The 71,527-nt window shown below is 33.1% G+C and overlaps 3 protein-coding genes, 1 long non-coding RNA gene and 3 pseudogenes across 7 annotated transcripts; 3 read left to right on the top strand and 4 right to left on the bottom strand.

The window, feature by feature from the left end:
• Window positions 1-2,329: 2,329 nt before the first annotated feature.
• Window positions 2,330-5,329, bottom strand: LOC137827062 (uncharacterized). The gene is made up of 3 exons (XR_016515058.1): window positions 4,887-5,329; window positions 2,544-2,660; window positions 2,330-2,458 (listed from the first exon to the last, which is right to left on the bottom strand). It is a non-coding gene; the product is annotated as an uncharacterized LOC137827062 (long non-coding RNA).
• Window positions 5,330-8,216: 2,887 nt separating this feature from the next.
• LOC150025669 (uncharacterized) lies at window positions 8,217-9,793 on the top strand (annotated as a pseudogene).
• Window positions 9,794-27,248: 17,455 nt separating this feature from the next.
• LOC150025668 (uncharacterized) lies at window positions 27,249-30,018 on the top strand. Its single transcript, XM_090294163.1, has 12 exons — window positions 27,249-27,296; window positions 27,388-27,562; window positions 27,879-28,024; window positions 28,115-28,240; window positions 28,518-28,702; window positions 28,799-28,880; window positions 28,957-29,046; window positions 29,121-29,234; window positions 29,323-29,451; window positions 29,547-29,650; window positions 29,735-29,825; window positions 29,908-30,018. The coding sequence occupies exons 1-12, from the start codon at window positions 27,249-27,251 to the stop codon at window positions 30,016-30,018; spliced, it is 1,401 nt and encodes a 466-aa protein (XP_090150289.1).
• Window positions 30,019-35,593: 5,575 nt separating this feature from the next.
• On the bottom strand, window positions 35,594-38,205 carry LOC137826589 (uncharacterized). Of its 3 annotated transcripts, XM_068632602.2 has the most exons (5): window positions 37,966-38,205; window positions 37,221-37,274; window positions 36,512-37,135; window positions 36,276-36,410; window positions 35,594-36,178 (listed from the first exon to the last, which is right to left on the bottom strand). In XM_068632602.2, the coding sequence occupies exons 2-5, from the start codon at window positions 37,266-37,268 to the stop codon at window positions 35,993-35,995; spliced, it is 993 nt and encodes a 330-aa protein (XP_068488703.1). In that variant the 5' UTR covers window positions 37,269-37,274; window positions 37,966-38,205; the 3' UTR covers window positions 35,594-35,992. The 3 variants fall into 3 exon arrangements, 2 of the variants coding, with proteins under 2 accessions (XP_068488703.1, XP_090149582.1); XM_090293456.1 differs by lacking the exon at window positions 36,512-37,135; XR_011083540.2 differs by lacking the exons at window positions 36,512-37,135; window positions 37,221-37,274.
• A 2,217-nt stretch (window positions 38,206-40,422) lies between these two features.
• On the top strand, window positions 40,423-42,710 carry LOC137826469 (uncharacterized). Of its 2 annotated transcripts, none has more exons than XM_068632439.2 (4): window positions 40,423-40,815; window positions 41,034-41,209; window positions 41,597-41,666; window positions 42,101-42,710. In XM_068632439.2, the coding sequence occupies exons 1-4, from the start codon at window positions 40,567-40,569 to the stop codon at window positions 42,575-42,577; spliced, it is 972 nt and encodes a 323-aa protein (XP_068488540.2). In that variant the 5' UTR covers window positions 40,423-40,566; the 3' UTR covers window positions 42,578-42,710. The 2 variants fall into 2 exon arrangements, with proteins under 2 accessions (XP_068488540.2, XP_068488542.2); XM_068632441.2 differs by having other exon boundaries at window positions 40,435-40,573; window positions 41,032-41,209.
• A 14,099-nt stretch (window positions 42,711-56,809) lies between these two features.
• LOC137827316 (small nucleolar RNA R71) lies at window positions 56,810-56,915 on the bottom strand (annotated as a pseudogene).
• A 5,506-nt stretch (window positions 56,916-62,421) lies between these two features.
• LOC137827360 (small nucleolar RNA R71) lies at window positions 62,422-62,527 on the bottom strand (annotated as a pseudogene).
• Window positions 62,528-71,527: the final 9,000 nt, after the last annotated feature.

The following is a 71,527-nucleotide window of genomic DNA, read 5'->3' as shown; positions in this document are numbered from 1 at the left end:
AGAACAACGAACTTCCTCATCAGATGGTGGACATATGTCAAATTTGAAAACCTATAGGCATGAATCAGATGTTGTACATATGTTAAATTTTAAAACCTATAGGCATGAATATTGTAACAAAAGGCACAATTGTTTGTACTATAGTTATAATGAAAGCCACATACTTTAACAATGTTGTTTACAGTTATATTAAGGTAGAAAGTCATTTTAGCTTGTACGAAAAGTTTTGGATTGAGCGAAAATGGGGTAGTGCTGAAGGGGTCCATTTTAGCTTGCACGAAAATAATTTGGATTGATCGAAAATGGGGCAGTGCTGAAGGGGTCCATTTTAGCTTGCAGGAAAATTTTTGGATTGAGCGAAAACGGGGAAGTGCTGAAGGGGTCCATTTTAGCTTGCGCGAAAATAATTTGGATTGAGCGAAAATAGGGCAGTGCTGAATGGGACCATTTTAGCTTGCACGAAAATAATTTGGATTGATCGAAAATGGGGCAGTGCTGAAGGGGTCCATTTTAGCTTGCAGGAAAATTTTTGGATTGAGCGAAAACGGGGAAGTGTTGAAGGGGTCCATTTTAGCTTGCGCGAAAATAATTTGGATTGAGCGAAAATAGGGCAGTGCTGAATGGGACCATTTTAGCTTGCACGAAATTTTTTGGATTGAGCGAAAATAGTCCAATGCGGAAGGGGTCCATTTTAGCTTACACGAAATATTTTGGATTGAGCGAAAATAGGCCAGTGCTGAAGGGGTCCATTTTAGCTTGCAGGAAAATTTTTGGATTGAGCGAAAACGGGGTACTGCTGAAGGGGTCCATTTTAGCTTGCATGAAAATAATTTGGATTGATCTAAAATAAGGCAGTGCTAAAGGGGTCCATTTTAGCTTGCACGAAAATTTTTGGTTTGAGCGAAAATAGTCCAGTGCTGAAGGAGTCCATTTTAGCTTGCACGAAAATTTTTGGATTGAGCGAAAACGGGGCAGTGCTGAAGGGGTCCATTTTAGCTTGCGCGAAAATAATTTGGATTGAGCGAAAATAGGACATTGCTAAAGGGGTCCATTTTAGCTTGCACAAATTTTTTTGGATTGAGCGAAAATAGTCCAGTGCTGAAGGGGTTCATTTTAGCTTACACGAAATTTTTTGGATTGATCGAAAATAGGCCAGTGCTGAAGGAGGGTCCATTTGAGCTTGCACGAAAATTTTTGGATGGAATGTTGCTTAGGCATAGTATCATGAAATTTTGTCTTCCTCGCTTTGATCGTAGTTGTTTATGTTTTACCCAAAGACTTGGTAAAAAAGTTGCCAAATTTTGAACTTTAACTTAATATTGTTAACTTTAAACTTATTTTAGTGTAGCAAAATGGACAAATGTAAATATTTATAACTTTTTTTTTACTGAGTCCAACGAACTAAGAATGAAGTCATACTTAACCACGAACGACCGTTAAATTAACCTTCCACGGTATGTGGCACCTGCTAATGGATCCTTTGGGTTTGAATACGAATAAAATCATTTCTCGAAAAACTTGTCATCATAATTACAAATGATGGAAACTAATTTTAAGTGTAATTAGAAGGTTTGTTGCATCATATGGTACAACAATATTCGTCTTTAATTCTTAGCATTAAAAAGTTCGCACATTGTTCAACTCAATGGAATGTATGTAATCCATTATGTTTCTACAGTTATGAATGCTCCTAGGATACACTAAAACATGTAATGAATAACTACACAATTGCAGAACATGTAGATTCACATGCTACGCACTCTCAACCACCATCATTCTGTAGTTCCACGAAAGTTGAACTCCCTCAACAAATTTTCTCGTTCTGCATTACGTGCATCAAGGAACCAATTACAAACCATTTCCTGACAGAATGCTTGAAGCTCGTCCTGAAATTAATTTTGAAAATCAATTTTCAGTGCAGAATAAAACTTATAACTTGTACTCTACTAGTGAAGGAAACAAATACGTACGCTGTTGTATTCAGGCATCGTCTTCCCGTCATAGTCAACCATACCATTCCACAACTCAATATATTTCAAAACCAATACTCCACAATCATAACTACATACAAGAAAGCACATAAAAATATTTACATATGAATATGCATAAAAATAACAAAAGTTTTCATTTCAATACTAACCCGTTTAGCTGTATAGGAAGTTTTTGTTTGACTACTTTGATGGGGGGACTATTCACTCCACCGAACTTGTCAAGAATTTTGTACACATGGTCAACTTGCACAGCCTGCACTGTACAATACAAGAAATCAGAAATCAAATACCAAATTCATCGCTTCATTCTTTACTAAACATCATCTTTTACTCTTTACCATGGCTTTATCAATTTTGTTGCGTTTTCCCCTTCTATGGCCGAGGGGGTCCAAGACATGCAATTCCCTACTATGAAAATTAAACGCGTAGACCCACCAATGGTCATTGTGCACCGTTGGGATGAATACCTAAAAGTGAATAATATAACTTAATTAAACACATAAAAAATTATGCCCTAAAATCATTATAGAAAATTATATAATACAAACTTACAAAATCGCAATATGATAGTGATTCAAATGGAATCAAATCTTTTGCAAACGAACAGTAATCCTTCGTGTCCCACTCTTTCTTTTCCGAAGTTGTTTTCATTTCTTCAATAACACGATCCTTTATGCAACAAAAAATGTAGTGATATTAATAGAAAGTATACATATGAAAACAAAACTTAAATTCCACAATCCACTCACAGCAAAAAAAGGGTTAAAGGAAAAACGTTGGACCCTTCCATTCTTTTGAAGTTGATCAACCATGAACAACCCCGTTGCAAAGAACAACACCTAAAAACAGATTCCCACGAATTAAGTTTTCACTGGGTGTGTACAAGAAGTCTAATGCGGGTCACCAAATGTTCCTACTTGGGTCACCACATACTGCAATCCTCTAAGTTGAGTGAATTTCTTATCACTGGACACTGCCCTACACTCATGGACTCTCAAAACCTGATATAACACACTTTCTGCCCACATCATGCCCAACTCAACCAATACTAACACGCTCTTCACATTTACATAATAAGTTTGCACAGGGACTGTGCAGGAACTATAATGTGGTCACCACATATTCCTACTAAGGTCACCACATACAACAATGCCCTAAGTTGAGTGAATTTGTGATCACTGGACACTGCCTTACACTCATGGACTCTAAAATCTGATCTAACGCATTTTTTGCCGACATCATGCCCACCCAAACCAACACCAACACACACTTCACATTTCCAGAATAAGTTTGCAAAGGGACTGTGCAGGAAGTCTAATGTGGTCACCACATATTCCTACTAGGGTCACCACATACAACAAACCTCTAAATTGAGTGAATTTGTGATCACTGGACATTGCCCTACACTCATGCTGCATATTGTGATTTCGGTATATAGATGGATAAAAACAACTCTACATACATGGATAACAACAACTCAACAGAAAGGATATGGTGCAAACTATGTTTCTTCATATTTATTGGGTTTATTGAACGGCTATCCAACTATATATAACTACGACAAAAAATCACAGGAAAAAAAGTATTGTTGGAAATCATTAACCGTAAAATTGAAAACAAAAAGATCTTATTGTAATATGACATTTTACCCCATGGGCATGTTTGGTTGCATTCTGCTGCCATGCTTCACAGAAATAACATGTTTTATACATACAGAGATGCAAAGTCACACATTCATATTTTTACAATCATGCTATACAAAATTAAGAGCATCTCATGGTAATTTCTTAAATATAGATTACAAATTCATATTCTCATTCCCTTTTGTCAACCACACTCTGTTTTTTAGCATTTTATAACAATGATCGGTTAAAAGGTATATGTTGCTTAGAACAGTCTATGTCACATCTAGGTAACAAACAATTACAATGACACTGGACTGAAGCTTCAAAGGTTAATGTAATTTTTATTTTGCATCAGGGTATTGATAGCATGGCGCCAGCTTCCACAAATTTTGGAGTTGCAATCGCTTAATGACTTGGGTTTTTCTGAAACATATGTGAGATGTTTGCAGGTATGGTATTAAATTCTACCTGAAAGTGTATGTCAAATGTTGAGTACTATAAAGAAAACCTTTGATTTGTTATGCTTTGTATTTTCTCAACCAATATATTACATGCTACAATGCTTAACAAATTTCGGAGGTTGTCAACAGCATGAAAGACCTAATACATATTTGTGCACAACACAGAGTTGGAGTAATAAGTAATTTGCGTGTAGTTTTTATGATGAGGTTACCCTATCGGGTTCTATTTTCAATTAATCTAGTTGTCGAAGCTGTTTTAATTTGGGCTTTTGGAAATATATTCTTACATTGGCCATTGGCCTTGCCTGCAAAGTGTTTCAAACAATTATCCTCTACTAACAACAACCTCAAAGCTCAACATGCAATAGATGCAGGAAATTGAGCACATGCCAAATGTTCATGGTCTCCCAACTTATACAATCACACTCAATAAGCTGATGGACTCTAAAAATCTTATCTAACGCACTTTCTGCCCACATCATGCCCACCCCAATCACATATTCCTACTAAACCCTAAACCAACAATTACCAAACTTGTTTGTTCAACGATTAGACCATACAATTTATATGCTCTAACTTCATCACTGTGAAAAAAATTTATCAATTTTATATCAATGTGTCTAGTAATAACAACAATACCAACAATTCAACATTCAAGGAAGAAAAGCTTCAAACTTCCTTCAACACGAAACTCAAACTAAAATTGAATCAAAATAGGCTCTACAACAACATCAAAATCACACAACATCATCAAAATCACACAACAACAATGTTTCACTTCATAATCCATTGAATCAAAAATATATTACCTTTATCACCTAACCACCGTGAAAAGAGATGGAGGGCGTCCACCGAGCAAACACCGACCGACGACGGCGACAAAGAACAAGACCACGGAACCACGACACAGGAAACCAATACAACAACAAACTGCAAGAGGGAACAATGCACTGGAGAACCACGAGACCTTTGCGAAGAAGAAATTCAAAGAGGGAACGGTGCACTAGTGAACCACGGGACCAAAAGAAGAAGAAATTGAAAGAGGGAGAGTTCAACCACCAAAAGAAGAAGAAATTGAAAGAGAGAGAGTTTCGTAACCCTAATGGGAATTTGAACCAAAGATTAAACCTTTTCAAAAAAAAATTGTGGGCCCCGCAACAACAATTTAATATTTGTTTTTTTGCCACTTGGAGAGTTGTACACTGGAGCAATGAGATAAGTAGTTGTTCAACCAACATTTTCCTTTTTTTTTGTTTTAACTCTCCAATAAAAGATTAACAGGTTTTGTTTCTTTTTGCTTTTGCACTTTCGTTTTTGGTCTATATTGAAGAAGAAACCGTGAACTGAATAGACAGGCAGTGGTGTTTCGCTAACAAACAACGCTGCATGTTCTTTTCTCCTCGCCTTCCATGCAATTCTAACCTAACACTCATGATAAGTCTTCCGCGACTTCATTCACTTCTGTTCCCTCTCACCACAAACCATGACTATCACCACCTCCTTAAGGGTGTGTTTGGATTGGGGAGGAGATTTGAGGGAATGGATTTAGAGTGATTTGAGAGCAAAGTGAGGTTGTTTGGATTGGGGTATATTATAGTAGATTTGTGAGGAAAGTTTATTGAATTTTGTGAATGATGTGATAGTTGTGTGAAATTTTTAATTTTTTTAAAATATGTAAAATACAAGTTTACAAATTTATTCTTACTTCTAAAAATATATGAATAATAAAAAAATTAATTAATTTATATAGTTATTTTTATAATTAATAATAATAATATTATTATATAAATAAATATATTTTATTATTATTAATAATATTATTAAATGTTTGATACAAATAAATTAAGAGTAATTTTGACATTTTAATAATATTATGTAAATTTTTAATAATTATCTAATATATTATAAATTAATTTAGTTGTACTATTATTTATTTTTATTTATTTTTTATCATTATTAATTATTATTTTAAATTTTTAATAATAGTTATTATTTCATAAATTTATTTTTAATATTTTTATTTTAATTATCATTTTATATATTTATTAATATTTTAATAATAATTATTATTATTTACATTATTTTAATCATATTTTTTGTAAATCTTCGCAAATCTTCACAAATTTGCAAAGAAAGAATTGTGCAACGCTTTTGCTTCGAAATTTGTTTTATTACTTTTTTATTTCTTGATTTTTGAGCTTTACGTGCCTTTCTTCGCTTCTCAGAATCCGTCGCTGGATACAAACAAAGCATAACACTCTTCTTCTTCTTTCTACACTTCTCCGTACATCTCCAGGCCGTACACTTCTGATGTTACAGTATGGTTGATGTTTCAAAGGCTAGAACCAAAGTAAAGGGTAAAATATAACCTATATTACATGTACCTTTTTTGTGATTTAATTCATTCAACCATATTCTTTTCTGCGCATGGATAACATGTGGAGAATAGCATGGATAACTCTTTTGCCCATTGGCTCTTTCTCTGCTCCATCAGAGATTCTTATTCTACTCCTTATTATTTATAAAATACTCCTACTCATTGGCTATAATGAAGACATTGTACGAAAATAAAAAATATTAGTTGAGTTTTGTTAATTTTTTAAAACAAATTTCAAGTAGTTAATTTTGTTTGCAAATTTAAAGATATTAGTACATTAGAACTAAATTATTATAACTAAATTCTTTTACATGTAATTTTCCCTCATATATAGATAACTAAATTTTAGTCAAAACCAAGATATAATTTTCTTCTGGAATGAACAAGGGTTCATGAGTAATGCCACCATGTAATACAAAAATACATACAGATCCATCCTCAGAAAATACAAAAACAACTTATGAGAGCTAAAATATACTGATAATCTTTGTTAGCACGTGCTTGCTACTACAATTAATTAAATAATTAAAATATTAGAGAGAACTTACCTTTGTGATTGAATGCCACCCTTAAGCACTCTGGCACAATGGCAAAGTTGGAGAGTGTTTTGCATAGGACACATACTCTATTAAATAGAGTTGCTTGTGTGAGTTTCAAAAAATGAAAGTTTGAATTCAAACTTCATTTTCAAAAAGAATCTCTGCCATGAAAAAAGAATCTCTTCCATGAAAACTATAGCCATGACATAAAGCTGGACACAAAATAAAGTATTGATTGGTGGTGCACGAAATTGCAAATGAAGTTGCCAATGGTGTGTGAACTTTTTTCATTTGGTGCCTATACAAAGTTGTCAACCATGAAGGCAACTTTTAATATAAGTTGCCAAATGGTGAATGCAACTTCTTTCAAAGTTGCCAATGGTGAAGTCAACTTCTTTGTTATGAAATTAGAAAAAATAAAAATAAACCAAGTGTAGCGTGGAGTGATGGCTTTCTGTCACAATTACATGAGGACATGACTTATGAATAAAAATTATTGTACTCATACAGAACATTTGTTATATAGTGGAACAACAATGCAACTCTCTAGCCTTGCATTCCTTCTTTGTTCTACACTTTTTCTTCTCTTAATTTCTGCATCCAAGTAAAAAAAATTGAGGACAAGGTTTGTGAGATATATTATTTCTCCTTCTAGTATAAAGTTCAAAGAAAGTTGTAAATGTAATGTAAATTTTTCATAACATGCTAGCTTAGTGGCCTTCTTGTTTATCATGTTTTTTTTTAAATGCAGATGGACACGTGGAATGTCGGTGGAACGTCACTAAGCTAGCATGAATAACCAATAATTACAGACATCGTGGACGACATAAATGAAGATGGAGATAACTACGACTTTGATTTGGATGATGAAGATCAGTTCAATAGATCTTCACAATATATTCCGTCTGGCAGTCAATCCGGACATAACATCGATTGCGAACTCAATGAACACATGTCTTTCATGTCAAAGGAGGCGACATTGAATGCCATAAAACGATACCACATAGACAACGGTAACAAATTTGTTGTCGTGGAATCAAAGCCAGACAGATATATGGCTCAGTGCATACATCATGATGTAGGGTGCGAATGGAGATTACGTGCATCATTTAGTAAAATCCGAAGTCAATGGGAGATAAAAAAAAATGAATGCACAACATACTTGTTTGTCAACAAATCTTACGGTAGACCGTGTTAATTTGGATTCAACCCATATTGCGTCCATGGTGCTGACTTCAGTCAAAGCAAACCCTTTCGTCCCATTTAAAAGCTTAATTGCAGAAATAAAAAATTTGCATGGCTATACTATCACGTATAGAAAAGCTTGGTTGGGAAAACAGAAAGCTCTTGCTTTGGCATTTGGCGATTGGGAACAGTCCTACAATGATCTTCCTAGATGGTTGGAAGCAGTAAAAGAAAGCAATCCAGGGACAATTGTGCAGTATATTGCTTCTCCTTGTATGGTTGATGGTGTTCAAGACAATTCTTCTTACACGTTGGATCGGGTGTTTTAGTCTTTCAAGCCTTGTATCGATGGTTTCAATTTTTGCAAGCCCATTGTACAAGTTGATGGGACATTTCTAACCGGAAGATACATGGAACATTGTTGACCGCAACCGCTCAAGATGGGAATCGAAACATATTTCCATTGGCGTTTGCGATTGTTGAAGGCGAGACTCGGGAGATTTTAATTTGGTTCTTCCAATTATTGCGACAATATGTGACACCTCAGCCGAATTTGTGCATGATTACTGATAGAGGAATCGGTATAATTTCAGCATTACAATCCGAAGAAGTTGGATGGGAAGGAGACGACCTCGTTTTTGTGTATTGCATACGCCATATCGCATCGAATTTCAACAAAAAATTCAAAAATGCTGAGCTGAAACGACAATTGATTAACATGGGTAATGACATTCCTTACCTTCTCTCACAAATAATTATGACCTTTTACCATTTAACTAATTTCATTTACTTCTTTATGACAACTTATGAGATGAAACAACCCATAGTACAGGCAAAGCTATCAGTTATGCGATCTGAGTTCAAGCAAGCATTTTCCTGGATAGATCGCATACCATTAGAGAAATGGATTCAAACATATGATGGGGGAAAGAGGTATGGTCATATGACCACAAATCTAGCGGAATGCATTAACTTCGTGCTTAAGGGAGCTCGTTCTTTGCCGATTTCCGCTTTGGTTAAGGCAACTTTTGAAAAAACAAAAACATGGTTTGTTGAACGAGTCTTCAAAATAGACACCATGTTACGCGCAAGTCATTATTATTCAGAAGATATCACAACCTTACTTAGAAAAAATCAACAAGATTCGTCTGTGTTTTGTGGAAAGGTTTAATGCAAAAAATTCTGAATTTGATGTCCAAGAATTAGCCACCCCCAACATGGTCGGTGACCTCAATCATATATAGTTATATTAAATGATTGATGGTGTGATTGTGGCCACTTCCAAGCTCTTCGACTTCCTTGTCGTCATGTTATTGTCGTTTGTTCCTCTTGCCATTTACAAATGATGACATTCATTGATCCAGTTTACAACCTCCACACGATTAGAAAGGCATATCAAGTTGAATTCCACCCCGTTCGAAACGAGGATTATTGGTCTACTTATACCGGGCCAAATTTCATACCAGAACCCCACATGCGACGTAAAAACTTGGGATGACCAATTACGACTCGTTTGCATAATGAAATGGATCAATCAATTCAGAACAAGACAAAAAAATGTTCTTACTGTCGCAATGAAGGTCACAACAGAGGAAATTGTCCATTTAGACAGTAGAGTCATCCTTTGTAATGTTATTCTCATCAAATATTTTAATATCATCTTCTTTTAATAACTTATATTGAATAATTTATTTTATTTTTAATACATTTATAAATACATGTATATTATTACTTTTACATATTATATAATTTATACTTTCATATATTATATAATCTAAAAATTTATACATAAATTATATCACATTTTTATAAGTGTATTTTTAACTTTAACAATATTTAAAAAATACTAAATATTTTTAATTTATCAAACAAATCATTTTCAATCCAATTTATTTAAAATTATTGTAAAAAATATTCATTTTAATTATTCAACTTTATATATCATTTTCTTAAATAAAACAAAATTAAATTTTGGTATTATTTATAAAATACTTTTTTTAATTATATATTTTTATTTTTAAAAATATTAATTATCATTTGTTTAAAAAAAATAAAATCAAGTGAACTTGGCAATTCAATTGACAACTTTAATTGAGATAAAATATATTAAAGTTGTCAATCCAGTATTCAATTTTATTTAAACTAAAGTTGTCAACCCGGTTGAAAATTTTAATTAAATTTAAAGAAGAAAAGTAGGAAGATTAAGGAATTTAATTTATGTTGCCTACACCATTAACAACTTTGACAAAAAAATGTCCATTCTTATAATATTTTCTGAATCTGCCTATTTACGTAAATCTAAAAAAAAACTACACCATTTTGATAAAATTTCCGAAACTTACCAAGGAGTGGGGATTGTTCCAAGCGGTGTGATGTATGTATCTATGGATAAGAATTGTATTCCCACTAAGAATATCCACGGGATTAGAAATATTCCTGCAGTTGCTACTATTTCTGAAACAGCATCACCTTGTTAAAGGTCCGTCAATGATGAATTATGCTGTTAGGCCAACTATTCAAAAGAGGACATTAGGGAGGGATGCTCACAACCCCCTGGTTTCTTCTATGCAATACAACTTGATGATGATAATCACATGTCTAATGTGTTTTGGGCAGATGCGAGATCAAGGACTGCTTATGGTCATTTTGGTGATGCAGTTACTATGGACACAACTTACATAATAAATCAATATAGAGTGCCTTTTGCTCTGCGGGGTAAACCATTATGAAAGTGACAAGACATTATTTCCCGTTGCAATAAAAGAAGAATGAAACATTTTGATTCTTTATGTTATGTCCAATGATGTGGAGAAATTTAGTAATTGTTTTCCTCCATTGTTGAAAGACATTCTTTACGAACCAAATTTTCCTTAATTAGTGATATAAAATAATGAATATGTGATTAATGTTTCAATTTTGTTCAATATGCACCAAATAGGTCAACAATGTTCTTTTAATGGTACGAACTTTGTAATAGAGGAAGTCATATGACTTAACAAACGTAACATATTCAATCCATAAGAAACAATGCAAAGGATTGTCAATGCAGATACTTCTGTTTGCAATTGTATTTGTTATTGTAGGTGTGAGATTAGATTTAAGTTCACATCAAAAACATTGTTATCCATGTTATACATATCTTCATCGTCGAAATATCCAGACTAATGATTATCATTATCCATGTCAAATAACCATAAAATTTTAATTAAGGTGAAAACATCCATCACTTCAATATTTTCTTACTATACTTCTTTAATCTCATTTTATATTGTTTTTTTAGCAAAAATATACATTTATGATTATGTTTTTCAGAATTAAGGTTAGGATTATGATTTAAGATTAGGGTTAGGTTTAATGGTTAGGTATATGTTTAAAGTTAGGGTTTAGAGTTATGGTTTATGGTTAAGGTTAATGGTTAGGAATATGGTTAAAGTTTAAGGTTAATGGTAAATGATTAAGATATTCATAAAGATTAAGGTTATGATTAGAGTTAGGAATAGGATTAAATGTTAAGATTAGAGTTAATAGTAAGGTTAAGAGTTAGGGTTAGGGTTACAATACAATAAGGTCCACACTTCAACCTTCATCTAAGCTAATCCAAGTCATGCAAAGGTTCAATTTCTATTCAGAGGTAGCAATCCAAAGTCAAACCAAATATGTAATCATAATAGAAATAGTTTGGGGATCAATCTGATGATGATCTAAACAAAGCAACCAACAATAAAAAGAGTAATACAACAACAAGCACTCATCAAAATATAATTTTATTTAACACGTGAACGGTTTAAATTTTTATTTAATCAAAATAATAATAACATATTTTATACATTAATATATAATTTTTTATTTTTTCAAAACAAAGCATTCAAACATGTTGCAAACAAGAGATAAATAAAAATGAAACTACTAAACTTACATAAAATGTTTGTTTTTTTACAGAAATGGGAGTGAGATTAATATTTGTTTTTTTACAAAAATGGGAGTAAGATTTTCCTTACACAATAACTATTTATCTTGATGATTCAAATTATACAGAGTCCTCAAGAACAACAAACAAAACATAAAAAGAACTAAACTTTTTTAACCTCAAACTTCCCTTAGCTACTTACAATCAATTAACTTACAAAGTTGTTAATAAAATGTTAAAAGTGTCAACACAACAACCATATAAATATCAAAAAAATAGAAACGAACACCGCCTTTCAAACAATACATATAATCCAACATATAATCGATATGGGTGTTGATAATCGATTACTTGAATTGTACAATCGATTACTTCAACCTTCAAACAACACATATAACGAGTTTTTAATGTCGATCGCTCAATAACCAGTGAAAGGAATAAAAAAGTTAAGTTAAAAAGGAATAACCTCTTTTCAGTGGATAGCGTGAGATACATGCGAAGTTAATAAGTAAAAACAATGCTACCCATATTGAAGAAAATGGCAATATTACAAAACTACACAACAAAAACTATTTATCTCAATAAAATAAATAATGATATATTGAATTAATTATAAAATATAAATTTGTTGAAATAGTACATCTAATTTCATTATTATATGGTGAGATTTCTTACATAAATTGCCTTTATTTTAGGGAGCATATTTTGAAATAAAGTTTGTTTTGTCCAGTAAATAAACTACAAAAGATGGATGTGTCCAAAACAGTTCTCATTTATTTTATTCATCTATAGTTTCAGTTCCACCTTCTAGAACAAAAGACTCGAAATTCACTAGATGTGAAAGATACACATAGTAACAAGAGAAAGGGGGAAAACAGTAATCATCAAGCTACCTCGTGTAGCAGCATCTGATCAAAGTGCCACACACCTGAAAGTTCATCCAGGAAAACAAATAAGATACAACGATAATTTGATCATCTCGGGAAAGTAAAATGCAAATAACAGAGTTTGAAATTTCTTACGGTCCTTTGCCAACTTTTCTGAGCTGAGCAACATACTCAGATAGGGTATTTTAGGAAAAAGATCATTAAATAAAATGAAAGTTCGCAATTTTGCTTATATTTGAGAAAAAAAAAAGTGATTTTTACTCATAAACGAGATAGAAGGTGATAATATCTAGCATTGCTCCCAATAGTCTCTTTGGCCTTTTTCTTAGAGATAATATTCATTTATTTTGTGTTGTTGTAATGGAGAAAGTAGAAATTAATAGAAACATAAGCATTATAGAAATAAGATCCCAAGAGAGAAAATACCATGAGCTATTCTTCCCATCTTCATTTTCACACAATGGTGGATTGTTCTCTTTACGTTTCTCATAGCAAGAAGATGAAGTGGGCTTCTGGTATATAACAAGTCCAATTCCAGATGAATCATGAGCCTTAGCCACAACCTTCCAGCACATGGCTTTTGTTATATCCACCATGGCTGCAGTTTGAAAAAAAATTCTTAAACATAAAGCTAAGAAGACAGAACAAATTTGTTTGGGGCATCAAGGTTAGGTCATACAAGAATTCAACATCTCAGTGTATTAAATAAGATACATTCTCAACACAAATGAAAAAATTATAACTACAGAGGAAGGAAAGACAATGACACAAATAGACAGAGGATGAAGGTGAGAGAAAGAAAGACAAACCAAAGCTCGATCTTTGTGGGATTGGGATTGGGCTTGGGAGTTGGTGAGTTAAGTATAGATGGAGGACTGTTTCTTGCTGCACCTCCATACCTTCTTCTCTCACCTCCATAAATTTTCGAATTTCCAAAAATATCCCTCTATAATATTTCGGATTACATAATTCGAAAGTTATTTTTCAAATTTGTAATTAGCTTCTGGATTACATAATTCGGAAGACTTTTTTCAGATGCATGATTACTTTATGTTTACATAATCTGGAAGTCTTATTTAGCTTCTGGATTATGTAATCCGGAAGTCTATTTTCAAATGAATTTCTAGATTACATAATCCGGAAACTACTCTATGGAAATGACACAAGAAGGATAAAAATGTATTTTCATATTGTGTATGGAGGTGGCAGAAGAAGATATGGAGGTGCATGAAGAAACAGTCTAGATGGAGGAATGAAAATGAGATTTCGTGACACTGGACTGTTTCTTCTTGCACCTCCATAAGTTCTTCTCCCACCTCTATAAATTTTCATATTTTCAAAAATGTCCTTATATAATATTCTGGATTACGTACTCTGGAAGTTATTTTTCAAATTCATAATTAGCTTTCGGATTACATAATCTGGAAACCATTTTTTAGATACATGATTAGTTTTTAGATTACATAATCTAGAAGTCTTTTTTACCTTCCGGATTACGTAATCTGAAAGTGTTTTTTCAACTGTGTTTATGAATTACATCATCCAGAATGAAAATGAGAGTCCTGTGACACTGGACTGTTTCTTCCAGCACCTCCATAAGTTCTTCTCCCACCTCCATAAATTTTCATATTTTCAAAAATGTCCTTGTGTAATATTCTGGATTATGTAATCCGGAAGTTATTTTTCAAATTCATAATTAGCTTTCAGATTACATAATCTGGAAACCATTTTTCAGATACATGATTAGTTTTTAGATTACATAATCTAGAAGTCTTTTTTACCTTCCGGATTACGTAATCTGAAAGTGTTTTTTCAACTGCGTTTATGAATTACATCATCCAGAAGATATTTTCAAATTCAGAATTCCGGATTATATAATCTGAAATACCATTTTTTAAATATATTTCGGATTAAATAATCCGTAAGTTATTTCTGAATTCGAGATTAACTTCTAAATTATGTAATTCAGAATATGGGAGTGACATGAGAAGGATAAAAATGTATTTTCATAACTTTTTTATGGAGGTGCCTTAAGAACTTATGGAGGTACTGGAGGAAGCAGACACTGTTACCTAACATTCCTCAAGGCGCGTGTACAATATTTATGTGCTTTCATCTTTTTCTAACGAATTCACCTTCAATAAAAAAAAAAGTTGTTAATTTGTGGAGCCCACTCTAACAGCATTACACTGTTACATTCGGTGTTATAGTGATGTTTTGTAGCGGGGAGAAATTCGGTTCACAACAGCTCTTCGTTTGCCACATTTTGTTAGCATAGGCGTGCAGTGGGTTTTTTTTGCAAGGTTTTCTTTCAGTTCTTTTATCTCTGCATTCCTCTTGAAGATGCATTACTTGCAGGCGCTTTTTAAGCAGAACACTTGTTTTATCAAAATATGGTATCACCGAGTCAATTTTTGTTCATCATGTTTCCATTTCTTTGTTTATTTCGGTCATTCTGGATTTCAATTTTTTTAACTTGTTGTTCATGTGCTTTCATCTTTTTCTAACGAATTCACCTTCAATAAAAAAAAAAGTTGTTAATTTGTGGAGCCCACTCTAACAGCATTACACTGTTACATTCGGTGTTATAGTAATGTTTTGTAGCGGGGAGAAATTCGGTTCACAGCAGCTCTTCGTTTGCAACATTTTCTTAGCATAGGCGTGCAGTGGTTTTTTTTTACAAGGTTTTCTTTCATTTCTTTTATCTCTGCATTCCTCTTGAAGATGCATTACTTGCAGGCGCTTTTTAAGCAGAACACTTGTTTTATCAAAATATGGTATCACCGATTCAATTTTTGTTCATCATGTTTCCATTTCTTTGTTTATTTCGGTCATTCTGGATTTCAATTTTTTTAACTTGTTGTTCATGTGCTTTCATCTTTTTCTAACGAATTCACCTTCAATAAACAAAAAAACAAAAAAAGTTGTTAATTTGTGGAGCCCACTCTAACAGCATTACACTGTTACATTCGGTGTTATAGTGATGTTTTGTAGCGGGGAGAAATTCGGTTCACAACAGCTCTTCGTTTGCCACATTTTGTTAGCATAGGCGTGCAGTGGGTTTTTTTTGCAAGGTTTTCTTTCAGTTCTTTTATCTCTGCATTCCTCTTGAAGATGCATTACTTGCAGGCGCTTTTTAAGCAGAACACTTGTTTTATCAAAATATGGTATCACCGATTCAATTTTTGTTCATCATGTTTCCATTTCTTTGTTTATTTCGGTCATTCTGGATTTCAATTATTTTAACTTGTTGTTCATGTGCTTTCATCTTTTTCTATCGAATTCACCTTCAATAAACAAAAAAAAAATAAAAGTTGTTAATTTGTGGAGGCCACTCTAACAGCATTACACTGTTACATTTGGTGTTATAGTGATGTTTTGTAGCGGGGAGAAATTCGGTTCATAACAGCTCTTCGTTTGCAACATTTTGTTAGCATAGGCGTCCAGTGGGTTTTTTTTAAGAGTTTCCTTTCATTTCTTTTATATCTGCATTCCTCTTGAAGATGCATTACTTGCAGACGCTTTTTAAGCAGAACACTTGTTTTATCAAAATATGATATTACCGATTCAATTTTTGTTCATCATGTTTCCATTTCTTTGTTTATTTCGGTCATTCTGGATTTCAATTTTTTTTAACTTGTTGTTCATGTGCTTTCATCTTTTTCTAACGAATTCACCTTCAATAAACAAAAAAACAAAAAAAGTTGTTAATTTGTGGAGCCAACTCTAACAGCATTACACTGTTACATTCGGTGTTATAGTGATGTTTTGTAGCGGGGAGAAATTCGGTTCACAGCAGCTCTTCGTTTGCCACATTTTGTTAGCATAGACGTGCAGTGGGTTTTTTTTGCAAGGTTTTCTTTCAGTTCTTTTATCTCTGCATTCCTCTTGAAGATGCATTACTTGCAGGCGCTTTTTAAGCAGAACACTTGTTTTATCAAAATATGGTATCACCGATTCAATTTTTGTTCATCATGTTTCCATTTCTTTGTTTATTTCGGTCATTCTGGATTTCAATTTTTTTAACTTGTTGTTCATGTGCTTTCATATTTTTCTAACGAATTCACCTTCAATAAAAAAAAAGTTGTTAATTTGTGGAGCCCACTCTAACAGCATTACACTGTTACATTCGGTGTTATAGTGATGTTTTGTAGCGGGGAGAAATTCGGTTCACAACAGCTCTTCGTTTGCCACATTTTGTTAGCATAGGCGTGCAATGGGTTTTTTTTGCAAGGTTTTCTTTCAGTTCTTTTATCTCTGCATTCCTCTTGAAGATGCATTACTTGCAGGCGCTTTTTAAGCAGAACACTTGTTTTATCAAAATATGGTATCACCGAGTCAATTTTTGTTCATCATGTTTCCATTTCTTTGTTTATTTTGGTCATTCTGGATTTCAATTTTTTTAACTTGTTGTTCATGAAGGAAGTATGGAACTATGAGAAGAGGCAAAAACATGAGGCGAAAAGAGGTGGATCAGCTTAACATCATTGATGTCTGGTAATGGTAACTTGGACTTTTTTTAAGCCTAGAGTCATATAAATTAAAGGAGCTGATATATTTTTTTTTTCTTTTACTTGTTTTATAGCAAAAGGATTCAGAACTTACTGGATCCTTTGTCTCTTAGAACTAGTTCAATTCTCTTGGGTAATCTCTTTCTCTCTCGTTGATCCAGTGCTATCTTCAGTTTCAATTTCTATTTTTTGTTTATAGGTACAAATGTAGCATATCTGCTTAATGGTTGTTGTGTTTTTATCAGAAGGAGTAGCGACACTGTATAAAAGTAAAATGAAATTCTTTGATGGTAAATTTGAATCCCTGTTTTCATGATACGTAACATTAAAATGTTGAAAGTTCTTTTTTAATTTTATCTTCTTTTTTTTTTTCTCGCAGATGATGTGCGCAGTCTTTTGGTATGAAGTTCACCTTGGACTTTTTCTAAGAATTCAATTTTTTATTTCTTTATTTTTTACATTTTTTTTCTCACTATTGGTACTATTTTTTTTTTTATCAGAAAACACTATTAGAGGGTTGAAAATGCCAGTTAGTCACATTTTATTTTATGCTTTTGTTATTCAAGTTATCTGTATATCATTAATCAATATTTATAGTAATTCTTTCTCTTTGACAGGTCTTACAAGGCTAGGCCAGAGTCTGTTACTCTGCCACAGATTGTTGACACTGACCTTGCAGCAATGGATGAGATTAACTTGGTAGAAGAGTGTTCTGATACATACATACAACCTGACACCCAACATGGCTATTTCCTTGTGGTATACTTAATCGCTTTAAAAGAACTAATCAATAAACATTATTGATAGGATGAGCTAATCCATGTTTATTGCAGACACTTGATAGCGTGCATGTAGAAGAGGGAGATCTTGAATTTAATCTCCATCAAGCTAATATACGGGATATTACTTTGCCTACACCTGAAAATAATGATACATATAAAACAATAACTGGGAGAGGTAATCATACTTTATTTTGTATAATATAGTCTTTAATTTTTTGCAAAAATTCATTTTTAGATGATTGTGCCAGGTTTGAGGAGGGAGGAGGTATTGGAGATGAACTGATGGGTATGGATATATCCACGGGAGAAGAAGGTGATAACAATATTTTTTACAATAATTTTATTTTTAATTTTAACATTTTATCTTTTTATTATTGGTAGACTATAAAATGTGAAGAGAATATAAGATATAGTTTCTGACATATAACTTGTGATATGTTTCAAAGACCTTCAAGTACAGGACAATCAGCATGAAAGCATCCCATCTACGGATATGTTTGAAGACAATGTACAGGACAATCAGCATGAAGCCCTCCAATATACAGAGTCTGATATGTTCCATGACCTTCATGTACAGGACAATCAGCATGAAGCCATCCCTGCAATACAGGAACTTAGAAGGGGAAAACGTAAAAGGAAAATGAAAATGGATACTAAGGACCTCATTCTTAGTAATCGCACACTCTCAACATGTAGAGTCTAATAATCTCATTTTATTCGATTAAAATTTTATTTTTTTAACAAGGGTTAGAGTACCCTAATACTTTTAATTTATTGATTATTTTTATTTTTTTATCAGAAAAAAAAAGAATGAATGAATAAATAAGATTATTTTAGAAATATTTCAATCCTAATCCTATTACAAAAAGAGAGTTTATATGTCATGTAAAAAATTGGGCTTTCAGCCTCCAAAAAAGCTTTGAAAGCTTTTAACATGTCCTCAATCCAAGTTTGTGCTAACATCAAATCTAAAAACCAAAAAAATTGTTCCTTAACTTCTGTCTAAATAATGCATTTCTTATAGAGGCAGAGTTGTTGAGCACATTCCAACAGGTTCAGGTTGCATGACTTCCCTTCCTCAAAAGATTTACAATCAAACTCCAATGATGCAGTCTTTTTATTAGTTTGATTTCATGTAACACATCAATGCACCTATGCGCCAAGGTGGTGATAGTCACATTGTGGTTTTTCCTTCCCTACTTCATAATAGAAATTTGGAGGTGTTACAGACATTAGCAGTAGTTAAAGTTTGTCATGTGTCTCTGCTGGCTGTCCAAGAGCAACAAGTTGCAAGTATACAACTACCTTTTTTGTTTCTCTTACAACATCCAGCTATTCCTTACACAATGCATAAAACCTTTCCCTACACTAGTACAAAAATAAGAAAAGAACGCTCCTTATTTAATGCGGTTCAGCGCTTAAACGCATTCGTAAAAAACGCGGTGGTATTTTTGAAATTATTTTGATTTACAAATGCGGTTATTTAAATAACCGCATTTGTAAATCAGGAGCTTCCATTTACAAATGCGGTTATTTAAATAACCGCATTTGTAAATGGTTTTTACCCTAAAAATTTTAGGCGCTCAACAGTTTCGTTCATTCTTCGTTTGCGCTCATATCTGTTCTTCGTTTTCTCTGGTTGCGAAGTTCTTCATTTTCGAAGGTACGTAACTGCATTGCCCCTTATTCTCTTGTTTCCATTGCTCCTAACAACTGCATTGAACTCCAATGGCTTTCGCTTTCCATATTGCTTTCGTTTTTAATGGGTTTCGCTCTGCATTTTGAAGGTGTACTCTTCCATTGCTTCCGCCGCTGTCGCATTTCGCTCTCGCCGCTCCGCCACCGCTTCCGCCGCCGCACTCACCGCAGCTGCCATGTTTCCTCTTCTCCCCTTCCACTCTTCACCAACAACGTGCCCCTAAAACCCCTGCTCATTCAGAAGAATATACAAATGCGAGCTCATTCAAAAGAATATACAAATGCGGTTATTTCAAATAACCGCATTCGTAAATCGCATTTACAAATGCGGCTCTATAGCCGCATTTGTATTTCTCTGATTTACAACTGCGTGCTGATCAAATGCGGCTCTATAACCGCATTTGTAAATGTAAAATAGCCGCATTTGATTAGCATTTCTGCGCTAGTGCTACTTTTTAAAGTTAAACAACTTCTGACCTAATATATAACCAATTTGAGACATTTTACACGGGGTTGATTGCAAAAAACATAACTATATGTTAAAGCCTAAAAGTTTCAGACCTCATACCTACTGGGCAGCCTTGTGCATTGAGAGAGAGTTTAACATAGAAGAACATAAGCATACATGGAACCTTATCAAAATAGATCACATGGTCACACATCTCTTAAGCCAAAATCAACAAACATTAAGCTAAGTCTAGAGGTGGCTTGCAATAAACAACTTTGACCCCTACAAATTAAAAGCAATAACAAGCAACAACCATTGATATGAGATTCATACCATTCCTTTAATCTTCCACTTATTCCCTACACCACTATTATCCCACTAAGACAGTTCACTCCAAAATATTCATCTTCTTAAAAGTGATATTACCTAATCAATGCTCATCAGACATTGAATATGACATAAAACTCAATCTGAAAATGAATATTATATATATATATATATATATTATGTACCTATGATGACACTCTAACGCTCAAGTTAATTTTAAGGGTTAGAATGCTAGATGTTTAGTATACGAGTTTCATTACCTTCCTTCTGAGATTTGTAGCTGTAGTTTTGGGTCTCAGAGTGTACAGACTGGCGAATATGGCCCAATGAAAGCCAATTGTCTGTTGATCGTGGTTGTCATGTGATTATCGCATAATGATATTGATGTAATCCTATGTTGAATCCATGTAGCTCTTTGTAATTTTTGATATGTTGTGGTTTGATGGATGCATTGTGTGGGTTAAATGGATGAAGAAAACTGAATGGAGAAGATAAATTTGGTTAGTGAATATAGAGACTTAGAAGAGGTGAGGCAAAATTCTAAGTAATTCTAATTTAGACACAAAACTAGTGCTAACAAAAAATGAGCAAAGAAGACAAATTGTGCACAAACTTAGGCAATATTTATTTATCAATTCTAAACTCATTTATAACACTTGTATTTATAGTGCTAAGAGGTGCCAAAATTCTGAAAAGTTTAGCCTAAAAACCCTTCACTCCTAGATTGACAAGTGTCCTCCTCTAATTGTAAAGAATCATCTCCATTCAAATGATGCACTAGTAAAAAATACCAAAACCACGACTCCATATAAAGACGGTTAGTAGAAAATTGTCGTAAAAAAAACGGTGGCAATTCCGTAATTATATTGTTTTTTAACGACAGTTCTAGGGGAACCGTCATTAATGCCCTGTTTGCTTCTGCGGATGAGGTTGGATTGAGGATTGGCGAGCGGGTGACTACCTTGTTTGTTTCCACTGTTTTGGAGGTGCCTGTGCGAATGGAGGAGCGGGTAGCTAGCAAATTGCCATCTTCACACAAATGCGCGGATTTGAGATGATTATTCGTAGGAACATACGTTTTTACGTTGATACCCTTACCCTAACATGTGCATGCATCACAATTTTCTCAAATTGGGCACTGTGCAAGGAATCAAAGAATTTTGGAAAAGGTAAAATCGATTTTGCATGCAATGTGTAGAGAACGAAAATCGATTTTGTCATACAGGAAAATCGATTTTGGAGATTTTGTATGGAAAGAAAAATCGATTCTTGTTTAGCTTTTAGTCATGAAAATCGATTTTGCTTTCTTTGGTGTCATTGAGAATCGATGCTCTTTACATTTGAACTGCATAGAGAATCGATTCTCCTTGTATTTGAACTACATAGAGAATCGATTCTCTTACTGTGTTTCTTTTTTTGTTGGTTTTTTTAATTTTTAAAAAATTATATTTATATTTTCTCTTGCTTTTCAGGTTATATTTTGAGTGGTTGGAGTTGTGTAGTTGAAACCTAAAAAAAATATTTGATAGTACTTCAAACCTAAAAAAAATATCATAACTCATTATTTAAATATTTTTAATAGAAAGGGTAAATTTGTAAACTTACATTTTACACCTTTAAAAAAATTTATAAATTCCTTTCTAACTATCACATTACTCACAAATCTCAATAAACCATCATCACAAATTCACTCTATCATCCTTCAATTCAAACAACCTCACACATCATCTCTAATCTTCACAAATCCACTCCCTCCCATCCTCACAAATCTCTTCCCCAATCCAAACAGACCCTAAAAGTGGTTCTGGAAGAGGTATAAAAATTGTTATGGGAAGAACCGTCGATAAAAACTGTTCTGGGAGAGATATAAAGATGGTTTTGGGAGGAACTGTCGTTAAAAAATGTAAAAAAAAATTGAAAAGTGTTGTGTCACACGCGTCTTCCTCTCTTATTTTGTCCCTCGCTCATTCTTCCCAATATCACTTCTCTCACTCTAACTCTCACACATTCGTCTCTCTGCCACCACACTTCAGTCGCGACCTCCACCACACCCCGAAACTGCCACTGTGCAATTGACTGTCGTGCAACTGACTGTCGCACAACCTTCACCCTCAGCCTCAATCGCACCTCACCGAAAACGCGCCAACTCCGCACTCCAGCTCTGCGCGACACTGTTCTGACTGTGACCTCGACGCCTAGCCGCCCCCCATTGGAGTTTCTCCCTCCGTTTCCACGCCAGCTTTTTATTTTTTAATTTGTTATTTTTCTGAATTAATGACGGTTCTAGAACTGTCGTTATAAATAGTTGATTTATAACTACACTCAAATTAACGACAGTTTTAGAATCGCATTCAAATACTCTTTTTAATCGTCATTAATGTTGTTTTCGGTAGTAGTGATGTCAATATGTGTTCTCTCATTGGAGCAAATCCTCTCGAATTAGAGGTTGACAAATTACTCTTCTAATTGGTGGAAATCCTCTTCATTGAAGGAATGACATGTGGACCTTCATGTCTTCCTTACCACTCCATAATTTCTATTTGCACTCTAGTCATTTATTTAGAATTATTTCAATTTGTAAATATTTAAAATTACTTCAGTTTTACTTCTTTAAACTTAACTAAGATCAATTGTTCACCTATGAAATAATAGAGTATTTCTACTTAAAACATAACTTATCCAAAACTAAAGATTTATAACCTCAATTTAATTCCCTTTTCATATTCTCATTAATATATACATAAATCAACATTCAACAAATCCAGTCATAAATCAACCACCAAAAAAATAAATTCACATGTGTCTACCCTAAGGTTTGATGTCATCAAAGTTCCATTTTAAAATAGTCAATTTCTTTTCAAAATAAGTGAATGAAGTTAGCTTCTCTTATCATAATTATAATACTCCTAAACATTATTTCAAAATTAGAAAAGTCAAGAAAACCCTATTTTGCTCTTAAAAAACTTTATCACACTCGTAAAAAATTATTTTTTCGACTCAATAATACATATAGAGTAAAAGACATCACAAGTATTAAAAAAATTAAGAGAATTGAAAACACAAAAGAAAAAAAAAACTGTTCAAAACTAAGATCCAACCAAATTAGATTATCTTATACTTTATTATTTTCTAGCTCATGGACTCTCATATAAGAGATGAGAAAAAAATTATTCAGAAATCTATAAAGAAATCATAAGTTTTTCAATTCTTGAAAAATGTTAGAAAAATAAAAAATAAAATGGTTTTATAATACATACAACTTTTATAAATATAAATAATAAAATACTTATTTTTTATTTAACTTGAATTTTCTTCTTATGATACATGTAAATGTTGTGAGGTAATTTGTGTAGGAAAATAATATTCAAACTTTTTAATAAGGTTACTATTTCTTTAGTTATATTTCGACAGTGATGGTTGTTCTATAAATAGTAATATGAATAATCAGTTCACAAATCCGAAAACATTTGAGAAAGAATCAGAATCAAAGAAAATAAGTAAATACTCTTTTGTGATTTTTTTTTATTTTGCATTTTTTTTAATTTAAGAGATGATATTATTTTTTTGTTGCATTCAAAGAATTATGTTAGAATTTCTTTAACTCGGTATTTACTTACCATAAGAATTATGTTGGAATTTCTTTAACTCGATATTTACTTAGCATTATGCGCTCTTTGTCAAGGATCTTTCATGCTAAAATTTGTATGGCAATTCCAATTTTTTTAACTTTTTTATTTTATTGATTAATTATAAATTAAAAAAATTTGTATGGCAATTGCAATATCTTAAATTGATCTTAGCAAAGTGTTCCTAGCTTGTGATTTGAAATCCATGATTGAATTGCCTCCATGTTGAATTTTTATGTTGCTTTCTCTTTTACTTTGGAAGTTAGAAGTATTTATAGATGGAGTAGTGATACGTGAACAACCGAAAGGTGGGTGCGCCTCTATACAACCTGCTTAGGTGGCAAATTTTATGACATGTCAGGGGCAAATTTGTCTTTTTCAAAAAAAATAAAAAATTCCTATACGCGTTTTTTGGAAAGCTTTCTTTCGTCATTTATCAAACGGTGCTCCTGGGTATTTCTGTTTTTCCGAAAGCTGTTTTCCTCATTTATCAGGCAGTGTTGGGTTTGGGGAGATTCTTGCGCCTTCAATTCGGTGGGAGATTACGCCTTCAATCTGGGTTGGCATTTGGTGTGCGTGCGATTTGGAACTTCTTTGGAGGTTACTTTTTGTTTAGGGTTTAGAATTTTATTGCATTATAGTAGCTATGTAGGATTTCTATTTGAGTTTGAATTTTATGGGTTATTTAGGGTTCCGTTTTGGGTTTTGATTTTAGGGTATTGTTTTGGGTTTTGGTTTTAGGGTTTTGTTTTGGGTTATCCTATTCAATGCATATAAAGTATGGTAAAAATAGTGATGTGAATGGCAATAGTGATGGTGGTAAAACTGGGGTGTCTAAAAATCATTTTCCCTTACATAACGTGCATCAGAACCATGAAAGAAATTCAATTTTTCATGTAATTGACTGGGACCAGACTTTTGGCCACCACTTGAAGTTGATAGAATGCTTTATTTGTTTTAAGTAATTCATGGTGTAAGCAATAAGCAACTGAAGTAGGCATGTCACATGACAAAACTCTCTTTCAATGTTTTCTAGTTTGATTCCTAAAAGAATAATGGTTCTCTGCTTTTGTAAACTATTTATTTTCATTGTTTAAAATAAAAAACTGTGGCAGAAAGTGAGATTGCAATTCATATATGCTTCATCCCACTATCCGTCTCCCAATTGATGAGGCAATATTAGTGAATTCTGATTTGCATTCGTTGCACCTTCACTGTCCATATTGTTCCCATTTTTGTATGTTCATAATGATTTTGTTCCTAGCTATTATACAATCCTTGAGTTCTTAAATTGTAAAAGTTCTTGTATGAAGATATCCAAGTTTGATACATATTCTGTATACTGTCTAAGAAATCTTCAAATTTAGGAGGGTATTGTAGGATGAATTTTTTTCATGGTTCCTATTTTCATTAGTTTTTTTTATACATATCATTCAACTATTTTTTTTATTTACAATAAATAAATAAAATAAAATGAAAGATTTCAGGGATGTCCCCACCGTTATACATTTCATGGTTAACTTTTTATATCAGAATACCATTAAGATTAAGGCCTTTACAATGGTAAAATTGAACATGCATTAGGCACATGCAAGTGCATGGATTTCCTAAATATCATCCAAAAATGAAGGCTTGCTATATTACCTTGAACTCGTGAAAGTCGATAACACCATTTGCATCAACATGTAGTTGATTCCATATATCTTGTAATTGTTGAAAACATAGTCCATAAGGCACACCAATCAACTTAAAAAATGTTGAAGAAAAAAGAAGAACGAAATTGGATATTACGAGAGTGTATAAAAGAACATATATGTTGTTTAAATTGATCTCGAGCTTTTGAGTTTTTTGGAAAACTAAGTATGATATTTGAAGTACTGTATAAATCTCTGCATTAGTAGAAAACTTTGAGATCTTATACACATGAAAGAAAGAGATAAGCTCTTTAGTGAAGAGTTTGATCCTCAAGTTTGGAAAGGTATGCTGGTGGAGATCAACTCTTTATTTGAAAGCATTTTTTTGTTATATAAAGCTCTTTACTATATAAAACCATTTTTCTTTTTTATAGGAATGTGTTTGAAAATGTTATCGTCATGATTGTTGAAATCACTTTTATGAAGTAAGCCAAATATACTATTCTGCTGACTTAGGTATTAAAAGGTTGTATTTTGTAAGATTACTATACTATGAACAAAAATAAGATGAATATGATTAAATTAAGATCTGTTTCTTCATTTTCTTTTGGTTATTCATGTTCCATAGGAAACTCATTTGTTAATATTTTGAGTCCATAAAACCCAAAAGTGACTAGTAAATTACATGAAAGAAAATGTTAGGAAATATACTAGCTAGACAAACTGAGATGATATGAACAAAATGCACTAGTGTTATCAAAGTTTTCATTGCTGCAAAACAAGAAATACATTGCCAAAAACTGGATTGCAGCTCTACATTGTATAATGATGGTACATAGATTAAACTTACTAAGATAAAGGCATTCCAAATAATAATCTTAGCTTCAGCTTCATTTGTTATCTAAAACAGTAAGAATTAGTAGTGATTGAAAATCCATAAAAGTAGGCGCACCCAATACACAAAACATTGGGAAGAAAAAATGTAGGTATATCAAGACTCCAAAAAAAATTAATGATTCGTGTTGTTAGAATATGAAAATAGGAATAAATATATCAACACTTGCTTTTGTTTTTAGCTGAAATGTATGTTGTGTATGCTTGACCTTATTTAATATATGTGTTTTAGTGTACACGTATAATATAATGTTTGGAGGGTGTAATGTAATACTAAAATAGGTCATTGGAAGTGGTTCAATACTTTAATGTGATGAAATTTTTTGTAGAATTACCAATTTCCTATTGTTTGCAACATGACTTCAAGTTCAAGACAAAGTGATAGTCAAGAAAAGGACTTTAATGTAAGATTGGTTATATTGTAAGGTTGTTAATAGTTTTTTTATATTTTTGAATTGAATTAAATATTAATTATAATGTGCTTTGAATTTCTAGGTTAGAGTGAGACACACAGTGCAAATAGAGTACATTGTTGAAGTGAACCGTAGGTTGACTTCTTTTCAACGAGAAAGGATACAACAAACTCTTTTTAAGTGGATTGCTGAAGTAGAAGACATAATGCAAATATCAAGTACCGTTCTAAGAGAACTCCTAAGTAGATGGAATGGGAGTAAGCAAAGTTTTATGTTTAGGGAAAAATTAGTTCCTTTATCACTTATGGATATCTGTGTGGGGTTGGGATTGCGTGTTGGGGGGGGGGGGGGAAGTTGTAAATTTAGAGGATGATACAGAAGGGTTGGTGAATCATTTGTTTGCCGGAGAGGACATTAATGTACGTAATATTATGAAGAAAATGAGTGATGAAAAATTTAGACTGAGACAAAATGTTGATGATTTTTGTAGGTTATACATTTTGCTTTCATTTGTTGTTTTTTATTTTCCTAGGAGTTATAAGAATTTTTTTAGCTTTCCTTTTAGACTTTTAGACAATTTAGATGCACTCCACATGTACAATTGGGGGGGTGCAGTTCATGAATCAGTTGTTTCCAGTATAACTCGGGCTTCTAAAGTATATTACCAACAAAAGAATCCGTGTGAGATATACTTAGTTGGTTGTGTTGCTGTATTGCAGGTATGTTCAATTCAGGACAATGGTCGATATAATGTAATGTTCATAATCTTAAAATGAAGGTTTTTATTTAGTAATGTTTTTGTGCAACAGCTGTGGGCAGTTGAACATGTTGGGCTGGGCAAAGCGGGAAATAATTCTCGTTTCCCTCGATTTTTGCAATGGTCGTGCGTAAACCTTCGGTCAAGAAAGATACATGATGCTTTTTTATTAGCTGAGGTAGATTATATTCTTAACTTTGTGGTTGATAATTTTGGCTTAATTTGTTTATCTGTTTATCATAATAAATAATTTTGTATTTCAAATTTCATGGGAATGGCCCTTGACTGAAGAAGAACGAAGGCTGGATATTGTTATTGAAGTCGTACGTGTTAGTTCACATGAAAAACATGAATGTACTGGCCCTTCTTTTAGTGAATGGGAAACAATTGTTCAACAACATGAACTTTCCCAAAAGCAAATTATGGCCAATGACAAGAGGCTATGTGATCTGTAGAAGGAAATTACAATTCTGCAAGAACAAGTGCACCAAGTAAATCATTGGTCATTAGTAATTCCTTCTACTGAAGACCAACCTAGTGCTCGTGCTGAAGACAAAGGCAGTGGTGCTGAAGACATACCCCTTGATGGAATGAAGATATATACAATAATGTGTTCATTGCAGGGACTGTACTTAAACCGGTATGTGAATATGTAGTGAACTGGTGATAATTACCATTACTTAATTAACTTATTTAAGTCAGTTACTTTGAGCTTTTATTTTTTGTCTTGTTGCAGTGTTGTTGTTGACATCAAAAACCTGATATTGATTGGGGCTGACTTGCATTCATTAAGTCCCAGGTCAAGAGTTAATGACATGGTACATTTCTTTCTATAACCTTTGATTTGTATTGAATTATAGTTTGTAAATTGAAATACTTGCAATGTATTTTTAGGTTATGTTATTTGCAACTGGTTTCTTCATGCTTGATGAATATCATAGAACTGGAGGGATTGACCGCTTTTGCTTTAATTCTTTCTTTGCGGTAAGTCAACTGTGTGAATTTATTGTTGTTTTTTTTATGGAGTTAATGTTAACAGTACTTATTGTTTGTTATAGAGTCGCGTGATCAAAGAAATGACCATGAGTCCCACAATTTGGCAAAAGAAGGACTACATGTCGTTTTATAAAAAGGGTTTCTTTGAATTAGAAGGGCTATCACGGTGTGAATTTGTGAGTGGTTTATTTATTTATCCTTAATTACCTGTTAATGATTTTTTTTTCATGTTACGTTAAATTTAAAATATATTCACACATGTAGGTGTTTGTCCCCACGATTTATAGAGACCATTGGTGGTGCTACGTCCTGAATCGTGATACTATGGAATTGCATGTTTTGGATTCCCTTCCTGGATGTATTGTCGAACGTAAAGAAATTGACAAAGCAATGGTATGTACTTGGAGTATGTTTAAGAGTGAATGAATTGATAATTGTGTTTGATTTATGTTGAATGTGAAGGATTGTCATAATGTTGATATGTGTAGGTCAATCAACTTCAACAGTTGTTTCTTTATGTTGACAATGTTGCTCAAACAACCAGTCCTCCTATTCAAATTGTACAAGAACGTCTTCCTTCCCAACCAAACACGTAAATATATAAAACAACCGTACTTGTTATGTTGATTCATATGTATATCGTATTAATTCATGTGTTCTTGTATCATGTATGCAGGTATGATTGTGGGGTTATAGTAATCAAATATATGGAGATATGGAATGGGAGAGATGACTTTAATGGCAAGACGATGCCAAATTACACTACGGTACTTATTAATTTTATAGATTTCACAGTTTCATTTTCTACATTGACATTGTGGTATACTGAATTAAACATGTACATTTTAGGAGGATCTCCAAGTTTTGCGACAAGAAATGGTGTGCAAGTGGCTATTTGATCCTCGAAATATATATCGAGATAATATTTTGACGGATTTGAAGTTGAATGGTGAACATTGATGATAAGTTATTCATATGAATTGTTTTACAAACTTTGCAATTCTAAAGTTACATGCACCATGTAACAGAGGTTACAGTTGTAGTTGAAAAAAATTGTGCATCTTTTATTTTAAATTGAGTGTGGTAGCGTTGTGTTAAATGTACAAGTACATGATCATTAATGGAGTACTTATTTTATATTATTGAATTTTTCGTTGGTTTATTATTGTTTCATTAAGAGTGAACTTTTTCGTTTTCTTTTTTAATTTATATTAAATTATTATTATTTTATTAATAATTTTTTATTTTGTTTCTTGAATTGTATTTCATTCCACATTGTGACCTATCTCAGATGCATTTTTATTTTGATTGCTTTTGTGGTCTCCTTTTCTGTATCTCACCTTTTGAAATGGGATGTCAATATTTATAGCAATGTTGTTTCATAGCAAGTTTGTCAATCATAATATTTGCACAAAAATGATGTTATATAAGTGTCAGTCTATACAATCTTTGGCATTTAAAACGTCAAGGCAGGACCACTGTGACACTACAAAATTGAATCCCAAGACAGTATGTGTTGTGTGCAGAAAGTGTTACACATATCACCAGTTATTCATGCCCTCATCCTCACTTCCTGTGTGAGATAAGACAATGACCACCACACCACATCACCCTCATGAACTGGCAATGCAAAAATTACCCTGGGAAACCCACCACCAATATGTCCCTCAATCCATCCTCATTCTTACAAAAAGGCAGTTCAAAACATGCATAATTTGTCCACTGGGCAGAAAGTTATACCTTAATCACCACTTATTTAGACAGGCATCACCACTTAGCAAGACCACTGTCACACTAGAAAATTGAATCCTTCACCAACCCAGTTAAATCCCAAAACACCATGTGTTGTATGCAGAAAGTATTACACATATCACCACTTATCCATGCCCTCATCCCCACTTCTTGTGTGAGATAACACAATGACCACCACACGACATCACCCTCATCAACTTGGAATGGAAAAATTACCATGGGAAACCCTATACCCACCAACAATATGTCCATGAATTCATCCTCATTCTTAACAGAACTCTGTTCAAAACATGAATAATTCGTGAACTCGGCCATTAGTTTTGTACATATTAATGAAATAACCTATTAGTATAAATGTAATGATGCATACAATTCCTTTGTCATAGCCAATAAAAGAACATAAACATATGACATGTAAATAAATTTAGAATTTTACATTAACATAAAAATAAATATTAATAGACAATAAATTTTGCATCTTTTATTTAAATTTAACCGTGATACTATTGTGATAACTGTCATAATGCTCACAATATGTGGTGATCCCTGTGTACATAAGTGGTGATCACAGTATAACTTTCTGACCCATGCACGAATTGTGGATTTTTTTAAGTGGGTATATTTTGGGAAACTAGGATGAATTGTTGGACATGTTGGAGGTGGGTGGATGGTCCCAAGGTTATTTTTGCATTCCCAGTTGGTCATGGGTGATGTGGTGGTCATTGGATTTTCATCCATAAAAAGTGGGGATGAGGGCACCAATAAGTGGTGATTTCAGTAATAGTTTTTGCACACAGGACGTACTGTTTCTGAATTTCACTTAAATTGGTTTAGGCTTGACTTTTTTAACTGTCACAGTGCTCACAGTATTTGGTGATTACTGTGTACATAAGTGGTGATGACAATATAAGTTTATGCCTGATGAACGAATTGTGGAAATTTTTAACTTGGTATATTTTGGAAAACCAGGATGAATTGTTGGACATGTTGGAGGTGGGTGGATGGTCCCAAGGTTATTTTTGCATTCCCAGTTGGTCATGGGTGATGTGGTGGTCATTGGATTTTCATCCATATTAAGTGGGGATGAGGGCACCAATAAGTGGTGATTTCAGTAATAGTTTTGCACACAGGACGTACTGTTTCTGAATTTCACTTAAATTGGTTTAGGCTTGACTTTTTTAACTGTCACAGTGCTCACAGTATGTGGTGATCCCTGCGTACATAAGTGGTGATCACAGTATAAGTTTCTGACCCATGCATGAATTGTGGAATTTTATAACTTGGTATATTTGGAAAACCAGGATGAATTGTTGACATGTTTGAGGTGGGTGGATGGTCCCAAGGTTATTTTTGCATTCCCAGTTGGTCATGGGTGATGTGGTGGTCATTGGATTTTCATCCATATTAAGTGGGGATGAGGGCACCAATATGTGGTGATTTCAGTAATAGTTTCTGCACACAACACCTACTGTTTCTGAATTTCACTTAAATTGGTTTAGGCTTGACTTTTTTAACTGTCACAGTGCTGACAGTATGTGGTGATCCCTGTGTACATAAGTGGTGATCACAGTATAACTTTCTGACCCATGCACGAATTGTGGATTTTTTTAAGTGGGTATATTTTGGAAAACTAGGATGAATTGTTGGACATGTTGGAGGTGGGTGGATGGTCCCAAGGTTATTTTTGCATTCCTAGTTGGTCATGGGTGATGTGGTGGTCATTGGATTTTCATCCATAAAAAGTGGGGATGAGGGCACCAATAAGTGGTGATTTCAGTAATAGTTTTTGCACACAGGACGTACTGTTTCTGAATTTCACTTAAATTGGTTTAGGCTTGACTTTTTTAACTGTCACAGTGCTCACAGTATTTGGTGATTACTGTGTACATAAGTGGTGATGACAATATAAGTTTATGCCTGATGAACGAATTGTGGAAATTTTTAACTTGGTATATTTTGGAAAACCAGGATGAATTGTTGGACATGTTGGAGGTGGGTGGATGGTCCCAAGGTTATTTTTGCATTCCCAGTTGGTCATGGGTGATGTGGTGGTCATTGGATTTTCATCCATAAAAAGTGGGGATGAGGGCACCAATATGTGGTGATTTCAGTAATAGTTTCTGCACACAGCACCTACTGTTTCTGAATTTCACTTAAATTGGTTTAGGCTTGACTTTTTTAACTGTCACAGTGCTCACAATATGTGGTGATCCCTGTGTACATAAGTGGTGATCACAGTATAACTTTCTGACCCATGCACGAATTGTGGATTTTTTTAAGTGGGTATATTTTGGAAAACTAGGATGAATTGTTGGACATGTTGGAGGTGGGTGGATGGTCCCAAGGTTATTTTTGCATTCCCAGTTGGTCATGGGTTATGTGGTGGTCGTTGGATTTTCATCCATAAAAAGTGGGGATGAGGGCACCAATAAGTGGTTATTTCAGTAATTGTTTCTGCACACAGCACGTAGTGTTTCTGAATTTCACTTAAATTGGTTTAGGCTTGACTTTTTTAACTGTCACAGTGCTGACAGTATGTGGTGATCCCTGTGTACATAAGTGGTGATCACAGTATAACTTTCTGACCCATGTACGAATTGTGGATTTTTTGAAGTGTGTATATTTTGGAAAACCAGGATGAATTGTTGGAAAATAACAAACGTGGAAATTCAATCTTTAACTCACATAATTAATAAGCATCATGTTCATACAATGACTTTAAAAGTTACTAATGCATTTTCATGTCATACAATGGAAAGCAACCATGGTCATAAACAACCTCTTCAGCTTTTGTTTTTGCGAGTTTCTTCCTCATTGAAAAATCTTAAATACTTTGCATCTGATAATACAGAGAGCAAAGAAAATATAAATATCAATTGTGACATTATATACATAATTGCATATATGTAAACTTTCTGATGGTGTACATGTACCTAGAATGGGTGGAACGCGTATGACTGGCTTGGAAGCACGAATTAGTTCTTCAGTTGGTGGACATATGTCAAATTTGAAAACCTAATTATTGTCAATATGTTAATGCAACAATGTAAGAAATTGTAAATTTATGTCATTTAAGTGAAAATACCTTAACAATGTTATTGACCGTTATTTGAAGATAGAAGACTCTTTGATCCGGAGAAAAAATCTTTACCTAAAAGCAGAAATGATAATAAATTCAAATACAGTAAAATTGTGTTAAACAACATATGATTTAGATGACGTACCTTTTTCAAGACTAATACAGATCCTACAACGATGTCAGCTCCAAATTCTGCATCAATTAACACTTTTTGGTGAACACTTGCGCTTGCTATCCCTTTTGGATCCTGTAATGCATATGTTTTGAACACAATTTTAGTCTGAAATGCATCAGTTTTACATGAAGAACAATAGTACATAACATACCTTTAAACATATAGACATGCCTCCTATTACGTTCCGGTGGCAAGATTTGATGACACAAGTCAACAATGGCAATACAGTTGATTGTTTGATTTCACTCAAGTATGACATTTGGCCACAATCATGTCCATCAATTACTCCTTCAAGGTAATCACGTAAAAATATAAGTTTGGTTATTAGTGTAACACAAAATTTGCAAAGAAGATGAACATTACCATGAAATTGAAGAAATTGTTCTGCCCACCTCCATGGATTGGAGGTAAAATCACGCCGAACACAGAAGTGAAGGGCCTTCTGTAAGTTATTGTTGTTGTTATAAGTGTGAAAGTTTGTTTCATGTTTTCGCTTCCTTCATTCAATTGTTTGCAATTGTAGGTTCCAATCGGAGCTTCAATAGGATTCCTTTCGCTTTTGACATCATTGGATAATAGTGTAAATAATTCACAGCATTCAAGTGCAGTAGAATTGAATAGGTTTGTACATTAAAAATTGTTCTTGTGTTATGTTGAACCCAGTACAATTATTTTACACTTAAATTAAACCTCTAAGCATGTTGATTTCCTTGCAGGCCATAATTTAAAGTGACATCACAACGTTAGAAGTTCAAACTTTTGGAATGATATTAACAAAGAATTTGACATTGTGACCAATTCGTCATGCATTTTTATTTAGTTTGCAATTGTGGTGTATTATTGTGTATCCCACCTTTTAAAATGGGATGTTAATGCTTACAGCAATGTTGTTTGATATGAACTTTGTCAATGATAATATTTGTAAGAAAATTATGTTCTATTCGTGCATGGGTCAGAAAGTTATACTGTGATCACCACTTATGTAGACAGTGATCACCACATATTGTGAGCACTGTGACAGTTAAAAAAGTCAAGCATGAACAAATTTAAGTGAAATTCAGAAACAGTAGGTCCTGTGTACAGAAACTATTACTGAAATCACCACTTATTGGTGCCCTCATCCCCACTTAATATGGATGAAAATCCAATGACCACCACATCACCCATGACCAACTGGGAATGCAAAAATAACCTTGGGACCATCCACCCACCTCCAACATGTCCAACAATTCATCCTAGTTTTCCAAAATATACCCACTTAAAAAATCCACAATTCGTGCATGGGTCAGAAAGTTATACTGTGATCACCACTTATGTACACAGGGATCACCACATACTGTGAGCACTGTGACAGTTAAAAATTATGCATACAATACCTTTGTCATAGCTAATAAAACAACATAAACATATGACATGTAAATAAATATACAATTTTACATTAACATCAAAATAAATATTAATAGACAATGAATTTGTAATGACTAATACGGTAATGTTGCTAAATTTTGTACTTGTTCAAATTATGAATATCAGTTAAAACATAAAATATTTATTGTGTAATAGTAGAATGTCCCAAAAGCATACTAAAATTAACAATAACATAATCAGTCATATACAACTACAAACGCTTCCTTCTTTTCCTGGAATACGTCATCCAAGGTGTTTTCAAAATAGGAGCCTTGACCCGAATTCTGGGTTCACGTTTCATGCGTGATATCATGTTACTTTCTTCATTTGACACCTTTTCTTCATCTTTTTGATTTCCCACATCTTCTTGTTCATGTTGTCCTGCATTAATATCATTCAACTCATTCTTTTCCATATATGTATAATCCACTGATAGTGGTTCAAGTAGAGGTGAAGGACAATCTTCTGGAACAGACTTGTGCATTTCACTTATGCATTGCTTTAACTGCTTCACAATATTCTCAACATTGGTAATCAAATAATCTTGTCCTTAGCTCGATGAACCATTTCTGCAGTTTTTTAAGCATTTTACCAATATCATCTTTTGTTGGTTTTAGGATGTTATATGCATGTCGACCTTCTTCAAAGGCTTCTTTTACAATTACATTCTCAAACTCTTCCTTGGACACAGGCAAATGAACAATAACCTGATTATGTAAATAATAGTGAAAACATAAATCAATGCATTACTACATCATCAACAACAATATTTCCCTACATATTTGAATTAAAATGATGCCTTACCAAATTCTTTTCCAACGCATATGCAATTTCATGGTCCCCCAATGTAAAGTCCATCCAATTCAAAATTCTAGGAAATTTTATTCTTCTGGGATGCACTTTTGTCTTGTATGAGAACAAATGCTCCAATGCCCATATCTATATACCATCAATATTAAAAATTTCAATCATGCTCAATAAAATATGAAATAAATTACGCATATGAACTGAATTATATAAACATAAACATTTCAAAGTACCTGTAATAAGTATACACATCCAAAAATGTGGATATGTGATGTACTTGATTCGTTCGTAATACACATCGAAGCTGAACACAAACTATTTACTAAGTACTCATAAACTACTAAACCCCAATTAAACTTTTTTAGTTGCCCTAAATCATCCAAAACGCTAAACAACCCAGAATGAACAATACCCATTCTATTTGGTAGTAAAAACTCTGAAAGGCATAACAATATGTACAATCTACAAAAGTCCTCAATGCAACCATCATTGTCAAACTTCATAATTTCATCAAAAATCATCTTGACATTGATATTATTACTTTCAAATAAAGTCTTAGTATGACTTTCGTCTGCTGCTTTGTGCAAGTCTATTTTTTCTCCCACAACTCTCAACCCCAAACCTAAACAAACATCTACCAAGGACAACGGGACAACTTCACACCTTATGAGGAAACTTTGTCTTCTCTCCACCCACCTAGAACACAACTCCCTAAGTAGGGTTCGACTCATTTTTACCTTGTCACCCAACAACATTACCCATGCAAATGGGGTTGATTGAATGAAACTCTTTTGTTCATCAGTTAACCTCTTATTCACTACACCCAGAAAAGTTGTTCTACAATAATTTCGAAACACCTACATATGAAATCGAAAAAACAAATCATCAAAAAACAAAAATCAGTGTGCGTTGTGCACAAATTATGATTTTGTTGAATCAGACCTTGTGCTCCATAACCAAATCATCGACTTCACCTGCATCTCCCTCCATTATATCCTGAAAAAAAAACTGTATTTATCCACCTAAAGAAACATTGATTTTTCATATATATAACTTCTGCCTAGGTGGTGTCTGCCCTCACTATTTATCCACCTAAAGAAACAGGGTTTATTTCTTCTTTATTTGTTTTATTTTTACCATACTTTACATGCATCGAATAGGATATGTTATTTTACTTTCCCTTCGTATATATTAGGGAACCTAATCATATGGAGCAAGAAGCTGGGGAAATATGATTTGAATGCTTGGGGAAATATGATTTGAATGCTTATCAGGTACTCTCCTTTCACTCGTTGGGATTATCTGTCTCATTGTCATACTAATGTGTAATTACACTTGTAACAAACATCACTCAGAGGAGGAATTTCAATATTAGTTTAGATGAGCATAACCAAAGAGTGTTTTTGCGTGGAAAAGCAATTACAGTGATGGAGGAGTGTATTCTGGTCTAGTTTTATTTTAATCATTGCAGATTAGGTAACCAGATTATGTAACCAGAATCCCAAATCGGAATCCTACACAGACCCTAAAATAAGAACCCAAAACGAAACCCTATCAAACCCCTAAAATCACAATCCAAAACAGAAATACAAAATACACAGCATGAAATCGAAAATGAATGCCAACCAATCACAAAAGCAGAGAAAAAAATCGCAACCATAATGCAAAAAAAAAAACGAAAAGAAACCTTTTTTGAAGCCCCAAATCGCAATCTCCCAACCCTTTCAGAAAATGAAAATGAAGGTTCAAATTGGTGGCGTAAATTGAAGGCGCAATCTATGAATTTGAAGGTTTGGTGCCGTAAATTGAAAGCGTAAGCTACGAAATTGGAGGTGCAAATTGATGGCGTAAATTGAAGGCGCAACCTATGAAATTGAAGGCACAAGCTGGTTTACGCTGAAACCCTAAACGAAAGAACCAAAATTTCATTGAAATCAAAAATCCCATTTTGTTTAACCTTATTTTTATTTATTTAACGAAAAGACACATTTACCCTTTGCCATGTCATTAAATCTGCCACGTACTTCAGTTGTATCCAGGCGCAAGATGTCAAGCAATCATTTTCCTTATAGATGAGAGAAAGGGTAAGTTTGTAATTTGAGTGCCCCTTGATTTGTTTTCATGGGTTCATGTGTGTTTTGATGTAATACTGGAAGGTAAAACCGGCGGAGTCTTACCCTGGTTTTGTTTTCAAGGACGGTATTGCTTTTTTCTATCAAATCAGCAATAAAGTTATTTATTAGATTAAATATGTTTTTTTTTTATTAAAAGATGAAATTGGGGTTTTCTATAATTTAAACTTTAAATTTTATAAAATATTTTAATATTTTAGTTTATATTGAAAAATTGTTTATTATTTAAATTTATTTTATTACAAATACATAAAAAAATATTTCAGATGAAAGTACAGGCACCAAAATATATTTAACCAAAATAATTCAGTTTAGATTTTATATATTATTTTAAAATTAATTTTAAATATATACTCTGTAAAACTAAAAAATATATAAAAGAAATTAAACAGAATCTCGCGTTGTTGCCACGTATTAATGTAAGGCAATTGCTTCCTGCATCTAATCAATTTTTACTTGCACTCAACAAAAATTTTAAAACTCCATTCTGTCCTTTTCACACATTTGTTTATGGATTTTAATATCCGGAAGTCATTTTTGTACAATTTTTTATTTTGAAATCTGGAAGGTCATTTTCATATTTCATTTAAGCTTTCGAATGGTCATATCCGGAATGATGTGTTGTAAATGGTGCTAAGGATTGAGATCTAGAACTTATTTATGTTTGCTTACGGATCTTGACATCCAGAAGATCATTTATGCTGTCCAAATAAGTTTCCGGATGGTGAAATCCATAAGTGACATATTAGTTCTGAATTTGTACATCCAAAAATTTGTAATTTGACTTAGGGATATGAATATCCGAAAGGAAAAAATTTGTAATCTGAGAGATCAACGGATCACATAATCCAGTGCATAAGCAAAGCGTACCGGATTAGATAATCTGTAGGTATACCGGATCTGGACCTACCAAATTAACACTTCCGGATTGTGTATTCCAGTGCCAAAATGAAGTATGGGTACATAATGTGGAAGTGATTTTAAAACTCCACATGTGTCTTACGAATGAGGTAATCCGGAATCCATTTTGTTGTATTAATATGACTTACGGATTATATAATCCATAATTCATTTTGCAGGTGAAAATTTTGACTTATGGATTACATAATTCGGAAGTCATTTTTGCAGTTCTAAAATTACTTACAGATTACATAATCCATAAGTCATTGTGTAGAAAAAATTTGACTTACGGATTATAGAATTTGGAAGTCAGTTTTAAGTATGAAAGTGAATTTTATTTTTATTTTGCATACTTGTGTGAATTTATGAAAATTATAATAAAATGAAAATGTCTTAGGATGTGAAAGGGGGGTAGTGGTCATCATCCATAATCCTTTTCATTATCAATATGAACATCATCATCAATCAATTTCTCAACATCACATAACTCTCTTCTATGAACGGATGTCGTCGGTCTTCTACGATCATGACCCCATCACCTCTTGTTTTAGCCATATCTATCCACAACACAATATCAATTTCAATTATTTAGAGACAATGAATAATATCATCATGTCTACATAATATATTTTACTGAAATGGGTTGAAAAACTTTAAAAAAAAATATTACAACTTTCGGATTACGCAAGAATAAAACAAACCTACCAGATTAAGTAATCCATAACTCTAATCATACACACTGGATTATGTGATCCGAGAATCATTGAATCCTAAGTTATACCGGATTACTTAATCCGACACTCATTGCATCCTTCTCATTGAAAGAGGTGTCCGAAGTGGTGTTGGGACTGCGGCTGCTGGGAGTGAAATGGTGAGAAAGAGAAAGTGAAATTAAAGTAAGTTAAATTAATATTTTAATATTTTTATTGAAGGGTATAAAAGTAAATGTGGTTTTAGTATGGGGTGCCCAAAAAGCCATGGAGGTGCAGGAAGAAGCTGTCTCCAGGGAGAATCAGCCTCAATGTAATTAGTAAGCCTAAGCCCGTATTGGATAGGAGCAGGCTTGCCTTTGTTCTTGGCGTTGGTATTAAACAGAAAACAAAAAAAGAAAAACAAAAATCGAATTCTTGGTGTCTGGGAAGAAGAAGAAAAAGAATAAGCCTTCTCGCACTTGCAGTAAAGTTTGTGCACTCGCTTCATCACACACGTTTAACTTGTTTTTCGCCGGCAATAGAAATCCAACTCCGCAAGTAAGGATGAAAGGTAACAGAAAACGACGAGTGGTCGTTCGCAGAAAGCCTCTTTCCGATATCACTAACCCTTCTTCTTCTTCTACTACTTCCTCTTCTGCACTCGATAGACGTGTCACTGAAAACACTGTTGCCGCCTCCACCAATCTCGATAATGCCCCAAACCCTACCCATCCTTCACCGTCCGTTCCCTCCACACCATCTCTCAAAGCACCCTCTCTACACGCCGCCGATTCAATAACCTCCCTTCAATCCGTACACACGCTTCCTTATTTTATTGATTTTACAATTTTAGTTTCTCTTGCAACCAAAGACACATTCCACCTCGCAATACTACTGTCGCTTGACAAATTCAATTTCAATATACCATGTTTAATCACTGTATTTAATTATCGCTATTTGATTTCAAGCTTTCGTATAACTATGTTTAATCCCTCTGTGATTTCTTTTCTTTTTCTTTTTTTCCTTGAGAGATTGTTGATGCTGTTGATGCCGAAGCTTCTGATGATGTTGAGGCTTATGACCCTGTTCAGCCTATTTCAGTAGTGTACAGCCTAAGACGTTCTTCGAATAAAAGAAAGAAGGACAAAGGGAAGGCAGTGGCTGTTCCTGTTAGCAGCACCCCAAATTTGAAGATATCTGATAGTCTGTAAGTATTAACCTTCAAAAAAATTGGTAGATTGTGTTTTTGTCGAAGTTGTATTGAGTTTTAAGATACCATTATCGAGAAAAATAAGAGAGGGTTTTTTGAAGTTTGGGACCCGGGGAAAATAATTGAGGGTTTTTTGAAGTTTTGGGACACCGGAAAAATAATGAGATTGGGGACTAAAATTCTAACCATGGTAATGTTGTGAAAGCTTTCCTGAACCGATACTTTTTTTTTATTTGACCTCTTTAGCCTGTCCTGTTTTGCCATTACTATGGTGCATGCTCATGACATTTTATGTTTCCTTCGTCTCTTTGTTGGATTCAATGTTATAGTTGGAAGTTCTTTCATATAACTGCTGTGGTGTATGGTTTTGTGATGAAAAAACAGCCAGAAAAATGATGAGTTTGAAGGTTTGAACCTATCCAAGGCCAAAACATTGACTTCTCCTCGGGCAAAGGTATATTAATTTACTATCAAGTTTCTGTGTCCTAAGTTTCTGTGATTTTATTAGGAAATCAAAGGATGTTGAATTGTTAAAAATATTGCATATTGCACCCAGAATTTCCGATAATTCTTTATTTACTGTTAAAAGATGAGTATCCTGCCTTTCCATTGGTGTCTAATGAAACTAGATAGACAATTTTAGAAGAAAGAAACTCTATGAAATGTCTTCATATCTAAAATATAATGGGTACTTGCCCTATTTGTAAGTCATGAATTTGTGTGAAGGTGAATCTTGATGTATTGGTAAGATTGTCCCTTTGGCGATTGTGTCATGGGAGCCTTCGTTCACCGATACCTAATTCTGCACACTTGTTTTTAAGTTAATTATTCAATCATGTCAAAATAAATATTTTGGTACTATATGATACATATTTGCTGAATTCTCAGAATCGGCGTAAGGCAGTCAAACTTCCCTGGATTTTAGAATACATAGCAAAACAGATCTCTGACTATGAAGAGTTGTGTAAATTTGAAATGGAGGTTGAATCTAGTGATGAGTTGGATCACCCTCCTTACTTTAAAAAGGTTGATAAAGTTGAAGTGAAGGTTGAATCTAGTGATGACTTGGATGATCTTGAAGTGAAGGTTGAATCCAATGATGACTTGGATCACCCTGCTTACTTGAAAAAGGTTGATAAAGTTGAAGTGAAGGTTGAATCTAGTGATTACTTGGATGATCTTGAAGTGAAGGTTGAATCTAGTGATGACTTGGATCACCCTGCTTACTTTAAAAAGGTTGTTAAAGTTGAAGTGAAGGTTGAATCTAGTGAAGAGTTGATAAAGCCTGCTTGTTTTAAAAAGGTTGATAAAATTGAAGTGAAGGGGGAATCTGGTGCTGAGATCATCAGCTTCAAGAATATGTAGAACAGGATGCTTTGTTATGGACACGATAAATTATATTATAATAGTTATGTAAGCTATTTAAAAAATGAAAATGTGAAAAACATTGCAGTATTTATGTAAAAAAGTTAAGATTATCTATATGTTTCTGATAAAATCTGAAAAGGCCGAATCACAACATTACTTTCTTTAATCTCAAAGAAATGGACTACTTATCAATTTTTTTATTAAATTTCAGCCACCTTACTTTTAATAATTCAAACATTGGAAACACTATTATTCAATTTTTCATTACTGATTGAAGACGTCTAACAAATCAGTATTGCACCTGAAAGATTAGCAAAATTGTTTTTGAGAGCAGTTGGATTGAGGAAAGGCTCAGGAATGTTATTATCAGCATCACTTCTACATGCTATTGTAGAATCTCTTCAACCCCACTTACCAAGAAGGTTTTCCTAACTGCAAAACTTCTATCTGTTCAAGTGCCATAATAATTGATAACTCTTACTCCAATAAAAATAGAATCTTAGAAATATAAATGTATCCATTACATAAACCACAGAGTCTCGAGTTGCCAGAGCAAGAATATCACCACAGGATACCACTTGGGGCCCTCCTTCTCCACCCTGACCTTAATATCATTTATTACATTGAACCCTTTAGCTGACTGGTTGTTTGTAGCTTTCATACTGGAGCATACCAAATAATTGGTATTTTCTCTTACACAGACTTTCACCAAATTATCTTGTTCAATGAATAAATCGTTTACTTGTAAACTCTATCCCTGTTTTCAGGTAGTGTTTGATATACTTAAACATAAATTGCGTTTGATATACTTAAACATAAATTGCATGCTGTCGTAAATATCTGCAGAAAAATTATTTTGAAATTTTTTGTCTATGTCATTCTTAAACATAAAAAATATTTTTTTAAAATGTTTTTATTATATTAAAGATTTAAAATATATGGTAATCATATATTTATCTACCATTTTTAATATTTAATATCTTGATTTACACAAAACAGAAATATGTTAATAAAATGATACTGTATAACAGCTAACACATTTAAAAGAATTTGTAATTAAAAACAATTACAGAAATATTTTATGGGAGATAAGCATGGTAAATCAGTGCATCCTACGTGTAGATTAAAAATAATTTTTCATCCAATTAATTAAGAGACCTTGTTGGAAATAGGTTTCTCAATATTTATCATAATATGGTACCAAACGATACTGGACGCATTGTTGATATTTTTCGGCAAATGTACCGAATCAATTGTAATATACTCTTTAAAGTACGAATGTCAAACCCACAGGAAACAATTCTAATTAAAATTGTTCTGTTATAAAACTCATTAAGTATAGAAAATAATTTTGAGACTTTGTTCATAACCAAATTAAAGATTTCACAAATAACTCGGAGAGTTAGGGTTTGATTCAAGACATAACAAAACCAACTTATCAAATATAGAGAAAGATACTTGTGATTGATTTGTGTTGATCTCAATCATCTGTATTTTGAATAATACAATATATAATACTCAAAACTACTTATTCTTAATGCTTAATTTAAAGTCATTCACCTTGATTCCTCACAAATGAAATTCATAAGATAATTTCTCAAATACTGATTCCTCAGATATCTAACAAATCATCCAGCTTTATGAACAGAATTATGATGCAATTAATAACCTGGAATATATTCCTAGCATTACAAGTTATCAAGTATTTTCGTCTATTTCAGATCCTTAAAGGTACTTTCCAGTTAAATTTAAGGATCAAAATCAAGACTCTATTGATCAGACAAAATCAAGCAATAAGCATAAAATGAAAATACCAAGAACAAGTAGAAAAGAGAATATTATATATATATATATATATATATATATATATATATATATATATATATATCACCAAGAATACATTTGATCAAGGTAAATTACATTCAATCCCAAGTTAGAAATAACTTAGCCACTCATGACAACTCCTCCAATCTTCATTCTTGATCTGGATTGCATAAGAAGGGCTGATCTGAGCAAGTTCTTCTCCTAAGAACAAAGGTTTTTCCTTCTTCTCTCACTAATCTCTCTATAAAAATTCAATCTTTCTCCACCGCTTCCTTTTGAGTTGTGTTTCAAAATTTATATAATCAACTTTAGCTCAAGCTAGCCAATTTAGCTTAAGCTAGATCTTTCGGTGCATTTTTAGCTTGAGCTAGCGATTCTAGCCCGAGCTAGATCAGGATTGCACCTTTAATCAACTCTAGACAGTTTTAGCTTGAGCTAGCAATTCTAGCCTGGGCTAGATTAGTATTGCACCTTTAATCAACTCTGGACAGTTTTAGCTTAAGCTAAATACTCTAGCTTGAGCTAAATCTTCTTGTGATCCAATTAAGTTTTTACTTTCTTTCGGTCAATGCCAGCTTGAATAATTCTTTCAATGCTTCATATTCATCTGCAATTTACACAAAAATTGAGATTAAATTTCTTCATTTGTTTCTTAGTTCAAAATATATAATCAGATTCAATAATTCTCAGATTAGGGTAATTTTCTTACATTAAGCAACAATTAAGTTCCAAAGTGTTCAATTTTCTCAATCATAAAAACTACACATTAGCACTTATCAAATTCCCCCCAACCTAGAATCTTGCTTGTCCTCAAGCAAAGTAATTGAATCCCAAAAAATATGAGTTCATTCTTCTCCTAAATCTTTAGAAATCAAATCTATAGTTTAATATCAGAACAACTTCATGGAAAGAGCACAAGATAATTCAACAAAAAAAATTATGGTGTTTCCTATCAATTCAATCCAAGACAGGATAAGAATGTATTAAATTTCCAAGGTAAACAATTGTTACTTTTCACTGAGAATCAAACTAAGGAATTTCTCTCTTCATTCCTCACTGGTGAGTGTTTTGCCTCTTTTTTTCACTGAATTCCAAGTTAATTTAAGGTTGCCCTTCATTTCCAGTTGATTACAAACACTTTCACAAACATAGATCTTGAGGTCTTTTTCAGGTTGGAATGAGGTTGGGTTACAAAGAAAATTTGGTTTTTCCAGGATAACAAAATGCACACTTAACAAAAGATTAGCATATTTGCAATTCAATTTCTAATTGTGTTATCCATTGTCACTTCCATAAGATTCATTCACATTGCTTCTTTTTATATTCTTGTAATCCCCATTGCTTTTCTTTTTTTTTTCTTTTTTTTTAGAAAAGAGAATGAGAATTTGGATAATTTTGTCATTCCCTTTTTTTTCTTTTTTCTTTTTTCATTCTCAAAATCCCAGCAGCCACACCAAACCCAACTCTTTTAATTATAGAAATTTGAATTGCACCTATGCTCTCCTTTTGTTAGCATACCACAAGGTAGGACAATATATGTATATTAGAAGTTAGGGTGCAATAAAACAAATTTGGCTCAAAAAGGGTTATTTTTCTGCACATTTCATCATATATTGCAAAGGTTAGTTGTTTGGCTCTGAGTTTTCTCACCTCCAATTCTATTAAACATGCCTCAATCATTTCCATATTTGATTTTGTGATGCAAATTGACTAGAAAATTAGGCAACCTCAATTAACTCTTCACTAGTGAAAGTCTCTCAAACTGTTTAAAGGTTTCACACTCTCACTTGGTTGGCTAATTTCAATTCCTCATTTGTTCTCAGACATTGCTTTCAACTATTTACCTTGTTCCAACTTTTACACATTACTATCCTTTCTCAATTTGAGTGATGGTTCCAGCCACAAATTCTTTTTTCAAATTAAGTTCCTGATCAATCCATTTGGTTGTTCTAATTTAGAGCTATGGTTTGATTTCTTTTTCCAAAAATTTATACCATCATCTATCTATATACAAGATTTCACTTAACAAAATATGCAAATATCAACCATTCTACTAACTTAAGCTTGCCATCAACAAAAGTTAAGGTAAGAAATATTAAACTAAACTGCTACAGTCAACTTACTAACTAAACTACTTAAACTAAATTAATACTGAAATTAAAGTTAAAAAAAAAGATAAAACCAGTTTTCGGTTCATTGTGCATGAGAAGTATCAATCTCCTCTTGTGATTTTGTTCCGCTTTGTGCCACAATAATCATTCTGGAATTGATTTGAATGTTCATCATCTGCTGCTGTTGCTGCTCCAGTTGGTCCAGCTGCCATTTCTGGTGTATCTTCAACTCTAGTTCCAACTCCAAAGGTTCTTGCCTCCCATGAAAATTTGTGTCTGTCCCAGGCCAAGATAGATAATCATGAAATTCAGTGGGTGTCAACGACGAATTATTTAATACCAGTTGTGGATTTGGTGTGACTCATTTTTCTGCACATGTAAGAATAAGCATTTCTCAAACCAAAGTGTTTTTTTTATTGGCATTTTAACAAACACTTGGTATGCATGATATAGAATGGCATTGAATGAGTAATTTTTGGTATTTAATCCATGGAAGACAGTGCTTAACTTTGATTATCCTATTCCACAATCCTATTCAACATCAAGACATTGAAATTTCACAAAGATTGAATCTTTCAACTTAAAAAGAAACTGTGAAATGGAAGTAGAAACACGCATGACTGAACTTGGTTGAATGGAAATGGCAACAATGATGGCTATGGAGATGATAGATTTATACATAAAAGCACTACTTATCGTGATAATGGAAATGTAGATGAAATGTTTGAATGAGTATGAAAGCTTTTGGGATGAAATTTTTTTAAACTGGGAATGCTTGAATGAAATGAGTTAGGATGCAGGGTTTTCAAATGTGATTTCAAAATGCTGCAGTTTTTTTTTTTTTTTAGAAAAATCTCACTAGCTAGGCTAGATCTTTTTAGCTCAGGCTAAAGTTTGGCAGAGAGCAATATATTTGTTTAGCTCAAGCTAGACCTTTTTAGCTCAGGCTAAAATTTGGCCGAGAGCAACAAATTTGTTTAGCTCAAGCTAGCTCTTTTTAGCTCAAGCTAAAGTTTGGCAGAGAGCAACAAATTTGTTTAGCTCAGGCTAAAGTTTAGCAGAGAGCAATAGAGTTTTCTAGCTCAGACTAACTCATTTTAGCTCAGACTAGAATTTGACAGATAGCAACAGAGTTTCTAGCTCAAGCTAGTTCATTTTAGCTTAAGCGGAAGTTGCAACAGAGTTGTATTTTCTCTTACACAGACTTTCACCAAATTATCTTGTTCAATGAATAAATTGTTTACTTGTAAACTCTATCCCTGTTGTCAGGTAATGTTTGATATACTTAAACATAAATTGCATGCTGTCGTAAATATCTGCAGAAAAATTATTTTGAAATTTTTTTGTCTATGTCATTCTTAAACATAAAAAATATTTTTTTAAAATGTTTTTATTATATTAAAGATTTAAAATATATGGTAATCATATATTTATCTACCATTTTTAATATTTAATATCTTGATTTACACAAAACAGAAATATGTTAATAAAATGATACTGTACAATGATACAGCTAACACATTTAAAAGAATTTGTAATTAAAAACAATTAGAGAAATATTTTATGGGACATAAGCATGGTAAATCATAGAGTGCATCCTACGTGTAGATTAAAAATAATTTTTCATCCAATTAATTAAGAGACCTTGTTGTAAATAGGTTTCTCAATATTTTTCATAAATATGGTACCGAACAATACTGGACGAGTTGGGCTCGACCTCCCCTATCGGATGCACGAGTCAAACTGGTATTAGTAAGGCAAATGCTTCCTGCATCCAACACATTTTAACCTGCACCCAACACAATTTTAAAAATTCCAAAAATACCCTTTATTCTGAAAATAAAAATCTGGAATTAAAAATAATATATTCCGGAAAAATATATCCGGAAGTGGTTATTGAGTTTTGGAAATAAAAATCCGGAAACAAAATTTAAAATTCTATTCCGGACAAAAAAATCCGGAATTGATAAATAATACATTATGGAAAAAAAAATCCAGAAAAGAGATTATTGTGTTTCGGAAATAAAAATCCGGAAACAAAAATGAGAAACTCATTCCGGATAAAAAAATCCGTAATATAAAATTTCGTTCCGGAAAAAAAATCCAGAACACATATTTCGGAAATTTTTTTTAAGGATAGTTTCGTCTTTTCCGCTAGAATCGGGTGCAGTGATATGGTGCAGGAAGCAATTGCCTATTAGTAAATGCCAAGATACTATTGGAATGAGTCAATTCATGTTTTGAAAAACATGGGAAATATCTTTGAGATAACAAATAACTGAAAAATACAGGCCCGCGTATTTAAGAATTAATGATATGTCAGTTATACAACCAAAACCTAGCCCATGAGAACAAAAGCCCATAAACGAGGTAATATAAATATGGTTTTCGAGGTAGAAAGAATGCATGTTTTTTCATATCACACTAAAAATACACTGTTGGAGTGACATTGCAGGTTCCCTCGCCCGTTCGAGTCACCCGAGCTAAGAAAGAAGCTTGAAAGGAACTCAAAGGATACTAGACATCAACAATTGTACAACCCGTGGTAGGTACTATTTGGCCCCTTAGCTCATACAAGTACAATAATCAGCACCGTAGGGTCCGAATAGAGGCGTAGTTCCACAACAATGGTTTCATCAAGGCACATCAACAACGATCGTATGACAGAAGAACAAACGGCTATGCTTCAAACCCTGCAAGCACAAATGGAAGAGCTACGAAAAAAACAAAAACAATGGCAGACCGGTTACACAATGAAGAAGAGCAGCGTCGACACGAGGAGGAACGACGAAAACATGAAGAAGAGATAGCTTTGCTGAAAGAACAAAATCAACAATTGTTTTAAAAATTTGAAGGTGCCGAACGGGGAAGCTCAAAAAGGAGTTAGAAGCTCCCATTCAACTAGTCGGGCCATAGTGGGAGAAGGAACGTGGATCTGTAGTTTTGGGCCGCATGCACGAATCTCGTAGTATCTATAAGTCACGACACCAGACAACACGACCAGAGTTAAAGCTTGGGCATGCAATCTACAAATCCAAACAACAACAAAAACAAAGCAACACTATCATGTAGGTGATGAATGTGTGAATGTGCATGTATATATGTATGTATGGGCGATATGTTTTGTACCTGGCATGGATGAGTTTAAGACTGGGGGGTTCATTGGAGATCCTGTATTTTTGTATTTTCTTTATTTGTTCTTCTTTCAATAATACTTTTGCCATGTGATGACAAATGATTGTTCTTACTTGATGTGTCGGCCTAGCTGAGATGTCAAGTTGCATAGTGATGTCTAACATAAAAGCTTTTATTAAAAAAAAGAAACTTGTGTAAAGTATAATAACTTCATTATTTTTTGTAGTGAATATGCACTTTTGTGTTACTAAGTACAATGAAATTCCTGTAATAAAACCATTTAGAAGAAATAAATTTACCAAACTAAAATTATAGACAATTAAAATTATAGACAATTAAAATTATTAAAAAGTTATAAATTTATACATTTCTTGGTTATCCATTATAGTCCCGTTGAAAGATTTACTATTAGACATGAAGAAATCTATTATTACAAAAAAACAACGTATATAAATTGTTAAATTCATCTTCATATATTAGAACAAAGATATGAGAAATAAGAATAATTTTAGATTAAAGAATTTCCATACCAGATATTATGGCTGTAACGATATGTCTCAAGCATTTTCAAATATTTCTCTGTAAACCACATTAGTAGTTGAATTATTGGTATTTCTATTATCATCTAAAATCAATATTTTCAACCCTTTCTTGGATTTCAATCTGGAAACAACAACATATAGTTGTCCATGTGTAAACACTAGATGTGGTAGATATAGACCAACTTTATTAAGTGTTTGACCTTGGCCTTTATTTATTATCATAACAAAGCACAAAGATATTAGGAAATGTCTTCTCTAAAACTTAAAAGGCAGACTTTATTCAGAAGGAGTCAAGTTCATTCTAGAAATAAATATTTTATCACCAATATTTTGTACAGTAATAGTTTTGGCACCAATAACATTCTTCCCCAAGTAAATTACTTGTAATCTTGTTCCACTGTAAAGTCCATTGGCTTGATCAATATTCCTTAGAAGCATTATTGGAACTCCAACTTTTAATTTAACACAAAGATTAGGAATTCCCGAGCATTTGATATCATACAAAAAATTTGTTGTAAACCACTCACCTTGAGCATTTTCTTGTTCATCAAATTGGCAAGGGGTGTCTGAACTTAAATAACTAACTTCTTATTCAGGGATTAAGATAAGATGAACTCATTCACTTGGTCCACACATTTTGTAGTAGGACACAGTATTGCACCATCGTCAAAAAATTCATCAGAGGTAAAAGAAAAAATATAAAATTCAAATAAATAATTAAATATAATTTTAAATGTAAGTATAATTTTATTATTTTTCATTTTATTAATTTAAATTAATTTTTTTACTTAAGTTAATTTATTTAGATAATTTTAATATTATTTATGATTCTTTAAATTATATTATATATATATATAATTATTATTAATAATAATTTCAATTATTAATATTATTGTATGAAGGGCACCGTGGTCTTTTCATCTCATTCACTTTCATTTCTCTTCCATTATGAGAGGATCCTAAATACCCTCAACTTTTCATTAACTCTCACTCTCAACCTCCCTCCTCTCATAGAAGCAAACAAGGGTGACACCCATTCACCCCCACCCTCATGCTTGGAGATGAGATTGAAGCTACAAATTTTGATGACATGGTAAAAATACTCCATGAACTAGCAATATCATGGGAAGGACAAGGTTCAATACAAAAGCATAAACAACAAACATCTCCCCAATTAGAATTTTATAAATGGGATGCATCTTATGTGGCTCGAAATGGGCCCGGGTCGACTTGCCTCCACTTGGGTCCGGTGTCGACTCGACCTTGTTTGGGTACCGACTCGACTTGGGCTCTGGCCCACTTAGCTCGGCTTGGGTCCGAATTGACTTGACTTGACTTTGACATTATGCCCGAACTGACTTGGGCCTAGGCCAACTCAACTCGACATGGGTGGGCCGACTTAGCTCAATATGGGCCCAGATTGACTCTACTCAACCTGGGCCTAGGCTAAGTCAAAATTCAATTTGGATAATCCAAAAATGTATCCAGTTTATATCTAATCCATATCCAATTAAAGGATTTGGAATTTAGATAAATCCATTTAAATGGATTAAAAATAATATGGATTTGGATAGTTATAAATTGGATTTGACAATTTGGATTTTTTGCCCACCCTTACGAGCAGGCGAGACAAAGAAGCTTATCTAAAGCGTCTCTAAAAAGACTTACACACATTTTCCTAAGAAGCCAATGAGTGGACATGGGTCTTATGGTTATTAAATGCCCTGGTACACGTGTCGGTCATCATGTGATTCGTGGTACTTTTCCCTTTTTTGAAACGTCTCCCTCTTTTTCGAACGTTACTTCCTTCCATTTCCTTTTTTTCAGAATTCACAACACTCAGTACCTTCCCCATGCTACATGGTTTTTCTTTGGTTTTCCTTTTTCTTTGTCGACTCTTGAACAGGTATGTCCCCAACTTTCCTTACTCTAAAGGGGATTCCTTTAAAGTGATAATAGAGTAGTAGATGTCGAGTAGCTTAATGGTTGTTGAAGTCTGAGGTTTTCTTTTTCGGTTTTTTGCTTGCTTTGGTTTCTTGTTTGATTGTCATTATATGGATTATGCTGCCTCATACCTTTGAGTTATGAGAGAACTGTTGAGGGAAACCTCAGTATTCACTTCTTTAAAGAAACTTATAGATCTGTGCGAATTGTATGCACTTAGCAAAACTGATGAACATTTAGTGAGAGTTTAGATTTGTGAGGCAAATGAGCCCATTTGTAGGGATCAGACTACTAACCTTAGTCTCTTTTTCTATATGTATGATACCGTATTTATTATACTAGGTTTGTGTTTGCCTCTTGGTTTGTTTGAAAAACAGATTCTTACTGAGTTGAATGTATCTTCGACCCAGTTTCATCCGAACAGTTGGGCCTCTATACGTGCGTTTAGCATCCTCTGTGCACATTTTGGTGTGGTTCCCTCTACCAACATATTTTTCTACTTTTTTGAGTTTAAGAGCTCGTCTAGACAGTTATGGGCCTCCCTTAGCAATGTTAATGGTACGGGTTTGTTGTGTTTTTTCCAATCATTGTATAAAAGATTTAAGGGTCATTTCATTAAGGTCCGTCCTTTGGTTAAGGACCTTAGTATGTTGGAAGAGTTTCCTTTGTATTGGACTCCAACCCTTGTCTTCAATTCGGTCACCAAATGGAGGATTTAGACCCCTGAGACAGAGGAATTTGTGAGTGTTTGGAAAAAAATGATGTAGTATTGGACACTTATACCATTATGAAGTGCGAGATTCGAGCTATGGATTTAAAGGCACACATTGGTGTAGCCTTTTTCGAGTGGTTTTTTGCATAGTGTGTTGTCTTGTGTTTGTCTTTTCTCCTTCTAAGTGAATACCTTTACTTTTGCAAGAACCTGATGAATTCTTTGTCGAAAGCGGAGTTGGCTTGTCGCCTTAAAGAGATCCAAACTCCAAAACCATCTCTGGTTATCAGGGATGTTGGCTCAAGTTGTGTTCGTGTTCATTCCGCAAGGATGAACAAACTGTCTAAAATTTGCACAAGAAGAGGAGGACTGAAAACCCCACTCCCTTCGCCCATTCTAACTCGGATAGGTGTTGAGGTGGAAATAGTAATAGAGAATTGGAATCTTGGGTCTAGCTCGGGAGCGAAGGCGAGCTTTTAGGATTCTTCATATGACGTGCCTAACCACAATAAATCCCACAACTTCTTGGAGGGAGACGTTTCTCACTTGTAGGACTACGACTTTGAAACAAATAGAAATTTAAAAAACAAAGCCATTGATTTTGAACAACAAATAGTGATTAATCAAGTCTGATAGCGAGTTTTACAACAAGCGTTATAGGGAGCTCTAAGAACTCTAAATAGTTTCTTGAACAACGAGTTACATTTACGTACTGTTAATGCTAATATTGGCATGTTTGGGACGATGAAATAAAAAAAAATAACTTATCAGTCTTTCTATTATAAAATAGAGTATATGCATAATTTTTTTTTTCTTACCCAAAATAAACTTAAGATATTTTCATGGTAACCATTCGTGCAGATGAAATTAGTAAAATTATCCGTGAACGCATTGAGCAATATAATACTGAAGTTAAATTTGTAAATACATGTAGGTAGAGTTACTACCTTGATGAGTTTGGTTAACCTTAAAGCCAAGAATAAAACAAAAATGTCGAGCAAATATCCAACCTCCAAAGAGAAATGGAGCGATTCAGGCTGAAGTCGTGGAGGCAGATCGACTTGGTTCCGAGTCGAGCCAGTGGGCTCAGGAGAAGACCGACCTCTTCTGTCAAATTCACCAACTAGACCTAAAGTCTAGAGACAAAGAGGTTCGTCTTGGGAAGGAAAAGTTAACTCAGAAAGAAACTGATTGGAACAAGATCGTTGAAGGTTTGAAAAATGACATAGCCAATTTATATGGTGTGGGTTTTGAGGTTGTGCTTGTGCAAGCTGCTATCCTCCATCCCACCATTGATCTCTCTGAGGTGAATCCTTGCAATGTGATGGTATGGAAAGATATTGAAGGACCTATAAAGCCATTTCTCTCTTGATTTGAACCTTTATTAGTAAAGTACTTTGCTTAGGATATTTTCTTGCGCCTTGTTCGATTTTTTTTTCTTTTTTTCTTGGGCATATGAATTGCCAACCTCATATCGACTATCGATCATATTTGTGTTTTTTTGGAACAGTTAAGAATTGATTTAACTTTTTTTGAATAATTAAAGGGAAGTAGAGTAATCATCCTATCGTTTTTAGTAGCCAAGGAAATAGAATTAAGTTGCATGCCATATTCGTCTAGTGTATAAATCATAACGAAGAAGATAAATTTTAAATGAATACCTTAATTTAGAGAAATAAACATGGATCCGAGTTGGTAAAAAAAAATTGAGTTTATTGGAGAGCTATTGATCAGAAAAGTAGATCTAAGTTGATCGGAAAAGTAGATCTATTTTATAGGTCTTCATGGGCCTGGACAATTGATATTTGTTTTCAATGGCCTTCATGAGGCATAATTAGATTTAACGATAGTATCATATAACAAAATTCGAGTATTATGTAACGAAATCATAGTATCATGTTATAAAATCATAATATCCTGTCATAAAATCAAATATCAAGGAATCATATAAATTGTGTGATAATAAATTTGATTGATAGGATATATTTGTGCAAAATAAGATTATTTTGTGGTGGTAAATATGCAAATTTTTAATGAGAATCCCAAATATCTTGATTAATTTTCAGATATTGTGCTAGGAAGTAACTATGAGTCCTTTTGGGAAATTTGCCCATGGAACGTTATGGGTCTCGAGATTTGGATTTAGATCAAGCCGATATATATTTGATTTGGATCGAAAGAGTAATTTCAGTAATATTTCATATTAAAATATAGGCCCTTATGAGGATTTATTTCTAATTTACATATAAAATAATCCCTAATTTATGAATTTATACCTTTTTACATTTTTATGAGCTTCATTTGAGTAAGAGCATTTTATTCCCAAATTTGGTGTTAATTGCAGATTTCTAGGGAAGATTGATTGAAGATTTGGAATAAAGGAGAATAAATTGAGCTAAAAAGATAAAGCCGGAAGGTCCCAGAATGGAAAAAGATGCAAAGAAAGATTGAGCATTTTTTATGTTTTATCATTTAGCCCATTAGCGCGACACAGAAAGCAACCTAACCCTAGAAAACTAGGATAAATAGAGGGCTAGAGGCTCAACCCTAGTGTGCCAGATTGAGAGGAAAACACCATAGAGTGAATTGTAACCCAATTGGGAGAATGGAATGTGCTAGAAGTATGCGTGGCTAATTCTACCCTTTGGGATTGGGAGTAATCTGCTCAAACTCTTATGTATTGAGGTGATATCTTATATATTAATATTCAGTTCTTGATTGATTATTGGTATTGTTGTTTTACTTTTAACTTTCCGTGAAAAATTGATAATCTTAAATCTGACTGAGAGGTATTTTTAGGGTTTGGACCTAAACATCAATACTTAGCATATTTGAGTGCTAGGGATAGACTTGAAATGTTAATTTCCATTAACGTTTGAGTGTGATTCTAAGTTGTTTTTTATAAATATGCGAGAGATCGATATTTAGGAAACATTCTTAAGGATTTTATATGCGAGAGACCGATATAAATGAATTTTCTACGGGCATCAATTTCAATCAAAGAACTCAATATTAACATGCTAATCAAAATACATGAGAGTGGGAGAGATGAAACCTAATCCCTATTTTTCCAATTGAAGCAACTAATTCTTTGTTTGTTTTCTTATTGATCAGTGCCAACACCATTAATTCTAAACTCTTTTTATTGTTATGTTGTTATATTTAGTGAATATTGTACTTGATAATTTACTGTTCCTTGTGGGATCGATATCCGTCCTTAGGGACAATTATTACTTCTGACAAACGCGGTGCACTTGCCGTAAAAAGTCATAAAGTTTTTGACGCCGTTGTCGGGGAACGGAGTTGAGTTGGTGAGTATAATTTCCTAAATATTTTAATTGTTTTGATTTTGTTTATTTTATTTATTACAAATTAGATTTGATTTGAGTTTATTATAGATTTGCTGTTTAAAAAAAAAGTTGTTGTTTTTATTTTCTTTTCTTTTCTTTTCTTTACGTTTTTTATTTTATTTTAGTTTATTTTTATTTTTATTTGATTTTGATTTTGATTTTGATTTTGATTTTGTTTTGTTTTATTATATTTTATTTTAGGTTTTTTAGGATTAGTTTTATTTGATTGTTTGAATTTATTTTATTTTATTCTTTTTAAAGAAAAAAAATACTCGTTTTTTTTTCTCCACTAATATGTTTTAGGAAGAAAGCAACATGCAAGAAGATGCACCAAACAAATCCCAATTTTCTCACTCTCATCAATACCCATCAATTCACAGCAATGGAACATGCGGATCCATATTCACATTTAGACACATTTTATGAATTGGTGGGAACAATGGGTTTTCAATCCGGTGATATTGAAATTGTTTATATGTGCTTGTTTCCTTTTTCATTGGCAGAAAATGCTAAAGATTGGCTCAGATCACTTCCAAATCAGAGTCTCACTAGCTGGAAGGATGTAGAGGAAAAATTTCTGCAAAGATTTTTTACAATCTTTCGCTACATCAAAGCAAAGTCTAAAATTTTTGTGTTCAGACAAGGAGCAGATGAATCATTCTGTGAGACATGGGAAAGATTTAAAATGATGCTTAGAAAATGCCCAAATCATGGGTTTGAAGATATTGCTCAACTGAGCATATTCCTGAATGGTCTCAGATCTGACATAAAGATGCTCCTAGATGCTGCAGTTGGTGGCACAATGATGGCCCTTGATGTAGAACAAGTGACAATAATTATTGATGCATTGACATCAACTGATTATAAAACCCAACATGATGGACAAGATCTTCATAATAAAGGGTTGTTAGAAGATGCACTCTTGGCTAAAAATAAGATTCTGACACAACAGATTGAGCAACTAACTACACAAATGGCTAAATTGCCCCAACAATTATATGTTGTTCATTCATCTCAAAGTCATCAGGTGTGATTTTTGTGGAGGTGTTCATCCTAATGGTCACTGTTTTTATCAGAACAATTCACCTGAAGCTAATGATCCATCCATGCTTGAAAGAATGAGTAAAGTTGAAGACGCCCTGACAAAGATTGTGAGCGCGCAGGACAATATTGTGAGAGCGCAGGACAATAACATGGCCATGATTAGGAGTATAGAGATCCAGATGGGACAACTGACCAAACAAATTGCACAAATTGCAGAGGAACAAAATGGCCAGTTTTCAGTCAATAGCCAAACCAATTCAAAAGAGCATTGCGATAATGTAGTGGCTGAAAAAGAAGAAAAAGATGAGACAAAGGGGAAGAGAGATGAGAAAGAGAGAAGTGAGGAGGAAAAAATAAAGAAGAAAAGTGAAAATAAGAAGTGAGGAGTTATTGAAAAAGATTTATCATATCCTCATTCACCTTCAAAAAAAGAGAAGGAAAGAAAATTCTTTGATAAATTGCTCCCTAAAAATTATTTTGCAGGAAATTTGAAGCAAGATTCAACATTTGAAAGATTTCGAAAGAATAGGAGCTATATTGAAGAAAGAAATATAGAGTTGGAGGATAGATTCAATGTCATTATTCAAAAAGGCTTGCCTAAAAAATTCAAGGACCCAGGGAGTTTTAACCTTCCTGTGTCTATAGGTGCTTTATTAATAGTCAATGCTTTATTGGATTTGGGAGCAAGCATAAATATAATTCCTTTGGCAATGCTGAAGAAAATAGGTGATTTGGAGATTAAACCCACCAAGATGACTTTAAAGTTAGCTGATCAAGTAACCAAGTATCCATATGGTGTGTATGGTGTGGTTGAAGATGTTCTCGTTAAGGTGGATAAATTCACATTCCCTGTGGATTTTGTTGTGATGGACATGAAAGAAGATGAGGAGGTTCCCTTGATACTTGGAAGACCCTTTATGGAGACTGCTAGAATCATAGTTGATGTCAACAAAAGAGAACTTCAAGTTAGAACTCAAGATGAGGAGGTAACTTTAAATCTTTTTTATGGTTTTAAAAATTTTAATGCAGGGGAAGAATGTGTACAAAAGGATGGATCATAAACAGGCGTCAAGCTAGATGACGTTAAACGAGCGCTTACTGGGAGGGAACCCAATCCACATTTTAGTTTTATGTTGTAACCTTTGTTTATTTTATTTTTCAAAAAAAAAATCATGTATGCCTCCTAATCCTTTTGCAGGTTATGTATTTTGACATGGTGACAGGTTCTATTATTCAGGGGGTAGATCGAGCAAATGAAGCAAGACTGTAGATAAAGATTTTAACAAAATGCTGGATGACTTCTTAAGAAGAGAAGATTGAGCAAAAATATGGTTTTATCTTTCGAATTCTCTTTTCTTTTTAGTTATTTGAATTTTGTCTTATTTTATTTATTTTATTTTTCGGTTATTTTGTTTTCTGTGTATTTGCTTATTTGTTTAGTTTGTTTTTATTGCTTATTTTGAATAAATTTCCTGTTTTGTTAGTTTATTAGTTTTAAGTCTTGAACTATAATAAATTTCAGTTTTAATTTGTTTGTTTTCTAGTTATTTTTTATTTTTATTTTTTTCAAATAAAAAAGAACTAGAATATTAATTTTGAATTGTGGAAAAAAGAATTTGTGTTTAAATATTAAATAGTGAGATGAATTAGACACAGGTTAGAAAAGAAAATATGATTGAATCCCTATTCAAATGTAGTTAAAATTATGATACATGAAAATTTAACAGGATGATTGATTAGGACAGATAATGACAAGACAAAAAGGAATGAGACCATTTAAACCAAGTGAGTGTGTGAACCTTAAAAAGTTTGAGTTTTACTGATGAATTGACAGTTGTGGTTGCTTAATTTTTATTTTTGTTGCATCATAAAAGAGCATGAAGATGATTGAGGCATTTATTTGTATTAAATAGGAGCCAGGGCCAAAAAGGCAACCTTTATATTAGAATTCCATTTTTTTTACATCCCTTTCGGCCAAGAAATTCTTGTTAATATTGCACCTTACTAATGATATATTTTCCTACCCTTTAGCATGTTTAAGGAAGGAGAACATAGATGTAATACATATAGAAAAGAGAATGGTTGGTTATAATTGTGAAAGCTCAAAAAGTTGAAAATGGGAATAATATTTTCCTATTATTGAAAGAAAAAAGAAATAGAAGAAGAAAAGAAATAGAAAAGAAAAAAAATCATCATGAAAATCATGAAAAGTCATAAAGAAAATGAGGAAAAAGGATATTGAAAGAAATTGGTGATTAGATAACATATATGTTCTCTATAAGTGAATTGTAGGTATGTTCTTCTTCTTTAAGATGTGCATTTTGTTATCTAAGAAAAACCAATATTTTTTTGGAAGCCTAGCCTCATTACAACCCTGTAAAAGACCTCAAGATTCATGTTTCTAATATGTTTGTGATTTGAAGATGTAATGAAAAACAACCGTGATTTGCTATGATTTAGTGAAAATAGAGAGAAACACTTACCTGTGAGGCATATGAGAATATATTCCTTGATGAATGGTCATTTGTTTGTTTTGATTTAATCCTTGAAGTTGATTGTGTCTATATTTTTCTATATTTGAATTTGGAAGCATTATAAGTTTTTAATTTGATCTGTTGTTTAGTGAATTAAGCGGTTTGATATTTAAGTTCAAATATATTCATTTACTTTGCTTGAGGACAAGCAAGATTCTAAGTTGGGGAGAGTGATAAGTGCCTAATTTCAGTAATATTTCATATTAAAATATAGGCACTTATGAGGATTTATTGCTGATAAGTGTCTAATTTCAGTAATATTTCATATTAAAATATAGACACTTATGAGGATTTATTGCTAATTTACATATAAAATAATCCCTAATTTATGAATTTATACCTTTTTACATTTTTATGATCTTTATTTGAATAAGAGTATTTTATTCCCAAATTTGGTGTTAATTGCATATTTTTAGGGACGATTGAAGATTTGGAATAAAGAGAATAATTTGAGCTAAAAAGAGAAAGTTGGAAGGTCGCAGTATGAAAAAAGATGCAAATAAAGATTGAGCCTTTTTTTTATGTTTTATCTCTTAGCCCATTAGCGCGACATAGGAAACAATCTAACCCTAGAAAACTAGGATAAATAGAGGGCTAGAGGCTCAACCTTAGGGTGCCAGATTGAGAGCAAAACACCATAGAGTGAATTGTAACCAATTGGGAGAATGGAAGTTGCTAGAAGTATGCGTAGCTAATTCTACCCTTTGGGATTGGGAGTAATCTGCTCAAACTCTTATGTATCGAGGTGATATCTTATATATTAATATTCAGTTCTTGATTGATTATTGGTATTGTTGTTTTACTTTTAATTTTCCGTGACAAATTGAGAATCTTAAATCTGACCGGGAGGTATTTTTAGGGTTTGGACCTAAACGACAATACTTAGCATATTTGAGTGCTAGGAATAGACTTGAAATGTTAATTGCTATTAACGTCTGAGCTTCGTTCTAAGTTGTTCTTATAATTATGCGAGGAATCGATAGTTAGGGAACATTCTTAAAGATTTTATATGCGAGGAATCGATATAAATAATTTTTATACGGGCATCAATTTCAATCAAAGAACTTAATATTGACATGCTAATCAAAAAAATATATGAGAGTGAGATAGATGAAACCTAATCCCTATTTTTCCAACTTGAAGCAACCAATTCTTTGTCTGTTTTCTTATTGATCATCGCCAACCCAACCACTTTCAATACACTTTTAATTGTTTTGTTTTATATTTAACGATTATTGAACTTGATAATTCTAACAAACGCGGTGCACTTGCCGTAAAAAGTCATCAAGTTTTTGGCGCCGTTGCCGGGAACAGGTTTGATTTGTTGAGTATAATTTTCTAAATATTGTGAATATTTTAATTGTTTTGATTTGTTTTAATTTTGTATTTTTTTACAAATTCTTTTTTATTTTATTTGATTTTATTTTAGTTTGCTGATTTGTTGTTATTATTTTAATTCTTATTTTGATTTTAGTTATTTCTATTTATTTTCAGATTTAGTTTGATTTTTGTTTTGATTTTATTTTATTTTAGTTTTTTTAGGTTTAGTTACGTAGTTTTATTTAGGTTTAGGTAGTTTTTATTTATTTGTTTTAATTATTTATCTATTACTAGTTTTAGCTTTTATTTTTACGTTAGTTTACGTAGTATCTTTAAAATAAGTTAGTTAGTTGTTTACGTTTTGTTTTATTTGTTTTATTCTATTTTGTTTTTATTTCTAGTATTTATTTTATTCTGTTTTTATTTCTTGATTTTAGTTATTTATCGTTTTCATTGTTTTCTTCTATTCTGTTTTAGTTTTTATTTTATTTATATATTTTTATTTTTGTTATTTTTTTTTTTTTCTGAATATCTTTGTTTTATTTTCTTAGTGTCATTTTAGTGTTTTGTTTTTGTTTTATTTTTTCTTTAAGTTTTAATTTGTAGTTTATTGATTTTATTTTAGTTAGCTATTTAAATTATTGTTTATTTTTGAATTTTCGAAAGAAAAATAAAATTTAAAAAATAATAATAATATAAAATATAAAATTGCGGTTACTACTTGTGAATTTTTCCTTCTAACCCTTGCATTAGTTGTTTCTATATGATATTGAGAGGTCAAGTTCCGGAAGACCACTTGCTATTTGAAGCAGAAATTGGGAAGGTGGCCAGAAAAAATCGAAAATCAAAGACAAAAGAGAATCAAGAAGATAATAGAGAGTATTCTTCAACATCTTCTTCTTTTTCCATTGATATTTTTCAGGAGAATAACAACATGGCGGGGGAGGAAACACCACCTCCTAGGAGAACTCTTGGAGATTACGCCATACATCAAGGGCCTAGACACTTTTCTAGCATTGCAGTGCCTGCAACTAACAGGGCCTTGGAGATGAAGTCTGCGTTCCTTACCCTCATTAGTACCAATCAATTCACGGCGATGGATCATGAGGATCCTCATACACACTTGGCTACTTTTTATGAATTGGTGGGAACTATGGGTGTCCAATCAGGTGATCTTGAGAGTGTATACATGCGTTTATTTCCTTTTTCTTTGTCAGGGAAAGCAAAGGAGTGGCTTATATCTCATCCTAATAAGAGTTTAACCAAATGGAAGGATGTGGAGGAAAATTTTTTGCAAAGATTTTTCCCAATCTCTCGTTACATCAATGCTAAGTCTGAAATATCTATGTTCAGACAAGGAGTAGAGGAGTCTTTTTGTGAGACATGGGAGAGATTCAAGAGGATGCTGAGAAAATGCCCAAACCATGGGTTTGAAGATATTGCTCAACTGAGCATATTTATTAATGGTCTCAGATCAAATACAAAGATGCTCCTAGATGCCGCGGCTGGTGGCACAATGATGGCTGTTGATGCAGATCAAGCAACGAGGATTATAGAAGCTTTGGCCACAACTGACTATCAAGATCAACATGATAGACAAAATCATCAAAAAAGAGGAGTATTGGAGTTAAACACTGCAGATGCATTGCTAGCTCAAAACAAAATTCTGACACAGCAACTTGAGCAACTGACCGCACATATGACCCAATTACCCCAAAAGTTGCTTGTTGTTCAATCACTCCAAAGTCAGAATGTACCTCTCATGTGTGATTTTTGTGGAGGTGATCATCCTAATGGTCACTGTTCTTATCAGAACAACGCATCTGAAGCTGAGGTGAATTATATGGGCAATCAAGGAAGGCAAGGCGGTTTTTCCAACAATTATCCTCAAGGTTGGAAAAATAATCAAAATCAGAATTTTGGATGGAAGCAAGACTATAATTCATCCAACAAGCAAGGGCCTTTCCAACAGCAACATCAATCGAATTCTCCATCTATTCCTGACAGGATGAATAAAGTGGAAGATGTTTTGTCAAAGATTGTGAGTGCACATTAAAATAGTATGGCTTCGATTAGGAGCATGGAAACTCAGATAGGACAGCTAGCTAAACAAATGTCACAACTCACACAAACTGTAGAAGGGAAAATTGGCCAATTCTCAACTAACACTACCACCAACCCCAAGGAGCATTGCAATAACATCACTACTGAGGGTGATGAGAAAACCAGAGAAGAAAATGGTGAGATGGTGAAGGTTGAAAAAGAAAAGGAAAAAAATAAGGAAGAGGGAGAAAATTGTGAAATTGTAGAAATCGCAAAAGAAATATCCCACAGGAACATAAAAAAAGAAAAGGAAGGATTATTTTCTGACAATTTGCTTCCAAAAAATTATTTTGCAGGATGGCTAGAGAAAAAGACATATTTTGATGAAGTTAGAAGGAAGATATGTTGTTTTAAAAATAAATATGGAGAGAAGGAAGCAGGGAGCAGTTTCTCAAAAACTTTGCCAAAGAAATTCAGGGATCCAGGGAGTTTTACTATTTCTGTGTCAATTGGTAATTTATTTGTGTATAATGCTTTATTGGACTTAGGGTCAAGTGTAAATTTGATGTCATTATCCATGTTAAGACAGATAGGTAACTTGGAGGTTAAACCCACCAAGATGCAGTTACAATTGCCTGACAGAACAGTGAAGTATCCCTATGGTGTGGTTGAAAATGTCCTTATGCAAATAGACAAATTCATATTTCCAGTGGATTTTGTTATCCTGGACATGAAAGAAGATGAGGAGGTCCCTTTGATTCTCGGCAGACCTTTAATGAAAATTGCTAAAGTCATAGTTGATGTTGACAAGGGAGAAATTCTTGTAAGGTATCATGATGAAGAGGTAAAATTTAATCTTTTTAATGATGTAACCAAGTGTACTGCAGATGAGACTTGGAAACAAGAGGAAATTCCAAGAAATAGTGAAAAGATGAAGAGTTCAAAGTCAAAGAAGAAAGTTATACGTCATGAAAAGTTAGAGGCAAAAGGAGACAATCAAGGAAAGCCAGTGGAAGGAGAGGAGTATCGTCCAGGACAACCTATCATGCTCAACGCAGGTAGGGGTAGAGGAAGGAAGAAAACGAGAAAATTATGGGTCATCAAGGAATTGAAGAAGGACGGAAAAATTGAAGTTGAAGAGCCATATTCAAGACGGACAAAAGTGATAACAAAAGCATGGGTGGAACAAGATAAATATCCTCCTTGATAACAAACTTTCGTCAAGCTATATGACGTTAAACAAGTGCTTACTAGGAGGCAACCCAGTCCACATTTTAGTTTTATGTTCTTACCTTTGTTTATTTTATTTTTCAAAAAAAAAAAAAAAATCTTGTATGTCTCCTAATCATTTTGCAGGTTATGTATTTTGACCTGAGGACAGGTTCTATTATTCAGGGGGGCAGATCCAGCAAATGAAGCAAGACTATAGATAAAGATTTTAACAAAATGTTGGATGACTTCTTAAGAAGAGAGGATTGAGCAAAACTATGGTTTTATCTTTCTAATTCTCTTTTCTTTTTAGTTATTTGAATTTTGTCTTATTTTATTTATTTTGTTTTCTGTTTATTTGCTTATTTGTTTAGTTTGTTTTTATTTGCTTATTTATTCTTTTTCAAATAAAAAAGAACTAGAATATTAATTTTGAATTGTGGAAAAAAGAATTTGTGTTTAAATATTAAATAGTGAGATGAATTAGACACAGGTTAGAAAAGAAAATTAGATTGAATCCTTATTCAAATGTTGTTAAAATTATGATACATGAAAATTTAACAGGATGATTGATTAGGACAAATAATGACAAGACAAAAAGGAATGAGACCATTTAAACCAAGTGAGTGTGTGAACCTTAAACAATTTTGAGGGTTTTACTGATGAATTGACAGTTGTGGTTGCTTAATTTTTATTTTTGTTGCATCATAAAAGAGCATGAAGATGATTGAGGCATGTGTTTGTGTTAATTAGGAGCCAGGGCCAAAAAGCCAACCTTTATATTAGAATTCCATTTTTTTATATCCCTTTTGGGCCAAGAAATTTTTTGTTAATATTGCACCTTAACCTTTATTGATATAATTTTCTACCCTTTAGCATGTCTAAGGAAGGAGAACATAGATGCAATACATATAGAAAAGGGAATGGTTGGTTCTGATTTTGAAAGTTCACAAAGTTGAAAATAGGAAGAATCTTTTCCTATTATTGAAAAAAAAAAACAAAAGAAGAAAAAGAAATAAAAAAAAAAGAAAGATAGAATTTTTTTTTTCATGAAAATCATGAAAAGAAAGAAAATGAGGAAAAAGGTGACATCGAAAGAAAGTGGTAATTAGATAACATATATGTTCTCTATAATTGAATTGTAGGTATGTTCTTCTTCTTTAAGATGTGCATTTTGTTATCTAAGAAAAACCAATATTTTTTGGAAGCCCAGCCTCATTACAACCCTGGAAAAGACCTCAAGATTCATGTTTCTAATATGTTTGTGATTTGAAGATGAAATGAAAAGCAACTGTGATTTGTTATGATTAAGTGAAAATAGAGAGAAACACTTACCCGTGAGCATATGAGAAGATATTCCTTGATGAATTGTCATTTATTTGTTTTGATTTGATCCTGAAAATTGAATGTGTCTATATTTTTCTATATTTGAATTTGGAAGCATCATAAGTTTCTAATTTGATATCCGTCCTTGTGGGATCGATAAGTTTCTATATTCACCTGTTCCTTGTGGGATCGATATCCGTCCTTAGGAACAATTATTACTTCTAACAAACGCGGTGCACTTGCTGTAAAAAGTCATCAATTGCTAATTTACATATAAAATAATCCCTAATTTATGAATTTATACCTTTTTACATTTTTATGAGCTTCATTTGAATAAGAGCATTTTATTCCCAAATTTGGTATTAATTGCAGATTTCTAGGGAAGATTGATTGAAGATTTGGAATAAAGGAGAATAAATTGAGCTAAAAAGATAAAGCCGGAAGGTCCCAGAATGGAAAAAGATGCAAAGAAAGATTGAGCATTTTTTATGTTTTATCATTTAGCCCATTAGCGCGACACAGAAAGCAACCTAACCCTAGAAAACTAGGATAAATAGAGGGCTAGAGGCTCAACCCTAGTGTGCCAGATTGAGAGGAAAACACCATAGAGTGAATTGTAACCCAATTGGGAGAATGGAAGGTGCTAGAAGTATGCGTGGCTAATTCTACCCTTTGGGATTGGGAGTAATATGTTCAAACTCTTATGTATTGAGGTGATATCTTATATATTAATATTCAGTTCTTTGATTATTGGTATTGTTGTTTTACTTACAAATTGAGAATCTTAAATCTGACCGATAGGTATTTTTAGGGTTTGGACCTAAACATCAATACTTAGCATATTTGAGTGCTAGGGATAGACTTGAAATGTTAATATTGTCATTAACGTTTGAGTGTGATTCTAAGTTGTTTTTATAAATATGCGAGAGATAGATATTTAGGAAACATTCTTAAGGATTTTATATGCGAGAGATCGATATAAATGAATTTTCTATGGACATCAATTTCAATCAAAGAACTCAATGTTAACATGCTAATCAAAATACATGAGAGTGGGAGAGATGAAACATAATCCCTATTTCTCCAATAACTAATTATTTGTTTGTTTTCTTATTGATCAGTGCCAACACAATTACTTCTAAACTCTTTTTATTGTTATGTTGTTATATTTAGCGAATATTGTACTTGATAATTTATTGTTCCTTGTAGGATCGATATTCACAGTCTCATTCTCCCCTACTCCATAACTTTTTACTATCCTGACACTACTTTTTTTTTTTATCTTTCACTAAAAGAAAAAATTGTTATTACAAAATCATAAGAATGTAAAATAGTTTTTTCATTTTTATAATATATATATTGTAAATTTACTTCATAAATAAATTCAATAAAATTAAAATTATTATAAATTTATAATATAATATCTATAAAAAATATAATAAATTTTTAAAAATATTAAAAAAATATCAACACGCCTTTGTTTGAATAATCTTACGAAAAATAAGAGAGCAAAAGAAAATAAGTACAAATTAAAATATATTTATTTTTTATTACAATTTTTTATTTATTGTTTTAATTATTTACTTTTATTATAATAATAAACGTAAATATTAATAAAATATTATTTCGATTATGTACAACTCGGTCTAAATTTTGTATATTTGTATATGTAATCTTTCTCATTTTCTCGTATTTTATAATTTTTTACATTTTATTTTATAATTTTTTTTCTGTTTTTTTATTCTTGAAGTTTCTTAAAAACAAAAAAAAATCATATTTATAAAACTTAAATTAAATACTATATTTAAAAAAAATCAATTCAGAATACTTATTATTCTTAAACTAAAAATCCTTAATTAAAAAAATTCAGTAAATAATAAAAAAGAGAAAAAATGTGAATAATTAAATAATTTTAAATAATATATAAACTGGGATGAATTTATTAGTGTCGACTAACCTAATATTTTTAATTATAATAAAGTAGGTGATTGAATTAAGTTGTTAATTTTTACCTTCCCTGCTTAACAGTCATGATTTATATTATTATATTTCGAAATTAAACTCTGCATTTGGTGTTTGAAATATTTATTTAACACTAATTGTTTATTATCTTAAATAGAAATATAATATTAGAAATTACTTAAAACTAAAGTGATTAATTATGTTTATCTAATTTAGTATTTTGGTAATTTAGTATTTAGTACCATGTTTAAAAGTCAAAGCAATCTTTGCAATACTTTTGTTCATTCATTTCGTCTCCGAAAGACCAGATGAGTAAAGCTAACACATTTTAAAATTGTGAAGTGTTTGTATTGTTACAGAAAATTACATAAGAAATTTAAATACATTCAATTTAATTAATCTTATTTGAAATGGTTTTCTGTTTTAAATATTTTGTTTAGGAGGAAAATTTAAATTTAATGAATTTTATTTTTTTCATTTAGATACATTATTTCAATTACTAATATAGAAATTATTTAAACATAAAATAATTATTTATAATTCAAAAATATTTTATTCTTTTAGTTGATCTTAGTTCATTTTATTTTCCTATCAAATTTCATAAAAAATTTCAATTGATAAAATTTTTCCCAATTAACGTCAATTGATTTTTTTTTAATTTTATCTGGTTTAGAAATATTGGAATCCTAAATAAGAATATTCAATCTGTCATTTTTTTTTCTAATGGTTTCTTTTAATATAATATTTGTCTGTTTCTTACTCTTCACCGTATCAGACTATTTTTGGTTTCGGTTCATTATATTTATTATTAGTTATGCCTCTTAATATTATTATTCGAATTAAAGTAATTTTTATTGTTTTATCTATATTATTAAAATTTACTTATTAAATAGATTTAATTATCGTATCTCCTCTTACAAGTGACTTACCAAAATATAACCCTTTAAATTTTGATTTGAATTATAGTTATTTAAGTTGAAGTGAATCAATACTATTTTACAATGTTCATGACAGGGTTTTTTTTTTGCCAATTTTTTTTATTCAATATCAGAAAAAAAAAAATTCCTACATTAATAAAGATCAATCCTAATTAATATGTGATTGAAATTTTTTTAATTATTATTTAAAAAAATCTTAACAAACTATTTATTTATGCGACCACTTAATGAGTCGGTCTTACACGTAATATGCACTTAAATAACCTCAATAAAAATCCTTATGAAAAAAATCTTAGATTTATGAATATTTTATACCAACATAAAATTTGCTCAAATTTAAATATCTTAAAAGTCTATATTTAAGTTTTACTGACAGAACAAATATGATTGAGGAATAAATTTATTAGATACTTCTTATTTTTTTTACAAAAAATAGTAATTGTTACAAAGACCAAAAATTATTAATTAAATATTATTTAATAAATTATTAAATATATTCTATATTTAATTAGGAATCTAAAATATAAATTAAATAATTCATTCAAGGGACTTTATATTTAATTGGGAAATTATACAGAAAACTTTACTATTTTTACTTATAAATAATTTTGGTATGTTATGAAAAAGAGATTTTTCAATATTTAATAATTAATAATTTTTTTAAAAATCATCTCGGACTTGGTTTCTAATATATCATTTAGATTTAATAATTTATTTAAGAAAATTCATGTTTAGTAAGAATGTTTTGGGATGTTATATAGAAAATTTTAGGTTTAATTACCTTTTTCGTCCCTATATTTATAGTCAATAGTCAATTTGGTACAGTGGTTTTTAAAAAATTCAATTTGGTCCCTAAGTTTTTTAAAATGTATTCAAAATGGTCCTTTCTGTTAAATATCACCAAACGGCGTTAAGTGGTGCTTATGTGGGCAGACATGTGTAAGTTACGTGGATTGTGCTTACATTACTTTGGTGAATACTGAATTAGGGTTTAGGTTATTCAAATTGGGGATTTCGAATTTTTGATTTAGGGTTTCTGATACGAGGATTGTTCCCCTGGTTGGATTTTGTGGTGCGCTTCCCTGCTTCGATTCCATTCGGAGGTGTGCTCCCCTCATTCGATTCCGTGGCCGATATCGGTCGATATATACCGATTCACCATACGGAAGACCCTTGTGGACCAAGGAAGTTCGGTAGATTTCCTCTACTGGAAAACTTTCAAGGCCATGAGGATAGCCGAGGCCGAGATGATGCCATATGACGACCATGTGGCAGGATTCTCGGGCGAGAGGGTGGGTACCAAGGGTTACATCGAGTTGCACACTACCTTCGGAGAGGAGAAGAGCACCAGGACCATCAAAATCCGATACCTGGTCATCGACACCAACACCTCCTACAACATCCTCCTCGGTCGACCATCCATCAACCAGCTGATGGCCATAGTGTCAACCCCCACCTCGCAATGAAGTTCCCTTCAAAGACAGGGGACATTCTCACGGTCCACGTAGACTAGAAAGAGGCACGAGAGTGCTACGCTGAGAGTCTCCGGGTGGAGCCTTTAAGGGCCGACACCTCTCCCCTCAGGGTGAGGAAGTCCTCCCAAAAAGACCACTCCCCCAGGAAGGATCGACCGAGGAAGATCGAACCAACCGTGGCCTTGGTGGACCTCGATCCCTGGGCGACCAAGGACAGGCTAGAGGCAAGGGAGGAGCTGAAGAGAGTTCCCCTCCTCGACGAAAAACACAGCACGGCCGTAGGAACAGTTTTGGCAACGGCCGAGGCCGAGATCATGCAAGCCGCGCTGAAAAAGAATGTCGACATGTTCGCATGGACGTCGGCCGACATGCCGAGGGTGAGCCGGGATGTCATCACCCATCGATTGTCAATATTCAAGGAAGCCCGCCCGATCTCCCAAAAGAAGAGGGACTTGACGAAAAACGACTCACGGCGAAGGAGGAGGCTGGCAACCTCCTGTCGGCCGGGTTCATTAAGGAGGCCTGGTACACCACATGGCTGGCCAACGTCGTCATGGTCACCAAACCAAATGGTAACTGGAGGATGTGCGTTGACTGCAGAAACATAAACAGCGCATGTCCGAAGGACACCTACCCTCTCCCAAACATTGACTGACTGGTCGATGGGGTGGCCGGCCACAAAATTATGAGCTTCCTGGACACTTACTCTGGCTATAACCAGATAAGCATGCATCCCAGGGACAAGGAGAAAACGGCCTTCATGACGGCTGACGCCAACTACTACTACGAGGTCATGCCGTTCGGCCTCAGAACGCAGGGGCGACCTACCAGCGCCTCATGGAAAGTTTTCAAAGGTCTAATAGGTCGGGCGGTAGAGGTCTATGTGGACGACATAGTCATGAAGTCCGACTCGTTCGAGCAGTATCTGAAGGACCTGAACGAGGTCTTCAGGGCCCTTAGAGGAGTCAACATGAAGCTCAACCCCGAAAAGTGTACCTTCGGGGTGGATGGAGGGAAGTTCCTAGGCTTCATGCTCACCCACAGGGGGATAGAGGCCAACCCCGATAAATGTCAAGCCATACTCAGCATGAGAAGTCCGAACAACATAAAGAAGGTACAACAGCTCCTAGGGCGACTGACCGCCCTCTCCCGGTTCGTCCCCCGCCTGGCCGAGAGGACAAGACCGATTGTCCAGCTGCTCCGAAAGGGGAAACAGTTCACCTCGGACGACTGATGTGAGGAAATCTTTAAGAAATTCAAGGAATTCCTGACTTTCCCGACCGTCATCCAGAAGCCGAGACCAGACCACCCAATCCTAGTGTATCTGGCAGTCTTGGAGGAAGCAGTCAGCGCTGCCCTGGTGTAGGAGACCAAGGACGAAGAGCGGCCGATATACTTCGTCAGCCGAACCCTCCACTCGGCCGAGACCAGATACCAGATGATAGAGAAGGTGGCTCTCGCCCTAATCCTCACAGCAA

Source organism: Phaseolus vulgaris, chromosome 8 (assembly GCF_051622355.1).
Source record: "Phaseolus vulgaris cultivar YP4 chromosome 8, ASM5162235v1, whole genome shotgun sequence".
In the NCBI taxonomy this organism is placed as follows: Eukaryota; Viridiplantae; Streptophyta; class Magnoliopsida; order Fabales; family Fabaceae; genus Phaseolus; species Phaseolus vulgaris.
The sequence above is the reverse complement of the archived record's forward strand: the minus strand, read 5'-3'. Positions and strand labels throughout refer to the sequence as shown.

What these genes read in the sequence shown, in the direction of transcription:
- LOC137826469 (XM_068632439.2), top strand. Translation starts at nt 40,567, where the DNA reads ATGAAAGGTAACAGAAAACGACGAGTGGTCGTTCGCAGAAAGCCTCTT. An exon ending in CAATAACCTCCCTTCAATCC is followed by an intron (nt 40,816 to 41,033) that starts GTACACACGCTT and finishes TTTCCTTGAGAG; the next exon opens with ATTGTTGATGCTGTTGATGC. An exon ending in TTGAAGATATCTGATAGTCT is followed by an intron (nt 41,210 to 41,596) that starts GTAAGTATTAAC and finishes ATGAAAAAACAG; the next exon opens with CCAGAAAAATGATGAGTTTG.
- LOC150025668 (XM_090294163.1), top strand. Translation starts at nt 27,249, where the DNA reads ATGACTTCAAGTTCAAGACAAAGTGATAGTCAAGAAAAGGACTTTAAT. An exon ending in AAGAAATTGACAAAGCAATG is followed by an intron (nt 29,452 to 29,546) that starts GTATGTACTTGG and finishes TGATATGTGTAG; the next exon opens with GTCAATCAACTTCAACAGTT. An exon ending in CTTCCTTCCCAACCAAACAC is followed by an intron (nt 29,651 to 29,734) that starts GTAAATATATAA and finishes TCATGTATGCAG; the next exon opens with GTATGATTGTGGGGTTATAG.
- LOC137826589 (XM_068632602.2), bottom strand. Translation starts at nt 37,268, where the DNA reads ATGGAGGGAGATGCAGGTGAAGTCGATGATTTGGTTATGGAGCACAAG. An exon ending in GATGTGTATACTTATTACAG is followed by an intron (nt 36,411 to 36,511) that starts GTACTTTGAAAT and finishes GATGGTATATAG; the next exon opens with ATATGGGCATTGGAGCATTT. An exon ending in ATGCGTTGGAAAAGAATTTG is followed by an intron (nt 36,179 to 36,275) that starts GTAAGGCATCAT and finishes TTACATAATCAG; the next exon opens with GTTATTGTTCATTTGCCTGT.